Raw genomic sequence first — 72,089 nt, 5'->3', positions numbered from 1 at the left:
GGCTGATTTGAAGAAGAGGCTTCAACATTAAGAATCAGAGACCCAGAAGGCCGAAGCCAAATTCAAATTCAGCCTTGATGAATCAGAGAAACTGAAAGCCGGGTTTGCTACAAACAGAAAAGCCTGGGATGAAGAAAAAGTTGCCTTAGTGCAAAGAGCGGAGTTTGTTGAAGCTTCTTTAAAAGAGGTTACTGTAGAACTGTCTGGCTTAAAGCGTCATATTTCACAGATGACCACTGCCATCTTCTGTAAGCAGTTTAAATATCTCAATCAATTTCAGCGTACAATTCTGAACTCGCCTGGTGACTTAACCGCATATGATTTACATTACAGGTCCCAGAAGCGCCAACCTTTGACAAGACATTGTTGTGAAGCTGAAGGTGGCTTATACCTTAGTGGAGCAGTTATATACAAGTACCCAGCGCACGATAGCAGCGATTACTCACAGCAAAGAGCCACCTTCACTTCTCAAAGATGTACTGAATCAATTGTCTGTCTTGCCGCAAAGGATTGATGAAATTAAGCGGTCGTCCGCCAGAGCTGGCGCCATTACTGCTTTGAGCCATGCAAAAGTGTGGCAAGCTGAGCTAGACCTAGCAGAGCTGGTCACTGGCTGCCCGAGCTATAAAGAAGATGGGTCTCCCTTTACCATAGAGGACTTTGTTGTATGCGTGAGGGAGATGCGTCCATTAGCCAGCAAACTGGCTGAAGAGACTAATATTCCTCAGTATCAATCATCTTATATAGAAGATAACTCAAGAGTAAAGGCTCTGGTTTATGAAGTTGTCGACCTTATCCCGCCAGCACATAAGCATACCTTTGCCCCTGAAGTTGACCCGTCTGAACTCATAGATGTTGAAGCCGAACTCCAAGCTTTAACAGACATCAACTGGAAAACATCTGATTTCCAGACAACAAAAGGAGGCAAAGAACCGGCGCAGGCTAACCCGGAATCCTCTACTCAGCATGAGCATGATAGATCTGAAGGGCGGATCTTTAACCATGGCGCCATATTTTGTTGGAAAAACTTTGAACCACTTGGGACCGATGATAGCCTTGTAATAGGCTAGTTAAAAACAATGATCTGCCATGCCATAGTGCATGTTTTGTCATTTGAATATGTTTAAACTGCCGTTCTGATGCTTGAAGATCCATAGGTTGTACTTCATCACATTTATCCATCAGACGGGTTATAACAAGTATTGTTGTGTGACCTGCACACAAGTAAACAACATGTGCCCTAGCGGCTTACACCAGGGCGGCTCACAATATTCAATATAGCATATTCTGGCGACTTAAAGTCTATAACCAGGGCGAGTTATCAAGCCTCGCATTTTTACATAACAGGAAAAATTATACATGTGAATGTAGTTCATACTGCCGGCTTACACCACCATAAGCAGCGATGATGATATCAATTGCACAACCAAAGCATACTGGCGACTTAAAGTCCAAAGCCAGGCTTGGTTATCAAAACCTTTAAATATGTTCAAATATATTAGCGACTTAACGTCCAAAACCAAAGTTGGTTTATATTGCTCAACACAATATGTTCTGATGATTTTAAAAGTTTTAAAATCAGGGCGGGTTATCAAAACCTCGCAAACTCATATATAACAAGTAAAGCATACTTGTAAAATTAGCTCATACTGCCGGCTTACATCACCATATCCAATGAGGATGACAGTTTCATAGCTTAGAGCATATAACTCCAGGTGCGTAATTCAAATATGCTGGCAACTTATGTCCAAAGCCAGAACGAGTCATTAAAACCGCAGATGTGCTCAAATATGAGCCATAATGATTAAGGCTACATGGCCAAAATCGTGTTCATATGTCAATATGGTACAAAGATATCAACTTGAAACAATGTTCAAAAAACAATAAATCAGAAAAAACAAGGCGTTCATAGGCTGCCAAGCCTCAATATCAAGTGTTGTTCATGGGCCGCATAGCCACTAGGTTAATCCTTCATTCAAACCTGTAAGCCGGGCCTCACATGACCAACCGCCGTTGTACTTTAAACAAGTTCAGGGTCTTTATAAGATTGACTGTCATGAGTACGACGGGTCATTCCTGGATTACGTGGGTGGAGTGACAAACAAAAAATGCAGGATAAACCAGAATTTTGGTGATTTACACCTGGCATACCAGCCAATCAAAAGGGTTTAACAAAAGTTATGTTCGTTGAACAGGGAGCACCCCAAGTAACAAATATGAAGCCTTTCAAGACAGGATACCTATGTTGAACTATGCATTGTCACAAGTTCTCTTTGGTAACCTTTAACTTGGAAAATAAGCCCCCAAGAATTTCCAACAAGGCATATAAGCCAGAACCATAGGGTAGTCATAGCTATGCTCAATGAGCAGGAAGCCCCCAAGTGATTTTTAACAAGGCGTACAAGACGGATCAAGAGGGTAGTCACAGCTATGCTCAATGAGCAGGAAGCCCCCAAGTGTTAGGACCCCGACTCAAAGCCACACCGATCTAGCATAACACCTCATATCACTTTGCGGCCTCATGCACGGTATTCCCACGGGTGTTGCCTTACCTTGACCGGGACCGTTTGCGCCTTTTGGCACACGTATATGATAGTGTCGCTAACGCTGGCACATCAAGGAGAACATTAGAAGCGGAGTGCTAAATGTCTCTCGGTCAATCATCTAGATTTTGATCCCTTGGCCTCGCTAAGGTGAAATCTAAGAAGGTGTTATCTTCCTTTGCATCTGCATCGCCCATCGCTATTGATCATGGTAGTATGTTGTGTTGCCAGGATCCTTGGTACGGATATTGGTAAAACATTGATGAATATGGAAATACTCAAGTTCTTGAGAGCACGCGCAAGCACTAGGTGTTATCGTCGGCACCAACTGGGATTGCTCCCAGTTTCTTCGATTATGCTATAACCTCTCAATCAGTGGAATCACTCTCGTCTATTGAGTTTTTCCCCAGATACTAGAATCATTTCCAGTACTTGCATTTTGTTCCCTATTTGCACCCGTCGTTGTGCCATCTTACCATGGGCTACCCTTCTCAGTAATTACTGATCAGGATCATTACCAAAGTGGTCCTACCAGGGGTTCTATCCATCTCCGATGATAAGCAGAAATCATCCATCACGTTGTCTTCAACAAGGTAGTCCACATCATCCATTTTATCCCAAGTATGCCATAAAAAAAGTATGCCATTATATCGAACTCCATCAAATGATCGATTGTGATTTGCCTTAGGCTGGTGTAAAGAGTTTCAATGATCTATATATCAAAAGTAATTCTTTTTTCCACTTAAGGTAATAATTCTACGAATCGCCTCCTCTAAGATGTCTCATTATGGTATCATGGCAACTCAACTCCTCGCTACATTGACAACCGCTCACCACCATCTTAAGTGTGGAATTGTTGCCTACCAAGTGAACCTCCATCATTTGTTTCACTACATCCCTCTAGATGTATGTTTCGTGTCTCAGCTCGAGAGATGTTTCAATGTCTCACTCCATGAGTTGATCCTGAGTTGTTCGATCTTCGAGAAGATCGATCCTTCTAGAGTTTTTCCCTTTCCTCTCGTTGTCGGTTGGAGTTCTCAGAGAAAGACAGCGAGAAAAAGATGGTGATCGAATCAATGATCTTATGACGTGCAACCTGGATCGTGGAGATTGTGTTAGTTTGCATCCCCCCTTCATCTTACCCTACACCTAAATCTCGGGATGAGATTCTTGTTTAGTGGGGGTGAGTTGTCACAACCCTAGTCAGTGCATGCATTAGAGTGTTCGCATCATGTTTAAATTTCTTAGAAACTTGAAATGGGGATGGCAGAAACCCCCAGCACCACTTGATCCAACTAGGGTTACTAAAATACTTTTTCAATGAACCTGAAATGCCCTTCTAAAATGTTCATCATCTTTGCCATGGTCTAGAACCTCTAACAAAAATGGTTCACATTTCTTTAGGACAACATTGGGTCATTGAATTAAATCATACCTTATTTTCATTTGGGCATTTAAATTTTGTATATTATTTTAAATGTCCAAATATTCATGAACTAAAATGTTTGCTGTTGGAAATAATCCAAACAGTGGCCACAAGTAGTCTCATGATTTTTGAAAATGCTCTGGCATTTTTAATAAAGCCAAAACAATTACAGAAAATAGAAAAAAGAAAAAAATGTAAAAACGGAGGCTTACCTGGCTTACTTGTCACAGCCCACCTAGCGGCCCAGCCCACCAGGGCAGCATTATCTTCTACCTCTTGCCAGTAGGCAAAGGAGAAGCTGGGCACGACGCGCGCCATGCCACCAGGGCGTCTGCCTGCGTCCCCAGGCCAACTGGACAATGCGGCCGGCCTCCCCATTGTCGTCTGGATCAGGAGGACCTCCCCCTTTTCTCTCCCTCCCTCTCCTTCGCTCACTCGGCGCCATGGTCGGAGCCTCGAGCTCGCGTCGCCGCCATAGTCATGTCCACAGCCTCTTCCTCGCCTTTCTGACGCATCCAAGGGCTCTGCCGCCTCGTCCATGCCTTCCTCACCGAGCCAAGCGACCGGAAGGTCACTAATGCGCCGCCTCCGACCTCTTCTTCCTCCTCGGGCCATCGATATCGCCATCACCATGTCGACTGCTCCAAGACCTCCTCGAGCTCGCTGACCCCCTCCCCGACACCGCTGTGAGCTCCTGCTCCCAACCCCTCTCTCCCCACTGTCAATTTCCTCCTCTAGCCCCACTGACCATCGCGGCCGAAGCTCGCCGCCGACATATCTCGTCGCCGTCGTGGCTAGCCAAAGTAGATCGAAGCCGAGCACACCGATGTGCTCAACGCAGCCCCAGGAGCCCGTAGCCACCACCAGCTCCTCTCCACGTGCTCTCTCGCACCAACCCGCACCAACCCTGAGCTCTGGCAGCCGCCGCGAGCTCCACTTCGGCGAGCTCCGGCCACCCCGCGACCTACTGCTGCCTCCGTTGGATGCGCGAGTTCACCAGCTCCTTGTAGAGCCCCTCTGCTGCTTGTTTGGTCGTTGGAGGACGAAACACGAGCCCTCCGTCGTGTCTGGCCTCGCCGGCGTCGAGTCGCCGGCGGGTTTGACCCTGCTGACCAGGGGCTTGACCTCCCCTGGGTCGCTGACAAGTGGGCCCTAGCCCTTGCTAATCCTAGTTTAGTTCTCAATTAAGTTTAATTAACTCCACTTACATTTTTAGTTAGTATTAGTATAACACTAATTAACTTAGGTTAGTTAGTTAGTCACTGACGTGTGGACCCCACACGTCAGGTTTGACATGGACCATGCCCTGTTGACTTGCTGACATCATGATGACGCAGTAAAGCCTTTCTGGAATTAAAAATCAATCAGAAAAGGTTTAGAAATTCCAGAAAATGTTTTAAACTTCTAAAAATCATATAAATTCAACTGTAACTCAGAATGAAAAGTTTTATATATGAAAAATGATCAAAAAAATCCAATCTGTCCATCTGTACTGTTTTCATGCATGTTAGAACAACTTATGGCTGCTGTTTAGGCCAAATCATATAAATGGCATTTAAACCTTCACATATGGAGGTTGAATTTGAACCTAGGGATCACACCAACTTCATTTAACATGTTGCTAGTTGCATTAGCTCAAATAACAGCATATCGACATGTCATGATCATGCATCATATTGTGCATTTCATTGATTGTGGTCTTGTTTGCCGGTATTTGTCCCCTCTCAGTAGACGATGTTCCAACGATGTGATCGATGACACTGATGAAGAGCTATTACTATCTTCAGAAGTGCCAGGCAAGCAAAACCACCTTGTTCATTCTGATACAATCTCACTCTCTCGCTCCTGCTCTCTTTTATTGCATCAGGACAATAACGATTCACTTGTTGCATGTTGCGGTAGTTGAACCCTTTCCTCTGCATGACCTGTCATTGCCACAGTAAATAGATGAAACCCACTAGCATGAGTAGGAGTTGTTTGAGCCCTAATGTTCTCATTCATGTTTGTTTGTCATGCCTGCTACTGCTTAGAGTTAAGTCAGGTCTGATCCATTAGGGATGAATTGGAATGGTGATGAACATGTCCTACTGTGTGTGAGCTAAGTGTGCGTGAACACGATTTGGTAAAGGTAGCGGTGAGAGGCCATGTAGGAGTACATGGTGGATTGTCTCATTGAAGCCGTCCTCGGGAACTGAGTTCTGTATTTGTGATCCCTGAACAACTACTACCACTCATTGGGATCCTTAATTGACCCTCTTGACTTATTAACCGCCCTTGTCCTCTGTCCGGGAGTTGCAAGTAGTTTCTGGTGTTTGTAGTATGCTGGAGGTCATGCACAGCGCTGACCCGAGGGGCGGGCTGTGATGCGGTAGGCACGTGGCCCGGTGTACCAAGTCGCCCATTTGGTGCCTCGAGAATCCTGCACACATCATTCGGGGCCGTATGTGGAAACCTCGGCCGGACTCCCTGCGGATGGAACCTGAATAGGCGATAAACCTGGACTAGGGACTTGTGTGGTTAGTCAGGTCGTGGCCGACACCCTCGCCAGGCTTCCGCTTGAAGGTTGCCGAGATACATGACGTGTACATGGCGGTAAGTGGCGAGAGCGTGTGTGAAGAAGTACACCCCTGCAGGGATAACATCATCTATTCGAATAGTCGCATCCGTGGTAAAGGACCTCTAGGTTTCCTATACAGTTCATAGACAAGTGAAAGTGGATACCCTAAAATGTGCAAGATAAGCGTGAGTGCTATGGATGGCGTTCTCGTAGGGAGGGAGCGGACCCATAGTGGTGTATCGATATGGTGAATATGTGGACTCGTGTGCGCCACCTCAAAAGAGTTACTTGCAGTCGTAGTTCAGGATAGCCACTGAGTCAAAGTTGGCTTGATGCAGTTAAACCCCACTATCCCTTTTGTTGATATTGATGCATGTGTAGATAGTTCTGATGTAAGTCTTGTTGTGTACATTTGTACTCACGTTTGCTTAATTTATGTTTTTGTTGAGAGACTTCAGTCTCACTAGTAGTTCCGCGTGGACTTCGACGTTTAGCTTGTTACCTCAGCTACGATCTTGTGCCCTTGGCAAGATCTTGTAGATAGTCAGGCTTCTCAGCCCTTTTCATTTGTAGTTGTCTGTACTCAGACATGTTGTGCTTCTGTTGTTTGTATGCTCTGAATGTTGGGTCATGAGACCTATGTTTGTAATACTTGGCTCCTCAGAGCCTAATGAATAAATACTCTGAGTTGTAGAGTCTTGTTGTGATGCCATGTTGTATTTGCACATATCGAGCATATTGTGTGTATGTTTTGCAATGCTTGGTACGTGTGGGATCCGACAACCTAGTTGTTTATTCTTGGTAGCCTCTCTTACCAGGAAATGTCTCCTAGTGCTTCCACTGAGCCATGGTATCTTGCTACTGCTCTGGAACACTTAGGCTGGCCGGCATATGTCCTTCTTCGTTCCTGTATCTGTCCCTTCGAGGAAATGTCACACGTTGTTCCTTTAAGTCCTTGTAGCTTGCTACGACTTGGGTTCATACGTTGTTGATCGACACGTTCGTTGCTGGGTCATGTATGCATGTCCCTGTAAGTTAGCACCACCTTGGGTTTACGACTAGTCATGTCGGCCCGGGTTCTTTGTCATATGGATGCTAGCGGCACTATCATATACGTGTGCCAAAAGGTGCAAACGGTCCCGGGTCAGGTAAGGTGGCACCTGTGAGAATACTATGCATGAGGCCGCAAAGTGATATGATGTGTTACATGCTAGATCGGTGTGACTTAGGATCGGGGTCCTGACACACACGAAGAAAGATGAAGAGGGTAACTTGATTCTACCCAAACATACCACTCGACAGTGCAGACTCCTGATTCAGCAGTTCTGAGAGGCTCCGTCCAGTGAGAAGGACTCTGATAAGGAGGCAGAGGAAGAGAAAGATGATGGTTACCCAAAGGTCAATGCTACCTTGGTGATTTTTTACATTGAAAGCAAGAGTCGACTGAAAGTCATAAACAGAGAGGTGAACATGGTTGCTCCAGCGACTATGACGTACCTCAAGTGGTCCAAGACTCCTATCACCTTTGATATGTCAGACCACCCAGCTCATGTTGATACCCCCTGGGCGGCAAGTGCTGGTGGTTGACCCAGTTGTTGCAGGCACCCGGCTGACTAAGGTTCTCATGGATGGTGGTAGTGGATTGAACATCTTGTATGTTGAGACCCTCCAAGGAATGGGCATCCCAATGTCCCGGCTTAGTGAAAGCAGCATGCAATTGAAAGCAGCATGCAATTCCATGGAGTCATCCCTGGGAAGAAGGCAAAGTCACTCGGTCAGATTGCTTTAGATGTGCTTTTTGGCAATTCCAAAAATTTCCGCAAAGAAAAGTTAACGTTCGAAGTGGTGGATTTCCACAGTGCATATCATGCCATTCTGGGCAAGCCAGCATATGCTCATTTCATGGCTCGACCATGCTACTTGTACATCAAGCTGAAGATGCCAGGACCCAAAGGTGTGATCACGGTCACTGGGAATAGGCAAAGAGCAGAAGAATGTCTCTAGAAGGGGTCCAAGATCGATGACGAACAAATGGCAGTGGTTGAAATGGAGGAATATCATAAGAAAGTTGATCCGAGTGATTTGTTGCGCTCCAAGAAGCCCTCTTCTGAGTCTGCATTTCATTCGGCCAGAGAGACTAATCCAGTTCATATTCATCCAGATGATCCTACAGTTGCTCCGACTCACATCTCAATTATACTCGATAGTAAATAGGAAGCCGCGCTCATCCAGTTCCTCCGCGAGAACTGGGACATCTTCAGATGGAAACCATCACACATGATGGGTACACCCAGGGGACTGGCTGAGCACCATTTGCGCGTCGACTCAAAGGTCAAACCTGTCAAGGAACATCTCCGTCGGTCCACCGCAGAGAAAAGGAAGGCAATTGGCGAAGAGGTGGCTCGGCTCCTGGCAGCAGAGTTCATTCGTGAGATATACCACTCCGAGTGGCTAGCCAACGTCCTCATGGTTCCGAAGAAGGACAAATCACTATGCATGTGCATTGATTTCAGGCATATCAATCAGGCCTACCCAAAAGATCATTTTCCGCTCCCTCATGTTGATCAAATAGTTGACTCGACTGCGGGATGTGAGTGTTTGTCTTTTCTTGATGCATATTTCGGATACCATCAGATCCGTCTATTTGGTCCTGATGAAATAAAAATAGCTTTCATCACCCCATTCGGGTGTTTTTGCTATGTTACCATGCCTTTCGGTCTAAAGAACGTCGGGGCCACATTCATGCGCATGATCCAGAAGTGCATGCTCACTCAGATCAGTCAGAATGTGGAAGCATATATAGATGACATTGTAGTGAAGTCACGCAAGGGTTCCGACCTGCTGACTGATCTCACCGAAACTTTTGCTAATCTGAGAAGATACGATATCAAGTTGAATCCAACCAAATGCACATTCGAGGTTCCAGGAGGAAAGTTACTCGGTTTCCTCATTTCCGAACAAGGGATAGATGCACATCCCAAGAAAGTTGGTGCAATTCTTCGAATGAAACGCCCCGTGCGTGTGCATGACGTCCAAAAGCTTACAGGCTGTCTTGCTGCATTGAGTCGATTCATTTCAAGTCTCGGGGAGAAGGCACTGCCTCTCTATTGACTCATGAAGAAATCTGATACGTTCAAGTGGACTCCCGAAGTTGAAGCAGCGTTTGTGGAGCTCAAAGTGAAAGGATCGAGAAGAGATGTCTAGAGGGGGGATTAGACCCTCAACAAATAAAGTTGGCAGTTTTTAAGTTTTTCAGGTTGAGGTAATAGATTAGCACAATTACAAGCAAACACATTACAATTCAAGCAAGCACGCAAAGAGTATATGAGCAGCGAAAAGTAAAGCATGCAACTTGCAAGAAAGTAAGGGGATGGGATTGGAGTGTGCAAACGCGATTGGAGACACGGATGTTTTTGGCGTGGTTCTGATAGGTGGTGCTATTGTACATCCACTTTGATGGAGACTTCAACCCACGAAGGGTAATGGCTGCGCGAGTCCACGGAGGGCTCCACCCACGAAGGGTCCACAAAGAAGCAACATTGTCTATCCCATCATGGCCATCGCCCACGAAGGACTTGCCTCACTAGGGTAGATCTTCACGAAGTAGGCGATCTCCTTGCCCTTAAAAACTCCTTGGTTCAACTCCACAATCTTGTCAGAGGCTCCCAAGTGACACCTAACCAATCTAGGAGACACCACTGTCCAAATGGTAATAGATTGTGTGTTAATGATTAACTCCTTGCACTTGTGCTTCAAATGATAGTCTCCCCAACACTCAACTATCTCTCATAGGATTGGATTTGGTGGAAAGATGATTTGAGTGGAAAGCAACTTAGGGAAGGCTAGAGATCAAGATTCATATGGTAGGATTGGAATATCTTATTCTCAACACATGAGTAGGTGGTTCTCTCTCAGAAAATGTATGTTGGAAGTGTAGGTACGTTCTTATGGCTTTCCTCTCGAATGAAGAAAGGGTGGAGGGGTATGTATAGGCTACACACAAAATCTAACGGTTAAACACACGTTACCAATCTCGGTGGGACCAAATCAGAAAACTCGGTCGGACCGATTTAGTTCATTATGTGACCGTTAGACATTTTGGTGGGACCGATACGTCAACTCGGTGGGACCGATTTTGTTAGGGTTAGGGCATAACGTAATCTCGGTTTGACCGATTACACAAACGATCTTGGTAATAAGCTAACTAGAGAGTTGTTCTAGCAAACTCGGTGAGGCCGATTCGCTCATCTCGGTGGGACCGAAACGTTACAAAAGGGAAATAGAGAGTTTACATTGCAAACTCGGTGGGACCGATCGCTTCATCTCAATTAGACCGAAATGTTACGAAGGTAAACAGAGAGTTTGCAATCCCATCTTGGTGAGACTGAGATCCCTATTGGTGAGACCGAAAAGACTAGGGTTTCTGGCAGTGGCTATGTCAAATGGACTCGGTGGCGCCAGATAGATCAAATCGGTGGGGCCGAGTTTGAATTTTGGTTTGGGACATACGTGGATGTGAGAAAGTGGTTGAGGGTTGTGGAGCATATCACTAAGCACTTTGAGCAAGCAAGCCATTAAGCAACACCTCATCCCATTTTAGTATTATTGTCTTTCCTATGGACTCAATGTGATCTTGGATCACTAAAAGTAAAATGTAGAGTCTTGAGCTTTAGAGCTAGAGCCAATCCTTTGTCCTTAGCATCTTGAAGGGGTTCCACATCATCTTGTCCATGCCACTCCACTGTTGGACTTATCTGAAATGTACTAGTTAAAAGTGTTAGTCCAACAAGAGATATGTTGACATAAATTACCAAAACCACCCAGGGAGCACTTCTGCTTTCAATCCCCCCTTTTTGGTAATTGATGACAACATACATCAAAGCTTTAGATAAAGATGTAGAGAAGGGCAGGTAAAGCTTTGGAAGGACATGTAACATGCATAGGCTCCCCTTACATGTATGCAATCATGTAAATATGAAACATAAGAGCATGTGAGTGCATAATGATGACAGAGCAAGCAATGAGTTACATGTATCTTGGCTATATGCATCAAAGCAAAAGATGTGAATATGGAAATGTACCTTCATGCTCATGAGTCCTTCTTGCAAACAATATGTACAACAGCAAGAGATTCTCATGTACATGAGTGTGATACATATACTTACCTTGTTGTCTTGAGCTAGCTTTGGAAGAGATGAACCTGAGTAAAAAAGGTTAGGTAACACAGAAACATCTACTAAACAGAGCAAGCAGCAAAACACAAGAGTACAAAGATTGGGATGACATGTAGAGAGTGAGTACTAGGTACTCTAATTGAGTGTAGACATGTCCCCAAAGGTAAAGATATGAGATGAATTCGAAACTTTTCTTCCCTTAGATGTCTTGCTCCCCTTGAATCTTACATGGGATACTGGGAGAAGATAAGGAATAGAAAATCATAATAAAGCAAGCACACAAACAACATGAACATGTCTTTCCCCTCTAAAGACATGTGACTTCTCTCCTCTTTGAATACCAAGCATCTGGGGTCTTTCTTTGATGTGATTATTCATCTCTCTTTCCCCTTTTTGATATGATGAAGCTTTGATGTGAGCTCTCTCCCCCTTTGACATCAATTTCCAAGAAGGGTCTTCTGAGTGTGAGTCAAAAGGTTTGGTCCTTGAGTCACATAGCAAAGTAGCAGGGAAAAATATGGTGCTGGTAGAGGATAAGAATCATCGAGTGGAGCTGGAACAAAATGTGCAGGAAGCAAATGACAAGCTGTTTTCTCAGCATTGAAATTGGCTACACCGAGTTGTTTTCTTCGGTGGCACCGAATAGATTCGGATTGACCGAAAGAGATAAATCGATGTGTTCGAGTTCATCACAGAGAAAACACTAGTCAACACAGCTCACTAGACAAATAAAATCTCACAAAGATTTGCAGGGTATTAACTAAATGATTTGCAATGAATTGGATGCAGGGAAAAGGCATAAAATAACACAGTAAAGAAAAGAAATCTAGATGAAGTTTTTTTTTGAAAGGAGAAACAAATATGCATGAGACAAATGCAGGAGCACGGAGAAACACTAGAGAACCTCATCTAGAGATGGTCAGTGACAAAGTCACCTATGTTAGAGTATATTGACTTAGGAGTCAAGTGAAGACACTTGATCATATGTCATACTCATCGTTTAAGCTCAAAATGGGGTTGCCATTTTTTGTTTAAGCATTTTGATGTATTCACATCTTGTTGAGTTGCTTTGACCCATGACTTGGGGTAAAGCTTCTCTAAGATAGAATAACATACCTTGGGTGGTGTTGATGATCTTGATCATGTAGTTGAACTTGTGTGGGATGCTCAAGGTTGATGTAGCTCATCAAGAGTTGGGAGATCCACTTGGAATTTGAGTTCATCTACCTCCAGGAGTTAGTCTTGCAAGGAATAGCACTTGTGTATCCAAAATGACAATCATGAAATATGATACCAAAAGAAATTTGATATATAGAAATTGTCAAAGGATATGTTTGAAGAGTTTCATGCTTCCTTGTCCTCAACCACCGGATTGTAGAGACTTGGTGATGTAGAGATTGCTCAAGATGTGAGTGAGGTGCAATCTCATAGATTTAGGTTCATCCAAGTACCTACAAGGGTTAGATAACATGCAAGGGTGCAAATGTATCCAAGACATATAATTACCATCATAAGAGAAATATCAAGGATTTGTCAAAGGCTCATGCCTTTCATGTATCCAAATGGAGTTCCTACTCCAAGTTTGAGGCATCAATGATGCTCAATTCACCTCTCAATCTACAAAACACTTTCTCATCAAGTGGTTTGGTGAATATATCCGCCAATTGCTTATCGGTATGAACATGCTTAAGGTTAATGTCTCCTTTAGTAACATGATCTCGAATGAAATGATGACGAACCTCAATATGCTTAATTTGAGAATGTTGCACGGGATTGTGAGAAACTTAATATCACTTTCATTGTCACAAAGCAATGGAACATGTTTCACATGTATCCCATAATCCTTAAGAGTTTGGGTCATCCAAAGTAATTGAGCACAACATGAACCGGCGGCAATATATTCCGCTTCGGCGGTGGATAAGGATACCAAGTTTTGTTTCTTGGAGGACCAAGACACAAGAGATCTACCAATAAATTGACAAGTACCTGAGGTGGACTTTCGATCAACCTTGCCACCGGCATAGTCCAAATCGGAGTGGCCAACAAGATTAAAAGAAGACCTCTTAGGATACCAAATGCCAAAATTTTATGTATGTATTAAGTATCTCATTATCCTTTTCACAGCCTTAAGATGACATTCTTTAGGGGCCACTTGATATCGTGCGCGCATGCACACACTTAGCATAATATCGGGACGAGAGGCACATAGATATAACAATGAACTAATCATAGAGCGGTAAACTTTTTGATCAACGGGTTCACCATCTTTGGTCAAATCAAGATGTCCACTTAGGCATGGGTGTGTTCATACCTTTGCATTCTTGCATATTGAACTTCTTGAATAAGTCCTTGGTGTACTTAGTTTGAGAGACAAAAGTACCTTCCTTAGATTGCTTGATTTGCAAACGAAGAAATTATTTGAGTTCACTATTCATGGACATCTCAAACTTCTCCGACATTAGCTTTCCAAACTTCTCTCTAAAATGAGGGTTAGTTGGACCAAATATAATATCATCAACATAAATTTGGCACACAAATAATTCTCCATTAACCCTTTTAATGAAAAGAGTAGAATTAATTTTTCCGATCTCAAAGCCTTTTTCAATAAGGAACTTGGTCAAGCATTTATACCACGCTCTAGGTTCTTGCTTGAGACCATAAAGAGCTTTGTGAAGTTTGTAAACATGATTGGGTTTCTTAGGATTAACAAAGCTGGGAGGTTGTTTAACATAAAATTCCTCCTCAATTTCACCATTTAAAAAGGCAATTTTAATGTCCATTTGGTACAAAGTGATATCATGGTGATTAGCATAGGCAAGTAATATGCGAATTGACTCAAGTGTAGCAACGGGGGCATATGTCTCACCATAGTCCATACCTTCGACTTGTGTGTAGCCTTGGGCGATGAGACGTGCTTTGTTGCGAACGACTTGTCCTTCTTCATCTTGCTTGTTGTGAAACACCCATTTGGTACCGATGATATTATGGTTGTCATTGGGCTTCTCGACCAATGTCCACAGTTGGTTTCTCTCAAAGTTGTGTAGCTCTTCATGCATGGCATTTATCCAATTCGGATCTTCCAATGCTTCTTCAACCTTCATGGGTTCAATGCTAGAGATGAAAGAGTAATGTTCACAAAAATTAGCCAAACGAGTTTTAGAAGGGGTGATCCTCCCGGTTTGAATATCATTGTAGATGTGCTCGACGGGATGGTCTCTGGCGACTCTTGCTCGATCTCATGAGAGCTTTTGTTTGTGTCGAGGTGGAACATCTTCTTCATCATCTTGTTCTTCTCCTTGGCCTTCTTCATTGTTGACATTGTCGTTCTCTTGTCGTGGTGGAGAAGGAGGTTGATGAGGTTCATCTTGGTGTACTTCCTAGTTTTCTTCTTCTTGGTGTGTCCCACTTGTGGATGCTTCCATGTCAACTCTTGGTTCACCTTGTCGTGAGGTAGAAGCTTCCACTTGGACGGACGAGGTACTCTCCTTCACCTCCGTTGGACGGATCTTTCCAATAGACAAGTCTTGGATTGCTTCCTAAGGGTCTTTGTCTCCTACATCAATTGGCAATTGCTCTATTTGCGAGCCGTTAGATTCATCAAATTCACATCTACCGTCTCTTCAACCTTTCTGGTGAAATTGTTGTAGACACGGTAAGTGTGAGACTTTGAGCCATAACCAAGTAGGAAACCTTCATGAGATTTAGGAGAAAATTGAGAACAATGATGCTTATGAAGAATGTAGCACTTTGAGCCGAATACTCGAAAGTATCCAACTTGGGGTTGGTTACCGGTGAGAAGCACGTATGCCGTCTTGCCGAGTAGCTTGTGAAGATACAAGCGATTTGTTGCATGACAAGATGTCTCGACCGCTTCCGCCCAAAAGTGTTTTGGCATCTTGTACTCATCAAGCATCATTCTCGCCATTTCGATAAGCGTCCGATTCTTCCTCTCAACAACTCCATTTTGTTGAGGTGTGTACATAGCCGAGAACTCATGTGAGATCCCTTCTTCGTCAAGAAAGGTGTCCACATTGGCATTCTTGAACTCCGTTCCGTTGTCGCTGTGAACCTTCTTGATCTTCACTTCAAATTGATTTTGGGCCTTCCTAGCGAAGTTTTTGAAGATCTTTTGGACCTGCGATTTATCATCAAGAATGAACACCCACGTAAATCTTGAAAAATCATCAACTATAAGTAGACCAAAAGAGTTTCCACCGAGACTTTTGTAGGCGTTGGGACCAAAGAGATCCATATGAAGTAGCTCGAGCGGTCTTCTCGTGGTCATGATAAAATTCAAGGGGTGGCTTCCTCCAACCTGTTTTCCTACCTGACAAGCATTGCACGGTCTATCCTTGTCAAATATAACATCTTTTATTCCAAGGATATGATCACCTTTAATAAGCTTGTCAAGGTTTCGCATGCCCACATGAACTAACCTCCTATGCCACAACCAGCCTTTAGAAGATTCAGCAATTAAGCAAGTTCTAGGTTGAGCCTTTTTAGTGAAATCAACAATGTATAGATCACCTCTACGTATACTGGTAAAGACTATTTTATGATTATCTCTTCGAAACACTTGGCAATCTACTTTGGTAAATAGGACATTGAAACTAAAATCAGCAAGTCTAGATACCGAAAGTAAATTATAGCCAAGAGATTCAACAAGCATGACATTTTGTATGGAGCTATCATGTGAGATGGCCACCTTACCGATGTCACCCACCTTACCCTTTGAGTTATCACCAAAAGTGACATACTTTCAAGGGTCGTCGTTTTCAGCAAGCTCACGAAACATATCTTTGTCTCCGGTCATGTGATCGGTACATCCACTATCAAGGACCCATTCCTTTCCTCCAGCCATGTAGCCGTGAAGATTAGCCATAAGACCAAAGTGTCTCATTGCATCATCAAGATCATAGTCACTACCATCATCCTCATCATAGTATCCATGTTCAACATCATCTTGCAAATGATCATTTCCTAGAGAGAGTGATTCATTAGATATATGATTTTGACAATGTTCATCTTTATGAATTCTAATAGCTTCGGAAATAATATTGCTAATGATTCCAACATCTCATTTGGCATGCATAAGATTTGTAACCTCAAATAGGCAATCACCAAACTTAGGATCATTGGAATTCATCTTACTCAAAGCAATAGACTTATAAAGGATCTCATCTAGATTTTGCAAGGAATAGTTTGGAAATCTTTCCTCAAGAAATCTCCATATAGTATAGGCACAATCAAGAGTAGGCAAGTGACCAATCAAATTTCTAGGCAAACCTCTAGTAATAATTGACAGTTCTAAGGTTGCGGATCATGTCAATAGACTCATCAAGGGTAGGATGCTTAGGATCAACATGAGGTGCACACGGGCTAGTAATGTACTTCTTTAAATGATATTCATTAAAAATCACAAGCATCTCATTTTTTTCACTCATGAAAGTACTCCCCATCAAGTATAGGTACTCTATGTCTAAGACTCCCCAAGGTAGACTCATCCATCTTCCTCCAATGGTGATTATACCAAAGCAATGGAGACCAATGCTCTGATACAAATTTAAAGGATCGAGAAGAGGTGTCTAGAGGGGGGGATTAGACCCTCAACAAATAAAGTTGGCAGTTTTTAAGTTTTTCAAGTTGAGGTAATAGATTAGCACAATTACAAGCAAACACATTACAATTCAAGCAAGCACGCAAAGAGTATATGAGCAGCGGAAAGTAAAGCATGCAACTTGCAATAAAGTAAGGGGATGGGATTGGAGTGTGCAAACGCAATTGGAGACACGGATGTTTTTGGCGTGGTTCTGATAGGTGGTGCTATCGTACATCCACTTTGATGGAGACTTCAACCCACGAAGGGTAATGGCTGCGCGAGTCCACGGAGGGCTCCACCCACGAAGGGTCCACAAAGAAGCAACCTTGTCTATCCCATCATGGCCATCGCCCACGAAGGACTTGCCTCACTAGGGTAGATCTTCACGAAGTAGGCGATCTCCTTGCCCTTAAAAACTCCTTGGTTCAACTCCACAATCTTGTCAGAGGCTCCCAAGTGACACCTAACCAATCTAGGAGACACCACTCTCCAAAAGGTAATAGATGGTGTGTTGTTGATTAACTCCTTCCTATTGTGCTTCAAATGATAGTCTCCCCAACACTCAACTATCTCTCGTAGGATTGGATTTAGTGGAAAGATGATTTGAGTGGAAAGCAACTTAGGGAAGGCTAGAGATCAAGATTCATATGGTAGGATTGGAATATCTTATTCTCAACACATGAGTAGGTGGTTCTCTCTCAGAAAATGTATGTTGGAAGTGTAGGTACGTTCTTATGGCTTTCCTCTCAAATGAAGAAAGGGTGGAGGGGTATATATAGGCTACACACAAAATCTAACCGTTACACACAAGTTACCAATCTCGGTGGGACCGAATCAGAAAACTCGGTCGGACCGATTTAGTTCATTATGTGACCGTTAGACATTTCGGTGGGACCGATACGTCAACTTGATGGGACCAATTTTGTTAGGGTTAGGGCATAACGTAATCTCGGTTTGACCGATTACACAAACTCGATGGAACCGATCTTGGTAATAAGCTAACTAGAGAGTTGTTCTGGCAAACTCGGTGAGACCGATTCGCTCATCTCGGTGGGACCGAAACGTTACAAAAGGGAAATAGAGAGTTTACATTGCGAACTCGGTGGGACCGATCGCTTCATCTCAGTTAGACCAAAATGTTACGAAGGGAAACAGAGAGTTTGCAATCCCATCTCGGTGAGACTGAGATCCCTATTGGTGAGACCGAAAAGACTAGGGTTTCTGGCAGTGGCTATGTCAAATGGACTCGGTGGCGCCGGATAGATCAAATCGGTGGGGCCTAGTTTGAATTTTCTTTTGGGACATACGTGGATGCGAGAAAGTGGTTGAGGGTTGTGGAGCATATCACTAAGCACTTTGAGCAAGCAAGCCATTAAGCAACACCTCATCCCCTTTTAATATTATTGTCTTTCCTATGGACTCAATGTGATCTTGGATCACTAAAAGTAAAATGTAGAGTCTTGAGCTTTAGAGATAGAGCCAATCCTTTGTCCTTAGCATCTTGAAGGGGTTCCACATCCTCTTGTCCATGCCACTCCACTGTTGGACTTATCTGAAATATACTAGTTAAAAGTGTTAGTCCAACAAGAGATATGTTGACATAAATTACCAAAACCACCCAGGGAGCACTTGTGATTTCAATCCCCCCCCCCTTTTTGGTAATTGATGACAACATACATCAAAGCTTTAGATAAAGATATAGAGAGGGGCAGGTAAAGCTTTGGAAGGACATGTAACATGCATAGGCTCCCCCTACATGTATGCAATCATGTAAATATGGAACATAAGAGCATGTGAGTGCATAATCATGACAGAGCAAGCAATGAGTTACATGTATCTTGGCTATATGCATCAGAGCAAAAGATGTGAATATGGAAATGTACCTTCATGCTCATGAGTCCTTCTTGCAAACAATATGTACAACAGCAAGAGATTCTCAGGTACATGAGTGTGATACATATACTTACCTTGTGGTCTTGAGATAGCTTTGGAAGAGATGAACCTGAGTAAACAAGGTTAGGTAACACAGAAACATCTACTAAACAGAGCAAGCAGCAAAACACAAGAGTACCAAGATTGGGATGACATGTAGAGAGTGAGTACTAGGTATTCTAATTGAGTGTAGACATGTCCCCAAAGGTAAAGATATGAAATGAATTCAAAACTTTTCTTCCCTTAGATGTCTTGCTCCCCTTGAATCTTACATGGGATACTGGGAGAAGATAAGGAATAGAAAATCATAATAAAGCAAGCACACAAACAACATGAACATGTCTTTCCCCTCTAAAGACATGTGACTTCTCTCCTCTTTGAATACCAAGCATCTGGGGTCTTTCTTTGATGTGATTATTCATCTCTCTTTCCCCTTTTTGATATGATGAAGCTTTGATGTGAGCTCTCTCCCCCTTTGACATCAATTTCCAAGAAGGGTCTTCTGAGTGTGAGTCAAAAGGTTTGGTCCTTGAGTCACATAGCAAAGTAGCAGGGAAAAATATGGTGCTGGTAGAGGATAAGAATCATCGAGTGGAGCTGGAACAAAATGTGCAGGAAGCAAATGACAAGCTGTTTTCTTAGCATTGAAATTGGCTACACCGAGTTGTTTTCTTCGGTGGCACCGAACAGATTCGGTTTGACCGAAAGAGATAAATCGATGTGTCCGAGTTCATCACAGAGAAAACACTAGTCAACACAGCTCACTAGACAAATAAAATCTCACAAAGATTTACAGGGTATTAACTAAATGATTTGCAATGAATTGGATGCAGGGAAAAGGCAGAAAATAACAGAGTAAAGAAAAGAAATCTAGACGAAGTTTTTTTTTGAAAGGAGAAACAAATATGCATGAGACAAATGCAGGAGCACGGAGAAACACTAGAGAACCTCATCTAGAGATGGTCAGTGACAAAGTCACCTATGTTAGAGTATATTGACTTAGGAGTCAAGTGAAGACACTTGATCATATGTCATACTCATCGTTTAAGCTCAAAATGGGGTTGCCATTTTTTGTTTAAGCATTTTGATGTATTCACATCTTGTTGAGTTGCTTTGACCCATGACTTGGGGTAAAGCTTCTCTAAGATAGAATAACATACCTTGGGTGGTGTTGATGATCTTGATCATGTAGTTGAACTTGTGTGGGATGTTCAAGGTTGATGTAGCTCATCAAGAGTTGGGAGATCCACTTGGAATTTGAGTTCATCTACCTCCAGGAGTTAGTCTTGCAAGGAATAGCACTTGTGTATCCAAAATGACAATCATGAAATATGATACCAAAAGAAATTTGATATATAGAAATTGTCAAAGGATATGTTTGAAGGGTTTCATGCTTCCTTGTCCTCAACCACCGGATTGTTGAGACTTGGTGATGTAGAGATTGCTAAAGATGTGAGTGAGGTGCAATCTCATAGATTTAGGTTCATCCAAGTACCTACAAGGGTTAGATAACATGCAAAGTTGCAAATGTATCCAAGACATATAATTACCATCATAAGAGAAATATCAAGGATTTGTCAAAGGCTCATGCCTTTCATGTATCCAAATGGAGTTCCTACTCCAAGTTTGAGGCATCAATGATGCTCAATTCACCTCTCAATCTACAAAACACTTTCTCATCAAGTGGTTTGGTGAATATATCCGCCAATTGCTTATCGGTACAAACATGCTTGAGGTTAATGTCTCCTTTAGCAACATGATCTCGAATGAAATGATGATGAACCTCAATATGCTTAGTTTGAGAATGTTGCATGGGATTGTGAGCTATCTTAATATCACTTTCATTGTCACAAAGCAATGGAACATGTTTCACATGTATCCCATAATCCTTAAGGGTTTGGGTCATCCAAAGTAATTGAGCACAACATGAACCGGCGGCAATATATTCCGCTTCGGCGGTGGATAAGGATACCGAGTTTTGTTTCTTGGAGGACCAAGACACAAGAGATCTACCAATAAATTGACAAGTACCTGAGGTGGACTTTCGATCAACCTTGCCACCGGCATAGTCCAAATCGGAGTAGCCAACAAGATTAAAAGAAGACCTCTTAGGATACCAAATGCCAAAATTTTGTGTATGTATTAAGTATCTCATTATCCTTTTCAGAGCCTTAAGATGACATTCTTTAGGGGCCACTTGATATCGTGCGGCACATAGATATAACAATGAACCAATCATAGAGCGGTAAACTTTTTGATCAACGGGTTCACCATCTTTGGTCAAATCAAGATGTCCACTTAGGCATGGGTGTGTTCATACCTTTGCATTCTTGCATATTGAACTTCTTGAATAAGTCCTTGGTGTACTTAGTTTGAGAGACAAAAGTACCTTCCTTATATTGCTTGATTTGCAAACCAAGAAAGAATTTGAGTTCACTATTCATGGACATCTCAAACTTCTCCGACATTAGCTTTCCAAACTTCTCTCTAAAATGAGGGTTAGTTGAACCAAATATAATATCATCAACATAAATTTGGCACACAAATAATTATCCATTAACCCTTTTAATGAAAAGAGTAGAATCAATTTTTCCGATCTCAAAGCCTTTTTCAATAAGGAACTTGGTCAAGCATTTATACCACGCTTTAGGTTCTTGCTTGAGACCATAAAGAGCTTTGTGAAGTTTGTAAACATGATTGGGTTTCTTAGGATTAACAAAGCTGGGAGGTTGTTTAACATAAAATTCCTCCTCAATTTCACCATTTAAAAAGGCACTTTTAATGTCCATTTGGTACAGAGTGATATCATGGTGATTAGCATAGGCAAGTAATATGCGAATGGACTCAAGTCTAGCAACGGGGGCATATGTCTCACCATAGTCCATACCTTCGACTTGTGTGTAGCCTTGGGCGACGAGACGTGCCTTTGTCGGATTTCGGGTTCCGGCAGACCCTCTAGATTCGAACACTGGGGTGCGCATGGAGATTTCACCCACTACCTACCTGCACCTCACCGCCTCGCTATGATCTAAGCAATCAAAGGAACAACACAAGAGACACACAGTTTATACTAGTTCGGGACACCATTGTGGTGTAATACCCTACTCTAGTTTGTGGTGTGGTGGATTGCCTCTTGGGCTGATGATGAACAGTACAAGGAAGAACAGTCTCGCGAGGGTCTGTTCTTGGGTGGTGCGATGAACTGCTAGGGGGAGTCCAGTCGCTCTTTCTACTGGTTTCCTGGTGATGATCCAATGCCTCTACCTTGTGGTGGCTAGTCCTATTTATAGGCAAAGGCCCTAGGCTTCTTCCCAAATATTGAGCGGGAAGGGCGCCAATAATTGGCCATTTTGAAGGGGAACATCTAGTACACTTATCCTGACTAAAGTTGGTCCTCGCTTGTCAAAGGCTCTGACGATGACGCCTTCCTGGGCTCCACGATGACTTCCTTCCTGCCGTTGCGATGGTCTTGGTCTTGTTGCACCGAAATGGATGCCTTTGCTTGATGCCCTCGCCTGCGCTTGCTCCCTTTGCACCAAAGAGGAAAGGGAGGACACTACGTGGGCTGGCGCTCGCCTGGCACCCTTGGTCGTCATGGCTTGCCTCATGGGCACCTCGTGAGGTACCCCGCCTTGATCTCTCTGCCTCCTCGCGAGCCAGCCTGACGAGGCCGTGCCTGAGGAAGCTCCTTGTCGTCCACCCCGCGAGGCTTGGCCCCTCGCGAGGGTCTCGAGCTCGTGCTGATGAAGATGGGCCGTGTTGGGCCGCCCCTTGAGCCACGCCGCAGGCCGCAAGCAGGCAAGTCTGGGGACCCCCGTTCCCAGAACACCGACAGTAGCCCCTTGGCCCAAGGCGCGCCCGGACTTGGCTGAACAGAGAAGCGAAGGGGCAAGTGCGAAGCGCCGCGGGCCCTAACAGCCTGCGGCCTCGGGCGCCGCGTGGCGGTCGATTGGACGTGGGCGGCCATGTTCCCCCACGCCTCCTTATTTTGCGCCCAGCTAGGCGGACCCGTGGTTGCACACAGTCGTTCCTCTTTTCGCTGCTCGACCGTCCCCTGCTCTTCCTCCTCTCGAGCTCCAGCCTCTGCTTCTAATCCAATCTCGAATCCTCCCTCTCCCCATCGCCATGGCTCCGACGAAGAAGGGAAAAGGGAAAACCCCGATGCCTCCGCCTCGCTCGCCGCCTTCGGCGGCTCCCGCCGTCGATCGGTCGATCATACTCAACCGAGAAGGCTTGGGCAAGGTCAGCTCTGCCGTGGCCACTATCTTCAACGAATGCGGGAGGACGACGGCCTGGCCCGCATCCCACTTCTCCATTGACAGAATAGTCACCGAGGTCCAGTACTTCGCTGACGCCCTGTGGGCGGGATTGGTTCCCCCCTTTTCCGATTTCTTCAATGTTGTGCTTTCCCACTACCAGATCCATATGATGCATTTGGGTCCTGAATCCATTACTCTTCTTGCCGTCTTCGCCTTTGTCTGTGAGGCAATGATGGGCATCCCTCCTTCGGTTGCCTTGATGTGCCACTTCTTCTCTCTACGCCTCGTCGATCCCACCCAATGCTCGGGGTGCGGGAGCTTCATTGCCGCACCAGAAACAGCAGCCTCAGGGATTGATTTCAGCCTTCCTCCGTCCGCGCCTGGGTTCCGCGAACGGTGGTTGTACGTGGATGTAGGGGTGCCCAGCCCCCTTCTTTCGGAGCCAAAGTCGCCCGCTATCCCCAATTCAGGCTGGGGCCAGAAGACGCTCACGAGCCCCCATCTCATCTTCGCCTGGCATTGCTTCGCGCTCTTGAGGGCGCTCGGCGTGACGGCGCCCAAGGTGGTGAAGGAGTTCCTGCTACGCCGCATTGCTCCTCTCCAGCGCCACTCTCAACGGATGTGGTCCTTCAGCGGGCGTGAAGATCGCATGAGGCTCCAGGAGGAGGACCTGGCGCCCGAAGCACTGAGGAAAGTGCTCTTGGTCTTGACGGGAGACCCTTCCCCCGGCAGCGTCCGACAAGGGGGGGCCTTGCCATACCTTTGCTCGAACAGGGGCGACTTTGTGAAGCAGATGCCCGGCTTCGACAAGTGGGGACTGCGCCCCACCGGCCTCACGGGGCCTCGCGAGAACCCAGTGGTGGTGACTACCCTCCCAGTCGCCCACGGTGGTCCTTCCTCAAGTGGCGGAGCAAGGAGGCATGGGCCGCCGGAGGCTGAGGGGGCCCCTGCCGAGATGACGATGCCGGGCAGAACTCCTGAAGGCGCAGTTCCTGAGGCTCGTACTGCTGTGGCTGAAGGCCTTGAGCCGCTGCCCGCGGCGCCCATGGTTGAGGCCCCTGGGGCCCCAGCTATCCTTCTTGGTGAGTCGACCGGCGGCGTGCATCAGGACGACACCCCTGACGCTGGGCCACTCGACGCTTCTTTCTCGTCGCAGACTGACCCCTGCGCTCAACTCTTGGGTCGCTTCCGTGTGGACTTCGAGGCTCTCCGGAAGAGAAGGGAGGCCTTGGGTGACGATTACCCTTGCCTCCTACTAAAGCCTCGGAAGTATTTCGCCATTGATGGTAATCCTCCCTCTTTCCTAGCTCCTGATCCTCCCGTTGCTTCGGCTGATCCTTGCTCTGCAGGGCCCTTCCTGCCGAGCTCTCGAAGATGGCTGAGGAGCCATCCCCCCAGGCTTCGCCCCCTCCACCATCTTCGAGCACTCCGAGCTCAAGCAGAGCCCTCGCGGTGAGGCCGGTCGGAGAGGTGAGCCATCCTGTGGTGCATCGCGGCTCTGCGCGCCTCGCGGCCCTCCTTCGCGAGCCTTCTCGGGGTATAGCCAGCCCGCCTTAGGCTTCGCGTCTGGTCGTGGATGGCGATTGGCTGCGGTCGGCCCTGTGCTCTTCATTTGGGGATGGGCTGGCTCCTGGCCGGGCTTCTGGCGAGGCGCGCCCGGCCATCGCGAGGGCGCCAGCCCCCAGCCCCCTGCCCAGAGGGGGAGTGCTGATCTGTGGCCCCCCGCGCTTACTTGGGGTGGATGGCGGCGCGGAAGACGTGCTCGAGCGCGCCCAGAGGCGTCGCGTTCTTCGCCAAGGGTTTCTCCGGAGGGCGGCTGACGCGGTGAGCCAGCTTGGCGAAGAGCTTGCTGATGAAGATTCGCACCTTGAGGCCGAGGGCCTGCGCCTGGCTGAAGAGAGCCGCAAGCTGGAGGCGGCTGTTGCCCTTGCGCGCCACCAGTGTGACCTCGACAATGAGGAGGCCGAGGCATTGCTGGCAGCCTCTCGGGAGGCCCGTTCCCGGGCCGTCGAGGAGGCCCGAGAGGCTGACCGGCGGCGTGAGGCGGCGGAGGAGCGGGCGTGGGAACTCCAGGCCCGGTGCCACTCCCTGGAACAGCAGGTGGAGCTGCACGAGGCGGCCCTTGCATCGATGAAGGTGGCTTCGGTTGACCAGGTAGAGCTCCTGAGGCGTGAGGAGGCTCTGACGCTGGAAGCTGCTGAGCGCGCACGACATCTTGAACGCCTGCAGATGAGAGAGCGCTTGGCGACACAGGCGGAGGATGATGTCGCTGCGCCTGAGGCCCGAGTCCTGGAAGAGGTTGAACGTGGGGTGACAACGGCCCGCTTGAACTTGAGTGCGAGTTCGAGGAGAGGTTGGGGTTGATCCGGGTCGAGGCTGAAGGCAGGACTGCCGCCCTGAGGGCCAAGCTGGAGGAAGTGACGCGGCGGGCCGATGCTTCCCAGGCCGCTCTCGGCGTGGCACAGGAGGAGCTGACTACCTCCCGCACCGAGGCGCTTCTTCTACGCCAGCGGGTGGACGAGGCTGAGGCCGTTGTGCGGCTGAACGAGGACGAGATACGCCAGCGGCGGATTCTGGAGCACGAGCACGGCCCCATGCTTGCCACGCTCCGGGAGAGAGCCAACGCAGCTTTGGGTAATATCTGCGAGGCGGCCGTTGAAGAGCCCCACACAGTCAATTATGCTGGTAATCTTCAGTTCTTCACCGACGTGGTGACGCAGCTGGAGGCGCAGTCGGTCGGAGCCAACATGCTAGTGGAGGAGAGGAGCCGCACCCTGCTCGGGCGCGCCTTCTCTTGTGTCTTCAGTCACCTTCGGAATATGGACCCCAACTTCGACTTCGACGCCGCCATCGCCCTAGTACCCCAGGCCGTCCGGGGCGACCTGGCGCGCTGGGTGGAAGACAACGTGGATGCCCTCGTTAGGGCCTTCGCTTATGATAACGACCGCATGGTCGTGGCTGCTGATGAAGGCGATGTGGTGAACGGCCCTGACGCCGCTGATGGCGACGCGGAGAGCGACGGCGAGGCCAGCGACGCCAGCGACGATTCAGGAGGTGCCCCTGAGGATGCATTGGGGGATTTATCCGATTGACCGCGTGCTATCCCTGCTTCCTTACCCTGCACAGATAGAGTTCGGGCCTTGCCCTGAAAGTTGTAAGAGCATTTTGGGAGGGGGAGCCCCTCATGTAGAAACTCGCATTCAGCGTATCAGTAGATGTAATATCACCCATACGTCTGCGCCAAGCGGCTGACTTTGCGACGAGCTGGCTGGCTTGTTTACCTTTGACGCGTGTGGGCCTCGAGTCGGCCTGCGGAGGGCTGTGGTGTCTCGAGTGTCTCCTGAACGAGCCCATCGAACCTGTAATGAAAAACCTCCTGAGAAGGCGCGGTGACGGCAGTCTGGGCTGCACACAAGCTAGGCCTGGCCCGGCTCACGAGGGGCTCACGAGGGGAGGGAGCTGAGGCAAAGTGGTAACCAGAACGCGAGAGATTGCTCGAACGAGACCAAAACACCCCTTCCCCGAACACACGCAAATCTTCGAGCTCAAATCCAACTTAAATCCAACGGGGGAAAACGGCAGCCAAGGGGAAAAGCAATGAAAGCAAAAAAGAAAGGCCGCGTCCGGCACCTCGTCTAGTCTTGGACGTCTTCTCACCAACGCAGAGCTAAGTGCTGCCACTGCATGGGAGGGAGCCCCAGGGCCTGAGGCCGGCACTCCTGAGACTCCGGGGCGTGTACAGCCCCACTCATTATTACGTGAGAGTGTCACGGGGCGGCGAGCTTCACAGGCATTGGGCCTTCTTCACAGGTACCGGCCTTGCTTCATATCGCCAGACGAGGGCCCTGCCTTGCGCCACACTCTAGTGCCACCGACGACGACCAAAAACTAGGACGCCGCCGATGGGGTAGAGCGGTCGCCAGCGGTTCCCCCGACGACCACAGGTCCTCTGCCAGGGGCAGGCCCTGAGGCACCTCCCCAGCAGAGGGCCTACCTCCTGAGGACGCCTTGCTCCGAACGCCGCGGTGGTGATGCCGAATCTTGGCCCCTCTCCTGCAGCCCCCTGCGCCCTCCTCCTGAGGGGTAGGAAGCTGCGGGAGTGAGGCAGCCGCCCGCTGTGGTGACCTGCACCTCCTGCGATCCATGGTCGGCGTATGCCTGCTCCTGAGGAATTAGTGGTTCCTGATAATCGTTGCTTCCAGCGTAGCCAACGGGGCCTTCTCGGGGCTCCTGGAAGAGCTCAGCTTCTGGTGCCTCGTCCCCCCAGCTTGGGCCAAAGAGCGAGCCTTGTTCGTCCTCATGCGCGCGCCGTTGGTCCATCATGTGGGGCACGTACTCCTCTGGGGCCGCCATCCCGAAGGCCGCGCCGTAGCGCCCCGCGTGCCATGCAGTTCTGCTTGAGGCGCCCGCCTGGGGGTGATAGCGCGACGGCCCACCGGGGCCGTGGGTTGCAGCGAGTCCTTCTTCGATGGCCAGGGGCGGAAGTGGCGCTGCTGCTGGTCCGGTGCTGATGGCCTGGCCGGCGTTAGGGTGGCCTTCGAGTCCGCTTGGGGCTGCACGGGCATGCATTGAGCCTCCGTGTGGGCCTCCCTGGACCTGAGGTGGGAGTTGGGTGCAGAAGGGGGGAGCCCCCGAGGCGGCGATGCCCAGGAGCTCTGCCACCCGCTCTAGCAGCACATCGCGACCGCCTTCCAGCAGCCTGCATTGCAGTAGCTCTCGGGCCACCTTGAGCGCGGCCCTCGAGTTCGCCTACTCCCGTCGGGTGTATGGCACCGTGGCCGCAGCGTGGTGGGAGGCCCTCGCCGCCGACCGCGCCTGTCGCGTCGTGAGAGCTGTCATTGCCTGTCCGCGCCGCCCGCGGCCCGCAGCGCCCTGCGGACCGCGAGCTGCCTGGGGCATGGGGTTGCCCGGGGCGAGCGGCTCTGCGTGGGCGGGCCAGGCCGCCCAGGGATCAAGGTTGCCTGCCTGGTCGCCGGACATGATGATGACGATGCGACGGGGCGCGAAGCGGCAGAAGGTGGATTCCGGCGCACCCCTACCTGGCGCGCCAAATGTCGGATTTCGGGTTCCGGCAGACCCTCTAGATTCGAACACTAGGGTGCGCGTGGAGATTTCACCCACTACCTACCTGCACCTCACCGCCTCGCTATGAACTAAGCAATCAAAGGAACAACACAAGAGACACAGAGTTTATACTAGTTCGGGACACCATTGTGGTGTAATATCCTACTCTAGTTTGTGGTGTGGTGGATTGCCTCTTGGGCTGATGATGAATAGTACAAGGAAGAACAGTCTCACGAGGGTCTGTTCTTGGCTAGTGTGATGAACTGCTAGGGGGAGTTCAGTCGCTCTTTCTACTGGTTTCCTGGTGATGATCCGATGCCTCTACCTTGTGGTGGCTAGTCCTATTCATAGGCAAAGGCCCTAGGCCTCTTCCCAAATATTGAGCGGGAAGGGCGCCAACAATTGGCCATTTTGAAGGGGAACAGCTAGTACACTTATCCTGACTAAAGTTGGTCCTCGCCTATCAAAGGCTTTGACGATGACGCCTTCCTGGGCTCCATGATGACTTCCTTCCTGCCGTTGCGACGGTCTTGGTCTTGTTGCACCAAAATGGATGCCTTTGCTTGATGCCCTCGCCTGCGCTTGCTCCCTTTGCACCAAAGAGGAAAGGGAGGACACTGCGCGGGCTGGCGCTCGCCTGGCGCCCTTGGTCGTCATGGCTTGCGTCATGGGCACCTCGTGAGGTACCCCGCCTTGATCTCTCCGCCTCCTCGCGAGCCAGCCTGACGAGGTCGTGCCTGAGGAAGCTCCTTGTCGTCCACCCCGCGAGGCTTGGCCCCTCGCGAGGGTCTCGAGCTCGTGCTGATGAAGATGGGCCGTGCTGGGCCGCCCCTTGAGCCACGCCGCAGGCCATAGGCAGGCAAGTCTGGGGACTCCCGTTCCCAGAACACCGACAACTTTGTTGGGAACGACTTGTCCATCTTCATCTTGCTTGTTGCGAAACACCCATTTGGTACCGATGATATTGTGGTTGTCGTTGGGCTTCTCGACCAATGTCCACACTTGGTTTCTCTCAAAGTTGTGTACCTCTTCATGCATGGCATTTATCCAATCCGGATCTTCCAATGCTTCTTCAACCTTCATGGGTTCAATGCTAGAGATGAAAGAGTAATGTTCACAAAAATTAGCTAAACGAGTTTTAGAGCGGGTGATTCTCCCGGTTTGAATATCATTGTAGATGCTCTCAACGGGATGGTCTCTGGCGACTCTTGCTCGATCTCGTGAGAGCTTTTGTTTTGGTCGAGGTGGAACATCTTCTTCATCATCTTGTTCTTCTCCTTGGCCTTCTTCATTGTTGACATTGTCGTTCTCTTGTCGTGGTGGAGAAGGAGGTTGATGATGTTCATCTTGGTGTACTTCCTAGTTTTCTTCTTCTTGGTGTGTCCCACTTGTGGATGCTTCCTTGTCAACTCTTGGTTCACCTTGTCGTGAGGTAGAAGCTTCCACTTGGACAGACGAGGTACTCTCCTTCACCTCCGTTGGACGGATCTTTCCAATAGACAAGTCTTGGATTGCTTCCTAATGGTCTTTGTCTCCTACATCAATTGGCAATTGCTCTACTTGCGAGCCGTTAGATTCATCAACTTCACATCTACCGTCTCTTCAACCTTTCGGGTGAAATTGTTGTAGACACGGTAAGTGTGAGACTTTGAGCCATAACCAAGTAAGAAACCTTCATGAGATTTAGGAGCAAATTTAGAATGACTATGCATATCAAGAATGTAGCACTTTGAGCCGAATACTCGAAAGTATCCAACTTGGGGTTTCTTACCGGTGAGAAGCATGTATGCCGTCTTGCCGAGTAGCTTGTGAAGATACAAGCGATTTGTTGCATGACAAGATGTCTCGACCGCTTCCGCCCAAAAGTGTTTTGGCGTCTTGTACTCATCAAGCATCGTTCTCGCCATTTCGATAAGCTTCCGGTTCTTCCTCTCAACAACTCCATTTTGTTGAGGTGTGTACGTAGCCGAGAACTCATGTGAGATCCCTTCTTCGTCAAGAAAGGTGTCCACATTGGCGTTCTTGAACTCCGTTCCGTTGTCGTTGTGAACCTTCTTGATCTTCACTTCAAATTTATTTTGGGCCTTCCTAGCGAAGTTTTTGAAGATCTTTTGGACCTATGATTTATCATCAAGAAAGAACACCCACGTAAATCTTGAAAAATCATCAACTATAAGTAGACCAAAAGAGTTTCCACCGAGACTTTTGTAGGCGTTGGGACCAAAGAGATCCATATGAAGTAGCTCGAGCGGTCTTCTCGTGGTCATGATAAAATTCAAGGGGTGGCTTCCTCCAACCTGTTTTCCTACCTGACAAGCATTGCACGGTCTATCCTTGTCAAATATAACATCTTTTATTCCAAGGATATCATCACCTTTAATAAGCTTGTCAAGGTTTCGCATGCCCACATGAACTAACCTCCTATGCCACAACCAGCCTTTAGAAGATTCAGCAATTAAGCAAGTTCTAGGTTGAGCCTTTTTAGTGAAATCAACAATGTATAGATCACCTCTACGTATACCGGTAAAGACTATTTTATGATTATCTCTTCGAAACACTTGGCAATCTACTTTGGTAAATAGGACATTGAAACCGAAATCAGCAAGTCTAGATACCGAAAGTAAATTATAACCAAGAGATTCAACAAGCATGACATTTTGTATGGTGCTATCATGTGAGATGGCCACCTTACCGATGGCAACCACCTTACCCTTTGAGTTATCACCAAAAGTGACATACTTTCGAGGGTCGTCGTTTTCAGCAAGCTCACGAAACATATCTTTGTCTCCGGTCATGTGATCGGTACATCCACTATCAAGGACCCATTCCTTTCCTCCAGCCACGTAGCCGTGAAGATTAGCCATAAGACCAAAGTGTCTCATTGCATCATCAAGATCATAGTCACTATCATCATCCTCATCATAGTATCCATGTTCAACATCATCTTGCAAATGATCATTTCCTAGAGAGAGTGATTCATTAGATATATGATTTTGACAATGTTCATCTTTATGAATTCTAATAGCTTCGAAAATAATATTGCTAATGATTCCAACATCTCCTTTGGCACGCATAAGATTTGTAACCTCAAATAGGCAATCACCAAACTTAGGATCATTGGAATTCATCTTACTCAAAGCAATAGACTTATGAAGGATCTCATCTAGATTTCGCAAGGAATAGTTTGGAAATCTTTCCTCAAGAAATCTCCATATAGTATAGGCACAATCAAGAGTAGGCAAGTGACCAATCAAATTTCTAGGCAAACCTCTAGTAATAAGATTGACAGTTCTAAGGTTGCGGATCATGTCAATAGACTCATCAAGGGTAGGATGCTTAGGATCAACATGAGGTGCACACGGGCTAGTAATGTACTTCTTTAAATGATATTCATTAAAAATCACAAGCATCTCATTTTTCCACTCATGAAAGTACTCCCCATCAAGTATAGGTACTCTATGTCTAAGACTCCCCAAGGTAGACTCATCCATCTTCCTCCAATCGTGATTATACCAAAGCAATGGAGACCAATGCTCTGATACCAATTTAAAGGATCAAGAAGAGGTGTCTAGAGGGGGGATTAGACCCTCAACAAATAGAGTTGGCAGTTTTTAAGTTTTTCAAGTTGAGGTAATAGATTAGCACAATTACAAGCAAACACATTACAATTTAAGCAAGCATGCAAAGAGTCTATGAGCAGCGGAAAGTAAAGCATGCAACTTGCAAGAAAGTAAGGGGATGGGACCGGAGTGTGCAAACGCAATTGGAGACACGGATGTTTTTGGCGTGGTTCCGATAGGTGGTGCTATCGTACATCCACGTTGATGGAGACTTCAACCCACGGAGGGTAACGGCTGCACGAGTCCACGGAGGGCTCCACCCACGAAGGGTCCACGAAGAAGCAACCTTGATTATCCCATCATGGCCATCACCCACGAAGGACTTGCCTCACTAGGGTAGATCTTCACGAAGTAGGCGATCTCCTTGCCCTTACAAACTCCTTGGTTCAACTCCACAATCTTGTCGGAGGCTCCCAAGTGACACCTAACAAATCTAGGAGACACCACTCTCCAAAAGGTAATAGATGGTGTGTTGATGATTAACTCCTTGCACTTGTGCTTCAAATGATAGTCTCCCCAACACTCAACTATCTCTCATAGGATTGGATTTGGTGGAAAGATGATTTGAGTGGAAAGCAACTTAGGGAAGGCTAGAGATCAAGATTCATATGGTAGGATTGGAATATCTTATTCTCAACACATGAGTAGGTGGTCCTCTCTCAGAAAATGTATGCTGGAAGTGTAGGTATGTTCTTATGGCTTTCCTCTCGAATGAAGAAAGGGTGGAGGGGTATATATAGGCTACACACAAAATCTAACCGTTACACACAAGTTACCAATCTCGGTGGGACCGAATCAGAAAACTCGGTCGGACCGATTTAGTTCATTATGTGACCGTTAGACATTTCGGTGGGACCGATACGTCAACTTGGTGGGACCGATTTTGTTAGGGTTAGGGCATAACGTAATCTCGGTTGACGGATTACACAAACTCGATGGAACCGATCTTGGTAATAAGCTAACCAGAGAGTTGTTCTGGCAAACTCGGTGAGACCGATTCGCTCATCTCGGTGGGACCGAAACGTTACGAAAGGGAAATAGAGAGTTTACATTGCGAACTCGGTGGGACCGATCGCTTCATCTCAGTTAGACCGAAATGCTACGAAGGGAAACAGAGAGTTTGCAATCCCATCTCGGTGAGACCAAGATCCCTATCGGTGAGACCGAAAAGACTAGGGTTTCTGGCAGTGGCTATGTCAAATGGACTCGGTGGCGCCGGATAGATCAAATCGGTGGGGCCGAGTTTGAATTTTGGTTTGGCACATATGTGGATGTGAGAAAGTGGTTGAGGGTTGTGGAGCATATCACTAAGCACTTTGAGCAAGCAAGCCATTAAGCAACACCTCATCCCCTTTTAATAGTATTGGCTTTCCTATGGACTCAATGTGATCTTGGATCACTAAAAGTAAAATGTAGAGTCTTGAGCTTTCGAGCTAGAGCCTATCCTTTGTCCTTAGCATCTTGAAGGGGTTCCACATCCTCTTGTCCATGCCACTCCACTGTTGGTCTTATCTGAAATATACTACATAAAAGTGTTAGTCCAACAAGAGATACATTGACATAAATTACCAAAACCACCCAGGGAGCACTTGTGATTTCACAAAGCGCTGCTTTCCACCCAGCTAGTGCTTGCTGCTCTGATCAGTAAAGAGCCTTCACTCCTGTATATTACGGCTACTGGTCAGGTTGTTAGCACAGTGCTTACAGTCGAACGGGAAGAAGAGGGCAAGTCCTATAAAGTTCAACGGCCAGTTTATTATATCTCTAAAGTCTTGACTCCATCCAAGCAAAGGTACCCGCATTATCAGAAGCTTGTTTATGGAATTTTCTTGACTGCGAAGAAAGTTGCACATTATTTCCAAGATCACTCGGTTTCAGTCGTCGGTGATGCTCAATTGTCTGAAATCATGAACAATTGAGATGCAACTGGTCGAGTGACTAAGTGGGCAATAGAACTCCTCCCTCTGGATATCAAGTTTTAAGCAAAGAAGGCGATCAAATCCAAAGCACTTGCAGATTTTGTGGCCGAGTGGTTTGAGCAGCAACAACTGACTCAAGTTCACTCGAAACACTGGACTATGTTCTTTGATGGGTCCAAGATGTTGAATGGTTCTAGTGTTGGAGTGGTTCTGGTGTCCCCAAGAGGCGCCAAGCTCAAGTATGTCCTCCAAATTCATTTTGATTCGTCCAATATGAAGCCGAATATGAAGCACTTCTTTATGGGTTGTGTATGGCCATCTCACTCGACATCCGCCGCCTGATGGTCTAAGGCGACTCGGATTTAGTGGTCAATCAAGTGATGAAGGAGTGGGACGTTAGAAACCCTGCCATGACTGGATATTGCAACGCAGTGAGAAAATTGGAGAAAAAGTTCGAGGGATTGGAGCTTCACCATATTCCCCAACTCAAGAATCAAGCAGCTAGTGACTTGGCAAAAATAGGTTCCAAGCGAGAACCCATCCCCAACAATGTGTTTCTGGAACACCTCCATTCCCCGTCAATACAAGAGGATCCTTTCACTGAAGAACCTCCCCAGGCGATAAGTCCAACCAATCTGACTGAGATTGAAGTTCCGACAGTAATTGATCTTGTTATGGAAATCCTGGTGATCACCCCCAACTGGACAGTGCCTTACATTGCGTACATACTTAGAAAGGAGCTCCCTAAAGATGAAGTCAAAGCGCATCAGATTGTCCGCAAATCCAAAGCCTTCACTGTAATGGATGGGCAGCTCTATAGAGAGAGTGTTAGTGGTGTGGCTTAGCATGTATTTCTCCGGAAGAGGGTCGACTGATTTTGGAAGAAATCCACTCGGGGACCTGTGGTCACCATGCGTCCTCTCAGACCATCGTGACCAAAGCATACCGAGTAGGATTCTACTGGCCACGGGCCAATGAGGCTGCAAAGGAGATAGTGGATAAGTGCATAGGATGCCAGTTATATGCAAACATGTCTCACAAACTAGCATTTGCACTGAAGACTATTCCACTCGTCTGGCCGTTTGCCGTTTGGGGCTTGGACATGATTGGCCCGCTCAGGACCGGCAGCAGTGGTTTCACTCATCTCCTTGTGGTAGTCGACAAATTCACCAAATGGATTGAGGCCAAGCCTATAAAGAGTTTAGATTCAAGCACATCAATCAGTTTTATAAGGAAGTTGACGTTCCGATTCGGGGTCCCGCATAGCATCATCACGGACAATGGCTCCAATTTCGACTCAGAAGAGTTCAGAGCGTATTGCGCCTCCCAAGGGACTCAAGTGGACTACACATATGTTGTGCACCCGCAGTCGAATGGCCAAGTCGAAAGGGCAAACAGTCTGATCCTCCAGGGTTTGAAGCCACGGCTCATGCTCGACCTCAAGCACGCAGCTGGGGCTTGGGTGACCAAGCTTCCATCTGTTCTATGGGGATTGAGGACAACTCCCAACCGATCCACCAACCAAACCCCTTTCTTCATGGTATACGGAGCCGAAGTTGTACTGCCGAGTGATCTACTTCAGAATGCACCCCGAGTGGAACTCTATTCTGAAGTTGAGGCAGAGCAAGCACGTCAGGATGCAGTGGACCTCCTAGAATAGGAATGGGAGATGGCTTTGATCGATCAACAATCTACCAACAAGATCTCCGTCGATTCCACGCAAGGAATGTCAGGGGCCGAGCATTTCAGGAAGGAGACCTGGTGCTCCGAGTGGATCAGCAGCGACCACACAAGCTCGCCCCTGCATGGGAAGGCCCCTTCGTCGTCACCAAGGTGCTTCACAATGGGGCGTGCCACCTTTACAACCTAGCTCAGCAGAAAGATGAACCGCGTGCTTGGAATGCCGATCTTCTCCGTCGTTTTTATACTTGACAGACAGATTGTCAAGATGTAATAAAAGTACTTGGTCGATTGTTTATCAAGGCATAATTTTTTGCAGTCTCTTAATGATTGATTTTCGTATAAGCATACGTTGAAATCCCCCAGTGGGTGACTTAGCTGCGAAATCCGTTTTTGCCTAAGTTCAAAAAACTACTCCGAGTGGAGGGCAATCCTCCCAATCGAGGGCTTAGCCGCGAATCAGCTTCGCCTAAGTTAAAAAATCACTCCGAGTGGAGAGAGCAATCCTCCCACTCAGGGGCTTAGCTGTGAAACCTGTTTTCACCTAAGTTAAAAAACTACTCTGAGGGAGAGCAATCCTCCCACTCGGGGACTTAGCCGCGAATTAGCTTTGCATAAGTTAATAAATCACTCCGAGTGGAGAGCAATCCTCACACTCGGGAGCTTAGCTGTGAAACCCGTTTTCACTTAAGTTAAAAAACTACTCCGAGTGGAGAGCAATCCTCCCACTCGGGGCTTTGCCACGAATCAGCTTCACCTAAATTAAAAGATCACTTCGAGTGGAGAGCAACCCTCCCACTCGGGGGCTTAGCTGTGAGACCCATTTTCACCTAAGTTAAAAACTACTTCGAGTGGAGAGCAATCCTCCCACTCAGGGACTTAGCCGCGAATCAACTTCGCCTAAGTTAAGAAACTACTACGAGTGGAGAGCAATCCTCCCACTTGGGTCTTAGCCATGAAGCAGCTTCGCCTAAGTTCAAAAAACTATTCCGAGTCGAGAGCAATCCTCCCACTTAGATACTTAGCTGCAAAATCCTTTTAGCCTAAGTTCAAAAGCTACTCTGAGTGGAGAGCAATCCTCCCACTCAGGGGCTTAGCCGTGAATCAGCTTCGCCTAAGTTCAAAAGATTATTCCGAGTGGAGAGCAATCCTCCCACTCGGAAGCTTAGCTGCGAAATCTGTTTTTTCCTAAGTTCAAAAACTACTCCGAGTGGAGAGAAATCCTCCCACTCGGGGGCTTAGCCGCGAATCAGCTTCGCCTAAGTTCAAAAAATAAACTCCAAATGGAAAGCAATACTTTCACTCGGAGGCTTAGCTACAGACTAGCGTCGCTTAAGTCAAAAAGCATTCTGCAAACAGAAAGGCGACGATTGGATAAAACCATCAAGTTCAAATAGTACCGTCAAGTATGGAACCGCAAAGCAAGAGTATTCAGACGTCAAGCCCGAAGCAGTTTAACGAGTGCAAAGCCACTCGGCATCCCGAGGCAAATAGATCAAATGTTTCTGATTCACTCGGCTAGAGGAGGACTCGCTGGCTTGACGAAGGTGTCCAAGTCGATGCTGTCAGCAATGCAAGTGGTTGCTTCAATGAACGTCTCCATGAAGGATTGGAATTGAAGCTTCTTTGTGTTCGCCACTTGGAGAGCCTTCAGTTTCTCCTCTTTGGCGTCCTTGCAATGGACTCTTACTAGCGAGAGGGCCACGTCAGCTCCGCACCGAGCAGATGACTTCTTCCATGCTTGCACTCGACTTGGGATATCGTTCAATCGTGTCATCAGAGACTCGAGGTCGTTCGGAAGAGTGTCGTCTGGCCATAGCTCTTGGTCGATCTTGGATAGCGCCACCTTCAGTTGAGAAGTATAGTCCAGAACACTATTGAGTCGAGCCTCAAGTCGCAGCACATTCATGGCGGCCTCGTCCACGACTAGTGACTTCGTAGGATCCAAGCCTATTTCAATTTGCTCGGTCTCCCATTCAAAGTTCTTGCAGAATTTTGTGAAGGAAAGAAAAAGTATGAGTCAACATTAGCAGCATCATTCGAGTCGACAAAGTACCAGAATTCAGTCAAGCGAGGAAGGTTACCTTCAAGCAAGATGTATAGTTCCTTCGCGAGGTTGCCCAAGTAAGCCTCCATGTCATCTCTCTTTCAAGTGAGTTGGTCCACCTTGTCTATCAAGGTGACCTTCTCATCCTTCAGTTGGGCAGCCTCCTTCTTCACCTCCTCAACAACAGTCTTCAAGGTCTCATTCTCCTTCTCCAATTTCTCGACTGAAGCAAGCTTCTTCTCAGCAAGTTCAGTCTTCTCCTTCGCCGTCTTGTGTTCCCCCGCAAGATCAACATCTTTCTTCTCCAGCGCCTGCTTCATGGTGTCTAAAGAAATAAAATTCTTCAGTCATGCTTGGAGTTGACGATTTTCACTATGGACATCTGTTCGGGTGGAGTCACTTGGTTCAAAGGATGAAGGGAGAAGAAATCAAAAGTTTACATACAGCAGAATATTACCTCCCATAGTCTTGACCTCAACTTGTGCATCCTTCAGGCTCTTTTGGGCATGCTCCGGGTCGAGCTGGAGTTGGATCTTATCCTTCTCCAAAGCAGCATACTAGGTTCCAAGTTCGCAAGATTTCTGAAATCAAAGAAAAGAGAATTCAGTTGACAGAGTACAAAGATTTCCTCCACTTTCGAGTCAAATTCAGATCATTCTTATGAAAAAGAAGTGTTCTCAAACCTCTGCCAACTGCCCACAGTTGACAGTGGTCTCGGGGACTACACCCAGTGGGTGCACCCAGCGTGCCCCCATTGGACCAATTTACCATTTGACACGGTCCGTCCGAACCGAGTGGAAAGTCAAAAAAATCCTTCTTCCCTTGTTCTTAGACCCTCGCCAACTGCCCACAGTCGACAACAGTCTCGGGGACTACACCTAGTGGGTGCACTCAGCTTGACCCCACTAGTTCAGTTATTCACTCAACATAGCCTGACCGCGCCGAGTGGAAGACAGAAAAGTAAACACATTCTACAGACCCCTGCCAAATCATCCATTCGACACGGGTCTCAGGGACTACACCCAGTGGGTGCACTCAGCGTGCCCCCACTGGAAAGACCAACCCACTCGACAAGGCCTGACCAATTCGAGTGAAAGAGCTACACAGCTTACGAAGCCAAAACACCCAGTGGGTGTACAGACTCAAGGCACAGACCTATCATAGATGCACATTAAAGGTTCCAAAACGCTCATCTACGGACATCTTACGAATAATAAAGCAGCAGTGCTCAGATAGCATATCCTAACAGAGCAGGGATAAAGCAACAGTTTTCAGATAGCATATCATAACAGAGCAAGGTCCAAGGCAAGGACAAACCAATCGGAAATCAACTTACAATGGCACTTACTCAGACATTGGCTTGCGGTGTAGAACTGGCGTCGTATGCAGCTTTGCTCGTCCCATATACCACCTTCAGTCGGTCCATCATCAGGCCAGCCTGGATCATAGCTTCCCTGGTCGCTCCTGTCTGATCTTCTGGGACGTGGTGCAGAGTGAACTGAATTGGTGTTGGAGTCTGTGGTGCGCCAGTTGGATTGGGAATTGGAGCAATCGATGCTGCAGGCTGAGCAGTCAACAAGGGGACAGCAATGGTGACACCAGTCCGCGATGAACCACCAAGGTCTTGAGCCACAGATTTAGTTGGCGGGTGAGACGACCGGCTGGAAGGTGCTCTCTTGGTAGGATTCCGCGAGCTGGTTGTGCTCCTGCTTCTCCCTTGTGGGTTCTTCGGAACTTCCTCATCATCATCATCTGGAAGCTGGATAACATCCATCGGTGCTGCAGTCACTCGACAATCAGAATCCAGTCGACCATCATCACAGTTAGCAAGGAACAAGCATATTCACAAAATTCGTACCTGCTCGAGAAGTGGCCATATCTGCAGTTTCCGCATCAGCCTGCCCGTCATCGACTTCCATGTGGGACGCTCCAGAAGTGGCACCACTAGGAATTCAAGATTTCACTCGGTCAAGAACAAGCAAAATCTCACAACAGCAATGAAGAAATGAAAAGAAACACTTACGCCGAAGCAACAGGCACAACAACTTTAATCCTGGGCAGAGCCTTCCGGGGCTTGGGAGGAACAACCTTGGCTTGCTTGGAGATCTTCTCACTCGGATCGGGAGTGGTCATCCGGGCGCGCTTCTGAGTTTTCGCAGTCGACGCTGCAGCTTTGCCATGGTCCACCGCAGGGTCTTGAGTCTGCTTGGATCGACGCTCCGTGCGAGGTGGTGACTCAACTTCATCTTCGTTGTCAGAGTCATCACTGAGCCGTCGTTGTTGTCTTCTGCATACTCAAAGTCTCTGCTGCCTTCACTCTCCCCCTGGTGCGCCTCATCGTTTGGCACTGGCGAGTACATGTTCGTGAATGCCTGAAAGACACAGATTACACAGTTCATCGGATCACTTCAAGTGCATACCAAAAAGCAATAAACGAAAAACACTCGACAAGATGAATCAGACCTCTCCAAGAAGATTCTCTGAATGGAACGACAAGATCCGCTTCGCTCCGCGCGGGTTGTCCTTATTACCAGTGATGCTCTGAAGCCATTCCTTTGTGACCTCCTTCGGGTGGACCCGAGTGGTGTCTTCTGGTCATGAATACATCCACATGGGGTGGTCGCGGGCTTGCAGAGGCTGCATCCGTCGACTGAGGAACGTGTCCAGCAGATCCATGCCGATCACGCCGCCGCGGATCAGCTCTACCATTGCGTCAACCAAGATACTCACTTCACCCTTTTCGTGGTCTTCTACGGTCAGCGAGCAAGGAGCCCGGAGTCTCTCCAAAGAAAAAGTGGAAGGCCAGTCGAATGACCAGGAGTCGAGATGTCTTTGCAATAGAACCAGGTCGATTCCCATCCTCTAACAAACTCAGGAAAAAACACGGAAGGAAAAGAACTTCTACTTCTCATCTGGATCCCCAACCCCCCGCACATCTGGATCGCATGCGTCTTATCGTTAGTCGGATTTGCTTTCTTTACTGACTGAGATCGGCAAGTGAAGATATGTTTGAACAGACCCCAGTGTGGTCGACATCCTAAGAAATTCTCACATAGAGAAACAAAGGCGGAAAGATAGGCGATGGTGTTGGGAGGAAAGTGATGAATCCGAGCCCCTAAGAAATTCAAAAAACCTCGAAAAAAAGGATGAGGAGGCAAAGAAAGACCTTGGTCGACATACGTCGTGAGGAGAACGCGCTCACCCTCCCAAGGCGTGGGCTCGAACTCCCCCTTTGGCAATCTCCAGGAGCCCTCCGCGAGCAAGCCGTTAGCGGTGAGATTCTCCAGATCCTCCTGGGTGATGTTGGAGGGGATCCAATCCCCCTGGATCCAACCGGGCAGAAGATTGGACCGCGACGTCGACCCCTTCGGCGCCTTCTTGCCTTTCGCCATCTTCTTTGCGCGTTCCAGGGCCGCGGTCTTGTCCTTCACCATTTTTGTGGAGCTCAAGAGGAAGAGATGAGGGGCTAGGCGTTTGGAGGAGGCGAGGCGGAGAAGAAGATGAGAACATGAGAAAAGGACTGGCACTGTTCGGGGCAGCGGCAGCGTCGCCTTAAATGAGGTTTCGGTCGAGTGACTGACGTGCGGGCCCGGGCGATCTTATCGCATCCCGCAATAGCCGCTCGCCCGATACGTGGCGAAAAAGGCAACGCAAAGATCGAGGAGCCTGCTCCAACTTGCCCCGCCTACCGCGCCGCGCTTCGTCCCGTGTGCTTCGCCAAATTTTGAACCCCATGAAATCCGGACGCGACAAATCAGTCGATCACGCCGAAGATACTCAAGTCCAATCTGCTCAGAGTTACGCATCAAAGTTCACTCGGAAATTTTCAGAACCCAGAATCGATCAAGGCGATCGACGAAGGATTAAATATCAGGCTAGCTGACATGGACTCCTAAGAAGATGTCTCCGAGACATTCAGTCAGACCAAAAACAGCAGCAACCCTTCTTCACTCGACTCTCGATCCATTCGGGGGCTAATGACGGTGACACGTACCTAGGGTAGGGTCCTAGGCCTGACCTACATGCCCTTTCCAAGGACAGGACACAAGAAGCCAAGGCCTACAAAGTTAAGGAAAAGATACCGACTGGAATCTTTAAGAAGTACAATCCACTCGACGACCCATTCCACTCGGATATCCCAATTCCACTCGACCGGTGTTATTTCACTCGGATGACAAGAAACCACTCGGAAGACAGAAGACCTAATGTCACCTCTGAATGGCAACGGTCAGGCATTCACTCTGTAGCCATTAAGATCATTAATACGGGCGTTACCAGTAACGCTCAGGATTTAACTCATGTGTAACTGAGGGTTGCGAGGGGATGGCGCACTCTATATAAGGCACCCTCCCCTCTGGCACAAGGGTTCGCACCCCCTGTAACTTCAACACATTCCAATCGACAAAGCCTCCCGAGGCACCGAGAAGTAGGTTGTTACCTTCTCCGTAAGGGGCCTGAACTCGTAAACCTGTGTGTCCACAACCTCACCGTAGCTAGGGCCTGACCTCTACTCCTATGTACTTCCCACTTCTACTGTCAGACTCACTCCCACGACACTATAGAGGTTTATGATGTGATTTATTTGCATGATATGCTCTAGGAGCCATTCTCCCCTTGTGACATTCTAGTTCGGTACTCCATTTTTTGTGACCTGTTGTTTTAATTTGCAGAGCTTAAATGACAGAAACTGTGCGCATGTTTGTGTGGTGGTGCCTGGCATAACCAGAGTCGCATTACACAACAACTGTTGTATTGTTTTGAGATTGTTTAGGCATTGTATTTTATCTTGAGATCGACTCGTGCTGAAATGATTGAAATCTAATTGGGCTTTCTTCTAGTTCAGTGTAGTGACTAGATGGTGGTACGTGACTCCAAACGGATCCAGACTTTGAATTGAAGCCTTTTAACCCCTATATCTCTAGGGAATAGGGATGCAGTACGGCGGGGCTGATCGGGCAACACTTCACTTTGTATCCTTAATATATGCATGTAAACTGCGTGAGCTCTTCCTTCCCGGGGATACGCCCTCCTCAAACAATTAAAGTGTTTCTGAACGATAGTGGTGTAAGTTGGCTTAATTTAAAATCAGATCCATTCATGTTGGTCTTGTCTGATTGTTCACACTCTAGAGAAGATAGATGATGACTTATTTGCTGGTTCTTTTTTCGATTATGTTGGTTGATATGTTCAAGTTTTTCCCCACATCTAACTTTGGACCAATTCATCTGTTTTTTATAGGGACCTGATCTCGTGGAAGCACGGTGCCCACGCTTTGCCGTCACAAGTCTCCTCCACACTGTGCCACCCGCAAACATGTCTCGGAGCATTCGCCTATCAAACATGTGTTTATGTTGTGATGAACCGTCTACTTTCGCTTACCGACATCTTGTATTTTTCATTTGGACTGTGGCATGTGTCATGTTTCCATTTGGACCGTGGCATACTGGCATGTATGCATGTACCATTTTCATTCGAACCGTTGATAGTACTTGTAACTGATTATATGAGCCTTTTGTTGTTTTGCGTACTCTAGTTGTAACTTTGTTGCCAGTACATTTCTTCCGTGAGCTTTTGAAGTTGTAAAAATTGCATTTTTAACTATAGTATAGTAATTTTGCAAACCCTATATATCAATCCATGTGTACCAAATTGTAGGGGTATGTGAAGGGTTTGGGGATTGGTGGGAATTTGAGAGGATTGGGTTAAAGGGAGGGATTTACCAAATCCCATGAAATCCCCTCCTCCCCAAACCTCCCCAATCCACTTCTATCAAACAAGGCATCGGGTTTCATACAATTTTGTGGCCAGACTTATTAGGTTGATCTCCACCGTGTGTGCCCAACGGCCCACTGGACCCTTAGATCCACGCCCTGATCGGGGGCGCTCAACCCACCTATGGTTGACGGGCCCCTGTCATGCAGGCTATATAAAGAGGTGGGGGCGGGGCACGCACTAAGAGGTTCGTCGCGCTGCCGCAAACCCTACCGATAAACCTACCGATCTAGGTTAGCCCAAAGTGACGGGAAGCACCGCCACTGTCGTTGATCACTCTCCGCCGCCAACTTCTTCACCATGGCCAATGACCCGAACTCTTCGAGCAAAGGAGAAAGTAAATCTACCGCTAATACCTAAGCCTACCCGATCTATAGATCTATCAATGGTTTCAGAGCCTGCTAGGCTTAGTATTTTCGGGTAGAAAAGAAAACAAAGCAAAAAAAATTCCCCTCCCCAAGAACCCTAAATAGGGCAAAGAAAGATCCAAAGATCTCACCGGCAGAGGGCCTAGTTCTCACCGGCAAAGTGCGCCGCCGATGTGTCGCGTTGTTCCTCTCGATCCAGATGCGCATCGCCGAGTGAGGCATCTGGACGAAGAACCAACCCCTGACAGGGGCAAAGTGTATCGCGGCCAATACGTCCGACGGCGGCGCACTCACCACAGAGGGGAACGCGCAGCCGGCAAAGGGAATGGTAACGGCGAAACCACCGGTTGCTCTGACGCCGACGACCATAGAAAACAAGGGGGTGAGAGGGGGCGTGGTCGCGTGTCTCTCGCGCGTTGGAGCTGTAGGTGGAAGGAGCAGAGAGAAAAGGGGAAGGGGAAGGGGGCTCGCGCAGCGCCGGGCCTCGACGCCGTCGCCGGTGGTCGGCATAGCTCTTGCCGCTGCCATGGACAAAGTTGTCGCGAGAGAGGGAGGAGAGCGGCGCGCAGGAGGGGAGGGGGGAAATGAGCGAGGGTTTCCCCTCGGCCGCGTCGCCAGCTGGTTTTGATCCAGTGAGAACATCGGGCGTCCGTCTGATCAGATCGACAGCCCGGATCGAAACCCTAACCCGCTACAGGCCTTGGGCCAAAGAGGAGCAGGTCGGCGCTGGGCTGAGGCCGGCGGCCCAGGCCGAGGCAAGGCTGGCTCGCGTGGCTCAGCGCGCTGAGCAGGCCATGGGTCGACGAGCACTGGGTGACTGCACCGGTTTCAGCCCAAAGAGCCCTGGCCGTTTTTTATTTGGTTTGTCCAGTTTCTGGGCAAATTTCATACAATTTTTCTTTTCTGTTCAAAATTATCCAACGAAAATTATGTCTAGAAAATAGAAAAGAAAAAGAAATGCCTCTAAAAAGTATAAAGTTCATGAATTTTATTCATGTTTTTCCGCTGTAAAATAAATAGAAGTGCTCTTTTTTAAAAGCAAATAGAACTAAAGTGTAATTAGAATTTAAAAGACATGTTAAAATAATGTTTCAAACAATTATGATCCTCTTATTTTATGACCAACGTTGTTAATAACATGATCATGATTTGTTATTGTTATAAAATGTGCATTTATTTCTACTTTTGCCCAACGGTGGTATAGATTTAATTGCGTAAACAGTTGTATGTTTAATTTTGACCAACGTTGGATTAATGCATGCAATTGTTGTTATGATCTCACCTCATTGTGGTTTCAGGAGGTTTCCACTTGATGAGTTGCCTCAAGGATGTTTCAACCCTCGGAGGTGATAACAACACTGAATGGAGAAAGAAAGTTGACTTGGCTTTTGTCTGTGCTGAGGTGGACTAGGTTGTGGACAAACCACCAGAGCCAGTATTTTCGGGTAGAAAAGAAAACAAAGCAAAAAAAATCCCCTCCCCAAGAACCTTAAACAGGGCAAAGAAGGATCCAAAGATCTCACCGATAGAGGGCCTAGTGCTCACCGGCAAAGTGCGCCACCGCTGTGTCGCGCTGTTCCTCTCGATCCAGATGCGCATCACCGAGTGAGGCATCTGGACGAAGAACCAACCCCTGACAGGGGCAAAGTGTATCGCGGCCGATCTGTTCGACGGCGGCGCGCTCACCACAGAGGGGCAAACCACCAGAGCCAGTCAGAGGTGCAAAAGATGATAATGCTGCTGGGGCGAAAGGCAGAGGGAACATGCTCCAGTGGAGATGTCATATACCCTCGAAAACCAAAAGTGGCTCACCACCAATAAAAAAGTGCATGGCTTTCATAAAGAACACAATTGAGAACGCTATTGTGGGCTCAATTGCAGAGTGTACTTCTGTAGGGGAGTTTCTTGAAAAGATAAAGAGCCAGTTCACTGGTTCTTCAAAGATATATGCTATCCAGTTGCGAAAGCAGCTGGTGACAGAAAAGTACACGGGCGGTGGACATGGCATAAGAGAGCACATCCTCAGGATGAGCAACATGGCAGCTAAGCTTAAACCCATGGATGCGAATTTGGAGCTCAAGCCTGCACTCCTTGTTCACCTGGTTATGGCTTCACTGACGAAAAAGTTTGACACCTTTATTGCCAACTACAACATGTCGCTTGAAAAACGGGACAATGAAAAGACTATAGCCATGTGTGTGCAAGAAGAGGAATGACTTAAAACCTCACATGGTGGTTTTATGAACTATGTGAAGGATAATCAGAAAAAGAACTACAATTAGAATGGCAAAGGTTCCCCTTCAAAGCCACATGGAAAAGCTCAATATCAGCATCAGCAAAAGCCTTTCCCAGTGGACAAAGATATATGCCTCCATTGTAAGCAGACTAGGCACTACAAGAAAGATTACCCTGATTGGCAATAATGGCAAAGAGAGGTAATAACATTGTTTCCTTTGTAAATGAATCCTTGTATACATAGTTTTCGAAATCTACTTGGCGGATTGACTCGGGAGCAACTGTTCATGTTGCAAATTCATTATAGGGGTTCCATTCAACACGGACTACGCAAAGAAGTGAAAGATGCATTGAAGTTGCAAATGAAGTTGAAGCAGAGGTTGAAGCTGTCGGCAACATCTCCTAGAGTTAGCTGATGGATTCATGCTTCTGCTTAGAGATGTTTTATATGTTCCTTCATGTCACAGAAACTTAATTAGTGTTTCGTGTTTGGATAAAGATCATTATGAATGTCACTTTGGACATGGCAAGTCTGCCATATGGTTTAATAATACTCATGTGGGTGTTGCTTTCCTACATGGTGACCTTTATTTATTATCACTACGTGAAAAAGTGTATTCTGTGTGTAATGTGAATGAGCATGTTTTCGCGTCGGATAAAGAACAAAAGAAAAGAAAGAGAACTCATGACTCATTGAAATTATGGCACTGTCACTTGGGCCATATTTTGAAGCGGAGAATAGAAAGACTAGTTAAAAATGAAATTCTTCCTCCATTAGAGTGCTTAGACATAGAGCAATGCATAGAGTGCATTAAAGGAAAGTATGTAAAACAAAACAAAAAGGGTGCAAACCTTAGCACAAGAACACTAGAAATCATTCACACTGACATTTGTGGACCATTTCCTGTGAAAAGTGTGGATGGATATGACTCGTTCATAACATTCACAGACGATTACTTCCAATATGGTTATATTTATCCAATCAAAGAAAGATCTAAAGTGTTGGATAAATTTAAAATATTCAAAGCTGAAGTTGAAAATCAACATGATAAAAGAATAAAGATAGTAAGATCGGACCGTGGGGGGAGTACTGCGGTCGGCACACTCCATATGGCCAAGTCCCTGGACCTTTTGCAAAGTTCTTATAGGTGACTGGCATAGTGGCACAATATTCAATGTCGGGCGAGCCTCGGCAAAATGGAGTAGCTGAAAGGCATAATCGTACACTTATGGATATGGTGCGCAGCATGATGAGTTACTCCACCTTGCCATTGGGATTATGGATGGAGGCGCTTAAAACCGCCATTCACATTTTCAATAGAGTGCCAAGCAAGTCAGTGCCCAAAACACCGTATGAGTTGTGGACAGGAACAACGCCCTCCCTACAACACTTAAGGGTGTGGGGGGCCTAGCTGAGGCCAAAGTGTTTAATCCAAATATTGCAAAGTTGGATCCCAAAATAGTAAGGTTTTCGTTTCTACTGTCCAGAGAGATACACAAAGTTTGTAGAAACAAGACATGCAGTCTTCTTAGAGGACGAAATGATGAGGGGGCATGGTAGCTCAGAAAATTGATCTTGAGGAGAAAAGGGTGCATGCACCTAATCCGATGATTCAGGAGCCATTTTTCTCACTACATGTTGTACCTGCATCAACAATCCCTGAGGTTGCGGTTCAAGCACCTGTTGTAACTCCACCCATGATAACTATGGGAGAAGATCTGGAACCTGTCCGTCAGGAGCCGGCTGAACCCGTCGTTGAGCATGAAAGGGAGGTGCAACAGCCACTTTTAGAAGATGTGCCGGAAGATGAGGCATAGAATGAGCCTAGGGGTGCGGCCCTTAGAAGGTCTACAAGACCCAAAAGGTCAACTATTTCTACTGATTATAAAGTTTATAACACAGAAATAGTTCATATGGAAGGTGATCGCACTTCATATGAAGAAGCCATGAGAAGCCCTCGCTCATCAAAGTGGCTGGAGGCAATGGAAGACGACATGAAATCGATGAGTTGCAAAGATGTTTGGGAATTAGAGAATATTACTAAAGGAGCCAAAACAATAGGCTGTAAATGGGTCTACAAAACTAAGTATGACTCTAAAGGGAATGTACAAAAGTATAAAGCACGACTTGTCGCAAAAGGATTTACATAAAGAGAAGGGACAGATTACAATGAGGCATTTCCCCCAGTCTCATGTAAGGATTCCTTCATAATCATAATGGCATTACTTGCACATTTTGATAGAGTTACATCAAATGGATGTAAAGACGGCATTTCTGAACGGGGATTTAAAAGAAAATGTTTACATGAAACAACCCAAGGGTTTTATCATGGAAGGCAAGGAAGATATGGGATGTCGCGTGAAGAAATCTATTTGTGGATTAAGACAAGCCTCTAAACAATGGTATCTAAAGTTTAATGAGATAATTAAAAGTTTTGGATTTAAAGAGAATGTTGAGGACAATTGCATTTATGCAAAGTTTAAAAATGAAAAATATATTTTCCTAATCTTGTATGTGGATGATATCTTGCTTGCTAGCAGTGATGTTAGTCTGCTACAAGAAACAAAGTAGTTCTTGTCCTCAAATTTTAATATAACAGACCTTGGTGAAGCATCATACGTTTTGGGCATAGAAATTCACCGAGATAGGAAAAATGGAGTTTTAGGACTATCGCAGAAGGCATATTTAGAAAAGGTTCTTAAAAAGTATAATATGCATGCGAGTAAAGCCACACCTGCTCCTATAGTCAAGGGCGACAGTTTTGGGAAACTCCAATGTCCCAAGAACCAGTACGAGATCGATCAAATGAAAGCACTACCATATGCTTCGGTTGTTGGACGTTTACAGTATCCACACGCCCTGACTTAGTTTTCGTCACCTGGGTACTCGGTAGATATCAAAAGAATCTAGACACAGAGCACTGAAAGATGGTAAAGAAAGCATTGCGTTATGCGCAAGGCATGAAGTACCACATGCTAACATGCAGGAGATCTGATTCCCTAAAGATAAGAGGGTATTCGGACGCAGATTTTGCGGGAGACAGGGATGATAGAAAATCCACGTCAGGATACATGTTTACTCTCGCTGGAGGGGCTATTTCGTGGAGAAGCTCCAAACAGTCAATAGTTGCATCGTCCATGATGTATGCAAAATTTATAGCGACTTAAAAGTGGTAGATTATATTGACAAACCACTAAAGATGTACTGTGATAATCAGCCCACGGTATTCTATACTCTAACAAGTCAAGTAATGCTACCAAAACAATAGAGATAAAGTTTTATGTTGTGAAAGATAAAATTCAGGATCACACTATAAGTCTCAAGCATATAAGGACAAAGGATATGCTTGCGGATCCGCTTACGAAAGGCTTACCACCCAATGTGTTCAAGGAACACTTAGCCGGCATGGGTTTAATAGAAAGCCTATGATTCCTGGATCATGGGAGGCCCAAAAAACACAGAATTTGTTTCAAAACGAGGTATGTTGTAGTTGTCTGATTCTATCGGCAATTGAGCTATGACGATGAAACATGTTCTATGTATTGATCAGTGATGTAACGAGTAAAGTGAAAAATATATGGTTAAAAGTAAAGTTGAGACAGGGAAGGGGGGTATGTTAGGTTGATCTCTACCACGTGTGCCCAACAGCCCATTAGATCCGCGCCCTGATCTCGGGCGCTCACCCGCCTATGGTTGACGGGCCCCTGTCACGCGGGCTATATAAAGAGGTGGGGGCCGGGGCACACACTAAGAGGTTCGTCGCACTGCCGCAAACCCCACCAATAAACCTACCGATCTAGGTTAGCCCGAAGGGACGGGAAGCACCGCCACTGCCGCTGCTCACTCTCCACCGCCACCTTCTTCACCATGGCCAATGACTCGAGCTCTTCAAGCAAAGGAGAAGGTAAATCTACCGCTAATACCTAAGCCTACCCGATCTACAGATCTATCAAGACTATGTTAGGAGTCACCAGCCACTAGATTACTTGCCTGCCTGCACTGTCAAAGTCACTATTCAATTACGGAGCAGGCTTAAACACTCCAGCTGGCTGGTTACCCCGGCATAAGTAGCACAAAATAAGATAGTGCCCGGCAGATGGTGGGTTATGATCCTCCAAAATCGAACTAATCTGCTCCACAGCCCTCTCTGTATATATGTTATACATTCTGTTTTTGCCAAACTCACTTGCTTCTGTCTATTATATATAAGTAACCAACAATCTGAAGCATAGCCTCACCAAAAGCTAAAATGACGCATCATATAAATCAAGACATGAAAACCCTATAGTAGAACTCTTATGTCCACAGCTAAGAAATGGAAAATAATCTTGTGTACATCATATGCTAAAACACTTGACCAGTTATGAGTCCTAGAAGCCTTTTGGACCGTCAGAGACAAAAGGAAAAAAAAAAGAGCAAACATTAATACGTACAACATGATGAAGAACGGTGAAGGCTTTAAGCCGCTAGGCCTCTTCTCTTGAACCATTTCCTTTTGCCTTTAGACTATCTGGCTCTTCCTTGATCTCTACCGAAGCTACGCTGACCAACATAATATTCAAAACAAGCATCTCCCCAAGAACAATCATGCTGGCGCTGAAATACCATTATAAGAAACTCAGTGGCACAATCAACCAATAGCCTAATAACAGACTTATTAAAAAGTACTCCCTCCGTTCGGAATTACTTGTCATAAAACTGGATGTATCTACAACTAAAATACATCTAGATACATTCATTTCTTGGACGAGTAATTCCGAACGGAGGGAGTAGTAGAGTAATATAATGTGCGTGCTGTATGGAAGATAAAGCTCATATCGTTCCTGGTCATATTCCGTAGAAACTTCCTAATCATGTGTTAAAAGGGTGTTTGGAGCTCAGTAATTCAAACATATAGATAAAAGAAGTTCAGGACTTACACATGATGATGTTGCTTTCCATCCTTTTTTGGCAGCCTCTAGGAATAAAGAACAAACGCACAATAATGCAAAAAGAGACGACGTGCACTTGAGCAAAAAACTCTCACTAGCTTCTATACCGGGGAGACAGAGAGCAGGAACTCTGGCATCAACCTCTGCAGCAATATGCCGCAGAAGGGGCAACGAGGAACAGCAGGTGCTGAGTAAAGTGATGATTCATCGTCTGGATTGGCAGCACCCAACAAAGGAGATGTCTTCATGGCAAAATAGGTCTCAGGCACAAGCTTATCAACCATTCCTCCACAACATACACAGTACCAGGTTGGTTCCAGAACAGAGCATAAGCGCATCGATGCTGCACATCTTGACAGCTTGTGCCTTTCTGTCGGAACAATAGCAGGATCGACACTTCCACACAAGGCTATGTCAGGTGACTCGAAGTGAACCGGCGTGGAGCAATAGGCACAGGTTTCTTCAGCTGAGTATTCACACACAGAGTTGATCCTGCAACAGAAAAACAATTTAAAGCAGATATACTGAATGCCCAATTTTACAGTTCAATGAACTGACAAAACTAATAGATTACTTTAGGTCCTTGAAGTAATGGAATCAGCTTATAGAGTAGATGAATAATAAATCTACCAAAAACTGAATACCTGCTTCCAAGACGCTTAATTGTCGAACTGAGAGATCTGAGCTGATTATGCACTCCTCCACTATTCATAGACACCCAAGAACGCATCTGGGCAACACCAACAGGAAACCACATGTTTTCAGCACATGCGCCCTTGCGAAAATATGACATTCGATTGGAGACAGCAGCAAAAGTGAAAGCCACAAGTCTCTCTCGTAGCTCTCTTTCGCTGCTCAACAGAAGACTGCTCCACAAATCAGTTGACGTGCTATTGCCATTTTCTCCAGCAGGATCACGAAGCATTACTTTCCTACAAATGATATTCAACAGGTGTAGCTTCCGCGAGCTGACATTGGACATCATGTCCTTTCTACACTGACACAGGGTATCGATAGAAACACATTGTTGATCATCTGAAAACAAATCTGAGACCCATTTATGCATTAGTGTCTCCAGAAATGCTGGTGCGAATTTCATGAGCACTTGTAAAGCAGCTATGACATCCCATAAGACAAGTCCGGTTTCACATTTTTCATAATTCTTCAATGACCAAAGAATGTTGGAACCCCACCATAACAAGTTAGTCTCGGATGACTTTGCAGATTGTTTGTTGGAGATATAAATGTCCTTGTTTAGTGGAATGCCAAGGAACTGACCACCAATCCAAATGAACTCAACCACTGCCTTTTGCGTCCTGTTGTTTTTGTTCACAAAATGTTACCATGATGAATTGACGATGGACTCTTATCTCAAAGCAATCAATACATGAAGATTTCTATTACAAGACTCCAGTACTTCCTATACTAAGCTCATAAATAATACCTGGCTTGGTACATCTGGTCTAGCATATTTGGATCCAAGCTGCGGACCTGAAAGAGACAATATCCATCAATTGGTGTAGCTTATGTACACAAGCTCAAGTGCAAAAGTCGCAGTTGAGCAACAAATGTCAGATTTAAGGAACAACCTACAGCATACCACAGCAATCATTACTTCTCCAGGTGAAAGTGTAAGACCAAAGCATTGATGAGATACTACTGAGAGCTGCATGAACATTTGAGATACCAGTTAGTATGATACAAGCTCACAAATTCAGGAAAAAGGCGAAGGTCAACAAGGAGTCTCAGTTTTACATCTATTGATTCTTTTAGCTCTGGGAAATTTGTGTGCACGGGAACTTCTTCAAGTTGATTCTTTTCAAAGATCCAACAGCGCGCAGAATTATCCTGATAAAGATGAGAAATTTGCAGAATCCGCATGAAAAACAAAGTTTAGGATGACATAAAATAATACTGTGCAGTATAATACAATTCAGGTGCAAGAAAATAACATGGACATGGGAGTTATTGTTAGAAGCATATTTGTGAAAAACTAAAGCAACTCCATCAAATACAGAAGCCATCAAAAGGGACTCGTAAATTTTTAGCAGTTACAAGTTTGCAATAGACCCAAAGTGGTCGGACCCTTCCCCAGACCCTGCGCAAGCGGGAGCTACATGCACTGGGGCTGCCCCCCCCCCCCCCCCCCCCCTAAGTTTGCAACAAAGCTTGGATAACAGTAACAAAAAGGTATCGCGATAAGCACAATAGTACTAGTACATAGCCAACAGTACTAATACAACATATGTCAAGGGACCAAGACAGCGGTCATTGACTAATTATCCATAACTAGGTCAAGTGGTTAACTAGCCTTTTAGCTTGGGATAACTGCCAACATAGATCCGGCACTCCGTTTACCTTCTCACTCATGTCCTCAAAGTTTCAGTTACTTGAACTAAACCACCACTCCAATGAGTTTCATTGGACCGTAATACACCCAGAGAAATACCGACATTACGACGTAACATGCCATAGCAACATGTCATATGATGGCATTGGCATGGGATCTTCACATGGTATTGGTTGTTAGTTGACATCAGTATCCATCTCACAATATTAGTGATGATTATGTTGTTAATTCTAGCATATTTGGAGCGTTTTTGTAACTTTAACAACCAAATAAGCACATACTACCCACACTACCATAGTAACAAAATTTGTTAGGACTTCAGATAGTAGTATTGCCACTCCCTGGGGGGGCTAAGGGACTGGCTAAGGTAACCTACTAGGAGCCAAGGGTAGCAGAGGAGACAATTTCATGATTTTTCTTACCCTACCACAATCAGAAGGAATAATCACAGAGTTGCGACAAGTTAATGCACCTGACTGCAGCTGTATAAACAGTGGCCATCTAAACCCCATGATAAACCTGTCACCTATGGTAGTGTTGACATTTAGTCGAATTTTATTGGAGAAAAAAGACATTCGATTACAATGAAATTTTACCACTCGATCATGTGCATGACATTCACTGCTATTCTCAACTTCGTTGCTGCACAGGTGCAATATCCATGTTTCCAGTGATCCAGATACTCTTCCAACTGCCAAATTAACCTCATGTCGAGGCTGAGCTGGTGTGGACAATGAAATTGATGAGACAGGAGCTGATGAATTAGTGGTCACCTGAAAAGAGGAACATTTCAGAATTGAGTATATAATTAGAGCAGCCACAGCAATAAAGCTAAAGACAAGCATGCCTATATTCATTGGATGTTACATCAATTAGTCTCGAATATCCACCTATATGCATCAAATAAACACAGGTACAAAGATGTTGCTTAATATGTACCTCTGCGACTGACAAAAATGACACTTCTTTCGCATCTGTACATTGATTCAATCCTTCGATATCACCTGACCATATCTTCACACTGAAAAAAGTTCATGGAAAATCATTGATCGCGCGGGTTCTATGTTGCTGATCTAGCATCCAGGACTTCTTGCGAAATAGCACAAAACATCTTATTTCTAATTAATTAAACATAGGTACCCTTTTCCACATGTCATGAATCAAGCTCAACGAAACCATTTAAAGACAAACGATAAGGTTGCAACATTTACAAAGAATAAGTATAAATGTGCTTGCCTTCCGTCCGAGCATCCAGTTGCTAAAAGCAATGAAGACTTTGAAGATCTTGAACATGAAACTTCCCAACTAATGGCACAAACCGATGAATTATGAGCTTGAAGAACCCCAACGAATATTGGATCATTGGTAACAGTGCAAACATCTATTGTGTAGTGCTCGGGCTTATTGATTTTCCAAAATGAAACATCCCCAGACTTTGAGCCAACAGCAAGAATACACCAATGAGAAATAGCATTGTGTAATGGCAAAACTGGTGACCATGCAACTACGAGAGAAGACAAAAGTGCATTGCGACGTGAATATTGTTTTGCTGTGATCAGAGGAAGAAGTTTGTTTTCTCCATTGCAAGAGAATGCTTCTTCGGTATTTTGTGAGCCAGCTTGTGCTTTTACAACAGCCATTTCATGCACAGGCATGTCAATCTGGAATCACAATTGGGCCAAAGTTAAATCGAGAATCAGATAAAAGACAACCATGCATGTGAGTTAAAAATAAGAAGAATTCACAAAATGACACACTTTTCCTATGCCTTTGCTCTAGAAGCACACCTTTCATTGTCCATGCCAGAATGGCACATATTTGGTTGACAGTTAGACAAAATGACACTATATTTTTCTCATTTTTTTCATTCCGAGATCACATGTCAGAGTTTTTAGGACGAAAATGTTCCTGATATTTTTGCTGTAGCCTGCTCCCATTTCAATTTAAAAAAGACCGATCGATTGATTAGGGCCGGTACGTGCAACCTGGAGAGAAGAAAGAGCAGAGAGGCGTCGCGCTGCTGGGCTTTACCCCGCCTCACTCATCTCATGAACAGAAAACGATACAATTACATTGCCAAAATGTTGATGACATCCAAAAGACAACAGGCAGCAAGCAGCTGCTACGCTTGCTGCTACAGATAGAGGAGCAACAGCCAAACACCAACAGCCTACAAGTACCTCCAGTGAGCAGAGCAAGCAGCGCCTGGTTGGGGTCAGTTGCACCATCAATGCACAAGTTGGCAGAACCAACAAGTTGCCGCCGTCCTCAGCACACACAGAAACGGACGGCTGGGAGGGGCACCTCAGCATGCCCCTCGCCTGCCGGCTGCTCCCGGTCCACCACAGCAGCCAAGCCTCACCTGCTCTGGTGCAGCCACCACACGGCCTAGTTCCATGTACCACCGGCCGGGACAGACAGAGGAGGGATGACGGCAAGCTAGAGGGAGGGATGCGCCGAGGCAGCGGGTAGGCAGCGGCGAGGGGCAGAACAAGGTGAGGGGCGGCCGGGGAAAGGCGAGGAGAGGAGTCGATCGATTTTGATCAATCCGATCGCTTCTAAAACCAGTTCTGATCGATTTGATCAGGAGATGCACAGGGAGTTAGACCAGAGGGCATATTCATCCAACAATGTCTGACATGTGGCCCTAAAACACAAAAATGAGAAGAAAAAAAACACAAACTATGTCATTTTGTCTACTTGTCATCCAAATATGTGTCTTTTTGGCAAAGACAATGGAACATGTGCCTTTGAAGCAAAGTCAAAGAAAAAATGTGTCATTTTGTCAAATTTCTCAAATAAATCGAGTTAAACTGAACATAAGCCTACATATCAACATGTAAAAACTACCTTTTTCATAGGTATCTTCGTTAATGTAGGGCATGGATTCAGAGAGAAGTCTGCATCCTTTGAAGTGTCATCTCCATCATCATCATCATAAACATAGCCTTCAACTCTACAATCAGTCAAAATCCACTTCAAATAAATTCAGGCACAAATTTATTTTGAATGGTTCAGGCACAATATAAGAATGCTAGAAGGCCACCAAAAAATGTTGGCATTTCAAATGAAAATAAAATAAATCAGTTAAAGACCAAAACATATGCTAGTAGAAATGTGGCATGATGGGTTTGAAAGTTGAAACGAACACCCCTATGTACCTTGTTTACGTATGGTAGATGAGGCTGATATATCAACAGTTGGCACTAGATAATAGCTAAGATGAATAGATTTTTAGCAATGTCGTGCACCCTTGGCTTGGCTTACCTTATTTCTCAGATTAACTATCAATACTACAACAGAAAAGCGTGCATAGCTTTCCCATTGCAGTGTAGATTTATAACCACGCAAGGTGACATACATTCCTTTATATAATGAGTCAGCTTTAGGTGCTTTGTAAACATGGCCAAAACTTTGTATGCTCCTTTTTAATCTATCATTCTTAAGAAGTTGCTCCCCACTATATCATATTCTCTCAACATGCAGCTACTCCACCTCACATACATGCCACGTCAGCAGCTTCCTTGAAAGATGCGCAAGCAGAAACAAACAGCCGGTCCATGCATCTACCAACAAAACGCAGCCCATCTTCTCCATTGCTTTAATTACCTGGATTGCACATCTTCCCCGTTTCTCTCCGTGACTCTCGATTTCCCCACTAGAAACGTACATCAAATAGATGACGGCAATCATCCGCCTTCATCAGTCGTATTTGATCCTCCCCACCCCCCATCTTCTCCATTCACATCATCATTGCAGCCGTGAACATGTGCTGGGCAGGACAAATTGGAGCCCTCACCGCCGCCGCCGCGAACGCTTGCTAGGCAAACCCAAATCCCACCTTCATCAAGCCGAGTTGAAGCCCCCGCCATGACTCATCTCCTTCAGGTGTGTCGTTGTTGTGCTCTGGCTCCTCTTCCTGCCGCCGGCTTCCCCACGCCGGTCGTCAAAGCCGATCCCTCATGCCGTTCCTTGGCTGTGAGTCCTCAAAACTGGTCGGTCGTCAAAGCCGATCCCCATGCCTGTCGTCAAAACTGGTCCCCACGCCGGTCGTCAAAGCCGATCCCTCCTTGCAGTGCGACATCGGACGCACCGGACGCGGCCATGCCCATCGCGGCCCCAATTAGTGAGGGATCAAGCAGGATGCCCTCAGGAATGAGCAGGACGCCGGCGTCTCCCCCGCCGCCATGGTCTGCAAGCCATCCCTGTCGCGGCTCCGAATTGGAAGGAGCAGGTACTTACGTTTTATTCGCTGCAATTGTTGTCCCTGCAGTTACTCCTTCTCGCCAATTTTAGACGCAGAGTTAGATCACTTTAATTTCTGAAGTGCGCATCTTCATCTAGCTTACAAATCGCCCATCACACGATGTGCATATCTGACGCCGGCCTTCCTCCTCTACTCTGCAGTTTTTTTCTCAGTTTAACATACAACCATGAGATTTCTCTCGACACACAAGGTATCATGTTTTAGATCTAATTTTCATGTTCATGATCCTTTTTGTTCTTTGATTTTACAATTTCAATTCTACCTTGAATTCTTTGCAAATAAAAGAGGCTGCATTGATACCTTCAATTCAATAACTCTTATTTTAATACCACTATTTACATTATTTTTCCAGTCCTGCATCCTAAAGCGACAGAACTGTTACTTATACATGTTGCACTTAGGAAGTAAAGTTGTTTCACATGCTAAGCAAAGCAGGCATTGATAAATGATATTCTTACCTTGTGAATAATTGTTTTCTTCATTCTGAGCAGGCTAATTCATACCCAGTTTATGTTATTTGTCACATTTCCGATCTCAGAAGAAACATTTTATCTTAACTTTACTCTCAACTGATTTCTTAGTACAGATATTCATAGCAACTCACAGGGCGATTTAATTAAAGGAACCGATCAGTGTCTTTCGGTCTGCTGATTTTTTTCTGTTGCATCTCCTACCTTATGGTGTTTGATTCTGCATATATATAGGAGTATTCTGCATTTTTTATAGCATTTCAACCGTTAAAAGCTTAACGAGCCTAAATATAAGTATATTTTCTGACTTAATCACGCCAACAAGGTATTTAATCAAGATCCAAGCAGTTCGCAGCTCCTTTTCTTTATGCAAAATTTTGTTATCTAGACAAGATATCAATTTGACCACCAATAATCTCCTCAGACACTTTTACAGGTTGCACATGTTACTATCTGTCCTAGCAAATGATCAACAGAATTTACTCATAAAAAATCAACCTGGCCCTGATATTTTGATACTGAAAGAAACTTTGAGTCTGCCTCTCTTCTCTTATGAAGCTGTACGTTTTGGCATGGCAAATTGGGATAATCTGTTTGGTGATTATTGTGTTATATGTTTGCCTATGTTGGTGTACCGCTGGTCATCTCGCTGATCTTGATCTGCCATCTCCTTTTCTCAGTCAGGTTTGATGTAGATTCAGATAAATAGGTTTATGTAAATTGCAGTCTTCTCATGTGATTTGCAGGACATTGCTACATATGGAGACAAATAAATTTGCAATGTATGTTCTCCTCATATTTGTGTAATAGTTTTATGTCTTATGGGGCTGGAGCATAGCATTGATTTCCTTATATTTGACCATATGAATATGAATGTTTATGGTGACATTGGGTTGTTCGTAGATAGGCATCACTAACAGACAATAGACTACTACACATTCTTAATGAGGTGGGTAATATATATCTAACAATTAACCAAATATGTAGGATGTTAACGGAATTTGAATATAGTCCATATTTTACATTATTTATTATTATGGTGTTTTCTATATTGTTTATGTCTAGGTAGTGATGCATTTGCTAAATATGATCTCAAATGACTGGATTGACACCAACACAAATTTGTTCCATCATACTAGCCTCCTGATGGCTTTCACTATGGAATATATAGGGTAGTAGCTCTTTCTGAGATCATATTTGAACTTGCAGTAGCAAACCGATGTGTGAGAACTATGCAACAGTGGCATATTCATTTTGCACATTATGATTCCTTCTGGCTGCTACTTTCTACAACAACCATTTTGCTACTATATTAGCAATGTATTATTTTCATTCCAAGCAAATCAAAGCAATAATTTACCGCAACAACATGAAATATGTTGCAACCGATTCCCGCAGCAACGCGCGGGGTATCATCTAGTTTTACCAAAAGAGAGGTCAATGCTTATTGCTGAAGCTCGACATAGCTAAAGCCTTAGATACTGTGGCGTGGTCATTCCTTTTCGAGTTCCTTAGATACAAGGGCTTTGCAAACCGGTGGTGCTCTGTTACTGCAATCTACTAACTTCTTATGATTGGAGGCCATCATTGCTCACTAAGGATTGGACTTCACTCACAGAGAAAATGCCAAATGCAATAAAGGTACAATCTGTCTCCCAGAAAACAAGTGTTGAAAGTGTGAGGCCCAGAGCAAACTTCTAAACCCATATTTCTCTAGAGTCGCTGTTAATATGATCTAGAACTGTACTGGCATGCAAATCTTTTCACACAAACTTTTCCGGCACCGAGCCACTAAGGCATGTGAATCAATCTTATCATTTATCTTGAACTAACCCCTCTGGATTATCTTGTTATTTCAAAACTTGGTTATGTTTTTCAGTGAAAATTGTAAAGCTTTGATGATTTAACAGACAGTACCATTCACCTTACTGGCTTCCTTTTTCTCCGTCCAGGACCCCTGCGAGAAAGAGGTTCTTGCAATTCACCGGCATATCCTGTGTCCAGTGTGTGCTTGTTATTTAACTTCTCCTAATATATGAAGGGAAAAAGTTCATGACGATATTCTATGATAATCAAGAAAACCACTCAGTGCTCAAGTGGAAGGGAGCATACCTGAGGAGCGTGGTCAATATTTGCCTTTTCCTAATGTATGAGAGAAAACTGTCAACAACAAAATTCTACAATAATCAGGGAAACCTCGGTGCTCAGGTGGAAGGCAGCGTACCTGAGGAAATGAATCTGGACCATCATCCTCTCCGAAGTTTATATTTTGGTAATAGTTAAACAACAATTGAGATATATCCGCAACCTAACCAACCAATAGGAGTTGATGAGCATAATTGTAATTGTGGCCTAGACCAAGTGATAACTCCACAATGACAGAAGAAAATAAAACTGAAACGAAAACAAGAAATATTAACTTCGGCAAGAACAAACTTGTGGGAGATTTAATAAAAATGAAAAAAACTATGACCCAAAATTGTAATGTACTCCCTCCGTCCCATAATATAAGAGTAGTGTCAAAAACGCTCTCGTTCTTATATTATGGGACGGAGGGAGTACAAGTTTCTTTTGTTTGTAACAGGTGAAAAAAAAGGTATTAACATATAAAAACTTGACTGCAAACTAGGTGAAGCTGTTAATGGTGAGCTATTGATATATATAAATTATAGGATCCATATGCATATGGATCATGCAAACTTTAGTCCCAAGTATACAGAAAAATGAGAATTATGGTGACTACCGATTCTAACTCCAGATGTCTTAATATGAACTACTTTAGCCAAACAGGTGTTTACCTTAACCCAGTCATCACAAAATTCAGAAACTGGCGGGCGGTAAAGATTCACGTGACCATCAACAGTACAGACAGCCAACAAACAACTGAAATAATGATCCATATACACAAAAATATTAGGCGAAAAGATGAATACATGAATCTAATATATCAGTCAACAGAAATTACCCAGAATTAGGAGCAAATCCTTGTTGAGACCATGAAACTGACCGTGCACATGGTTCAGTATCACGCGCTAAGGATGTTGGCACTAAGCTTGGTTCAAAGAGATCTGCAAATGTTGAGAAGATTTCAAATGAAACAAAAATTGCTGTTTTCCAATTGTCATAAAGTAGCCGACCTCTGAAATGTCATCCAGATATTCCATTATAGTCCCAAACAAGTGGTATTTTCACTTCATTTGAACAGCATACTAGCATATCATACTCTCACTGCAATATCAATGTTAACTAACTTGTTATTACACTACAACTGAACAATTCTTCAATATTTGCCACAGATTGAAACAAATCCATACATCAATCATCATCATCCTTTGGAGTTGGCCTTTGACGATCTCAACAAAAGCACTGACTGAGTACCTAGTTTTAAAACATCAAATTGCTCACGATGTGTCCAAACTAACACTACGAGTCTTGAATTCTCACAAGCATTGTACTGACTATGCAACCATAATCAAAAGACTCTCAGGATGAAATAATTATTTCACCTCATTGTGCCTATCAAACTGCATGAGTACCCTACTAACATGTACAATACACATTCAACTTAGGACCTACCTTCCCTGTTAACCACTCCAATGGGAAAAGGATCCCTAGGGCGAAGCACAACGAGTCCACGAGGCCCATCAAGAGCTGCTGGGTTCTAGAGGAAAAACATGACGAGTGCAATGCCAATCCAATAGATTGATTACCATAATACCTGAGAGTGAAAGTGAAGGCGGGACGATAGGGCGCTGAAATTGCTCATACCAGGATAGTGACGATGTGGCCAGAGGCAACGGCAACCAAGTTGTCACTTGACCAAGTGATGGCATCTGGATAGGATGGGGAGGCAATCAGGGTGGTGGCTTGGTAATGCGGAGCCATGACACCGAAGCCAGAGAAACCTTAGAGCATCAAACCCTGCAAAATGTATGCCATATGATATGATGACTTGTAATTAACCTTGCATTCATGCTATTATAGTCCAGAATCACCTGGAGCTAATTTCATGTTCACAAGTTAAAAAAGTGGAGCTAGGGATACAGTGTCCATTACAGAATCGCATCAGTCAGAGGTCAGAAAAATGTTGCATGAACAGGGAAAAAGACAGGGAGCAAACAATGTGACGACAACAGCTATGGCACTAGGTTGGGTGTGCTGCTGCACGAGCGGTCTCCATTGTCGGCCCCCACTGCCCCCCGTTCTCCGGTGCCACCTCCGCCACCACTCGTGCAGAGAGAGAGAGAGAGAGAGAGAGGCCAGGGCATCCCAGGGAGATAGATGAGAGGAGGCACAACCAGCAACTGGTGCTGTTGCTGTTGCTACTTGCTGGTTGTGTCTATGTCATGTATATGAGTTGTAATAACATGACAGAGTAACCAGCAACCACATGATACATTAGTGTCAAAAACGCTCTTATATTATGGGACAGAGGGAGTAACTCATATACATGACATAGACACAACCATCAAGTAGCAACAGCAAGGCAGCAAGACATGACAAGTCATTCTCATAGTTCATTCAATAGCAAGCAGCAACTCAAAATACCAATTAACAGATACTCCCTCCGTAAAGAAACCTTAACTAGTTCTGTGGCAAGCTCTTGTAGAAAATCCTACTCCTATATATATTTCTTTACGGAGGGAGTAGCAAGCAGGGGCGGATGTAGTAGGGTGTAGGAATCTGGCCCAGTGCATATATATATATATATATATATCAGGGGGGGAAACGATATTATATTTCTTTACGGAGGGAGTAGCAAGCAGGGGCGGATGTAGTAGGGTGTAGGGTGTGGCCCGCCACACCCTAAGAAATCTGGCCCAGTGCATATATATATATATATCAGCGGGAAAATTGCCTTTAGGCCCAGCTCTCCAGCCCAGTTAAGAGTCACCGCCCAATCAATCCCAAACTGATCGATCGCACGACTACTGGGTTACATGACCCGGCGCAGAAATCTCGATCGAATCAGCTGTAGCCCTAGCGGCGCAGTAGCGGCAGGCCGAAGGGTGACGGCGCCGCACGGCAGCAGGAGAGGACCGGCGTCCAGCAGTGGCAGCCCGACGGCCACGGCCGGCAGCGGCTGCAAGCAGGTGAGCACACGGTCGTCTTGGCGTGTAGGTTGTGGCGGAGTAGGGAGTACGCACTAATTAAAGTTAAATCTACTTGTACGACAGGAGTACTAATCAAGGACGCTTCACTCTTTCTGGACAGGTGCTAGCTCGTTGCTGTTTCTCCTTTTCGATCCTAATTACTAATAATCATAATCAAGGGCACTTCCGCTTCATCGTTTAGGGCAGGTGCTAGTTCATTGCTACCTTCTCTTTTTAATCCTTGTAATTTTGAACAGCTTTCTGCCTTGTAAATTGCAACATCAACAGACCAACTTGATATTGATCAACAAATATATAAATTGATTAAATGTAATTGAATAACTAGTGAATTGATTTCGTAATTTTGCATGTAGAATTGTTGAAATATGAAGAGGAATTGCGACATTGCATCTCTTTTTCGGAAACGTGAAGCAAAGAGGATTGCATCTTCAGCTCCAGATGCTACAGAAGGGCAAAATTCAGCTTCACTTGAAGCTGCCTCTCCACCACCGCCGCCGCCGCCGCCACCACCACCGCTAGTTTATGGCATTGATCATCTTCCACATGATCCAAGAGAAAGGTTTCCTATTGCAAGCTATAATGGCAATGATCAAGATGCAGTTTGAAGAGCATATACTCTTAAAGTTGTGTGTCGACTATATGCACATGTTTTTTTTTGCGGGAGCATGTTTTATTTGTGCTAATGAAAAAAAAATCTAGCTACCACACCCTACTGTAAAATCCTAGATCCGCCACTGGTAGCAAGCTACTGCTCTAATTATTTATCAAATTTTCTCATCACGAAGGCAAAAACAACACACTTCAGTAGCTTAGTCACATACCAACTTCACAATTCACATATGGATGCTGGATATAACATAGAAGAATGGGACTGGGTAGACAGAAAAGAGAAGAAATATTACCAGCGTCGACCGAGGTCGGGGTGTCCTGGTTTGTAGCAGAGGGAGGCGACCGGCGTCCTGGTCGGTTGGTCCACTGGGTGGCCTCTGGGACGACTTGATTGGAGCAGACTCGCAGAGAAAGGTTGGACCGCCGGAGACAACGAACAAAGGGAGGCAATCGAGGGGACCAGGCGGGGGCGTCTGCAGGCGCGGGACGGCGGGAGGCGGGAACGGCGGCGAAGGGTGGAGACTGGAGAGGGACAGAGGGAGCGCCAGCGCGGGGTGGCGCGGCCAAGCAGGGCGGCGGCGAAGCGACGCCGCGCCAGGAAGGGGTGGCGGCGGAAGGGGCGGCGGCGCCCGAGTTGCAAAAAAAAAAAGTTCTCCCCTAACCCTCGGGCGCCGCCATTGGTGGAGGTGTCGGGGTCTGGAAGTTATGGATCGGGGCAAGGAGGTGGTGGGCCGAGGGAGGGTGGAGCGGGGCGGGAGGTGGTGGGGAAGTCCGTGGAAAGGGGCGCGCCGGCGGCGAAGAAGTCGACAGGACAGGCCGCACCAGCGGCGAAGAAGGGCGCGGGACGGGGCGCGCCGGCGGCGGGGATGTGCGTGCGAGGAAGAAGGTAGGAGGAGGTGGGGGTCGTGCGCCCGCTCGGGGGTGAGAGAAAGTTGGATAGTTGGAGATTTTTTTCTCGTGGTTGCTGCAGTCCATATCGGCTAAATTTTTTTTAATAATACATTTTTTTATGAATTTTCAGAAAAATTACACTGGATACAAAAATTTCAAAAATAATACACCGTCGGTCCTCTACTGGCCGACTGGGCCTAGTCAGCCCACAGCAGGCCGACTGGGCCTAATCGGCCAACAGCAGGCCGATTAGCAGCCTTTCGGCCTAGGGGTGGCCGACAGGCCTCTCGAGCGTAGGCAGGGGGTCCAGTCGGCTTATGGGAAGCTGATTGGGACTAATCGGCCTTCCGTAAGCCGATAGGTGCATGGCCGATGCAATCGTACGTGGGTTCAAGTCTTGCGCTGGTTAGCGTGGCTTGTGAGGCTAGCTAGCTGGCAATACGGTATGGTGCATGCGGCGACGGGGATCAAGGACGAGTGCCTGAGCGCAGCTATCCGTGCGTGGCCTGATGTCATTGTTGACTAGGCCCCGGTCGCTCCTCGTGACTACTTTCCGTCGGTCGACCGAATGCGTACCTACACTGGCTAAGTACTACGACCTGCGGATTGCTTTTCGGCAAGACGTGCGAATACACAAGCCACGCTTGATCGATTCTTTCAGGAGACAACACGCACGTATGTAACAAGCTAGCTACCGAAGCCTGCTGTATCGATCTTGACACTAGCTAGTTGATTAATCGGTATTGCCAGCTAATGGTGTCATGTCTAAATCGTATGTGTTATGGAATCGGTATTGCCAACTAGCTAGCCTCACAAGCCACGCTGACCAGTGCAGGACTCGAACGCACGTACGATTGCATTGGCCATGCACCGATCAGCTTACGGGAGGCCGATTAGTCCCAATCAGCTTTCCATAAGCCGACTGGACCCATGCCTGCACTCGAGGAGCCTGTCGGCCACCCCTAGGCCGAAAGGCTACTAATCGGCCTGCTGTTGGCCGATTAGGCCCAGTCGGCCAGCTGTGGGCTGACTAGGCCCAGTCGGCCAGCAGAGGGCCGACAGTGTATTGTTTTTGAAAATTTTGTATCCAACGTAATATTTCTGAAAATTCATAAAAAAAGTGTATTATTTAAAAAAATTAGCTCCATATCGCAGGTGCGTACATGGTCGGTTCGGTGGTTTGGCAGTGTGGAAGTCTTATTAGAATAAGCCGGATGTTAGCAGAATAAGACTATTAAGGGGTGTTAGACCCATCCACTCTTAAGGCAGAATAAGCCTGTCTTGGGCTAGCTGAACTCGATCTTGATCTCCTCTACCACCGTGCTAATAGTAGTACCCTACCCGTCTAGCTGAGTGATGTCTACTACACAACCTTCTTCTTGTAGACGTTGTTGGGCCTTCAAGTGCAGAGGTTTGTAGGACAGTAGCAAATCTCCCTCAAGTGGATGACCTAATGTTTATCAATCCATGGGAGGCGTAGGATAAAGATGGTCTCTCTCAAACAACCCTACAACCAAATAACAAAGAGTCTCTTGTGTCCCCGACACACCCAATACAATGGTAAATTGTATAGGTGCACTAGTTCGGCAAAGAGATTGTGATACAAGTGCAATATGGATAGTAGATATAGGTATTTGTAATTTGAAAATATAAAAACAGTAAGATAACTAATGATAAAAGTGAGCACAAACGGTATTGCAATGCTTCGAAACAAGGTCTAGGGTTCATACTTTCACTAGCGCAAGTTCTCTCAACAATGATAATATAATTAGATCATATAACAATTCCTCAACATGCAACAAAGAATCACTCCAAAGTCACTAATAGCGGAGAACAAACGAAGAGATCATTGTAGGGTATGAAACCACGGACGTGAATTTTTGGGACATGCGGCCACGCGCTGCCGCAATCAAGCCCGTCCGCGCGCGCATCGTGATGACTACTTTTAATAGGACATTAGGGAATACAGGGCAGGCTAATTTCCAGCTTCTGGAATACATCTCATTATGCAACACATAGTGTGGACCAGCCCCGCATTCAATACCGTACGAATACACGAGCCATGCAACGCTCAGGCAATGGAATAATTGCTCTTTGTGTTGGGTGGACATAATTGTGTGCTCGCACGAGTTCGTTTCTCGCACTGCTCATCTCGTCTTCCCGTCGTCTGTGGACGAACAGAGCTAGGTCTGGCGATGGATTTTGCACAAATGGAGATCAGGTCAGCCCGTTGAAACCATCTTTCTGATTCGTTCTTCACCTATGCCTTTGGGTGTCTTGCTTTCACATGTTTTGATCTAAATTTTGGTTGGATCCCTTAGCTTAAAGTCATTGTTGGCCGTGAGTTCTCGATCTGGGTCAGCCGGTGAGATGGACCCGCCATCCCCATCTGTTTGCCTCGTTTTTGCAAATCAATCGGGACGCCTATGTACACTGCGAGAGGTTGCTAAAGATGACCCAGGCGACAGATTTGTGGATATGCTAAATTCTGTTGAGGGTGTTGTTGAAGATGGATCATCCATAGATTGCTGGGTGCATTTACATTTTGCAGGGGCAGCTGGGCGTATTCACTCTTCTGCTGTGTCTTTACTAGATGCATCGCATGTGGGCTGTAGGAGCGATGGATTATTGCCGTTGGCCTGGGTGTGGTGCACACGCACTGCGTGGGGTTAATGCCATGCATGTGTCTGGCCGTGGTTTAAATAAATTTGCATTGTTCCGCGAGATTAGTCTGACTTACTAATTCACAAATGCTCATAAACAATGGATATGTATTAAAGATAATCCAGCCGCCTGCATACGTATGTTTGTCTGCAGCTGGAGCTGGGAGGACAGGTGCACATTACATGGACATGGAGCAGGCAGATAAGAAAAATGCATAACGGAAGAACAAATCCATCGCACGAGGGGGAGCTTCAGAACTTGTGGATGCAGGGAATGGTCATTAGCAGCATGTTGGCGATGCCCGGGAGACGATGGACTGAGAGGATCACGAACAACTTACCCCATGCCGTTCGCACTTGTAGAAGTGCCTCCCTGGGTTTAGTTCTGTCCCGGAAACAAACCACAGGACATAGCCGGTGTTGCATTCGGGACAGTGGATGAGAGGGAGTAGAGGCATCTGGTTGCTCGTGTGGTGAGATGGAGGTTGTGTTGAACTACTACAGGTCACAGACGAACACATGCTTTGCAAAGCCCGGCTAGTCTGAAAGAAATGGAGAAGGGGAGCAGTTTGAAATGGCCATGCGATGCAAGGAGACATGGCGTTTAAATAAGCAGAGAGGAGCGTCGCCCGGCTAGCCGTTGCATCTCCCTCACGCTTGGTGCATGTAGCCGTTGTGGCTACAGCTCAGGAGCTTGGCACTGGTCGCGGCCGCCTGTCACCACCCGATGGCATGTGGGCATTTAATGACGCATAGAGAGAAATACATGCGATATACAATATGGTGTATGCTGCTCAGGTGAGTTTATACGCAACCGTTGTATTGAAGTTAGCACGAATCGCATGGTGATAAGCGGTACGGATAACGACCTCGCGTGGTCGCATGTACACAGATGATTTAGCGATGAAACCACCTCAAAGTTAATCTTTCTGATCAATCCATTGGGCTATTCTTATAAGTGTCACAAATAGCCCTTGAGTTCGTAGTAAAATAACACATTAAGACACAAATCAACCAAAACCCCAATGTCACCTAGATACTCCAATGTCACCACAGGTATCCACGGGTATGATTATACGATATGCATCACACAATCTCATATCCATCTATTCAACCAACACAAAGAATTTTAAAGAGTGCCCCAAAGTTTCTACCGGAGAGTCAAGACAAAAACGTCTGCCAACCCCTATGCATAGATTCCCAAGGTCACGGAACCCGCAAGTTGATTACGAAAACATACATCAAGTGAATCAATAGAATACCCCATTGTCACCACGGGTATCCCACGCAAGACATACATCAAGTGTTCTCAAATCCTTAAAGACTCAATCTGATAAGATAACTTCAAAGGGAAAACTCAATTCATTACAAGAAGGTAAAGAGAGAGAAACATCATAAGATCCAACTATAATAGCAAAGCTCGCGATACATCAAGATCGTGCCAAATCAAGAACACGAGAGAAAGAGAGAGATCAAACACATAGCTACTGGTACATACCCTCAGCCCCGAGGGTGAACTACTCCCTCCTTGTCATGGAGAGCACCGGGATGATGAATATGGCCACTGGTGATGGATCCCCCCTCCGGCAGGGTGCCGGAACAGGGTCCCAATTGGTTTTTGGTGGCTACAGAGGCTTGCGGCGGCGGAACTCTCGATCTAGGTTATTTTTTGGAGGTTTGGGGATTTATAGGAGAGTTTGGCGTCAAGAACAAGTCAGGGGGGCCCACAGAGAGTCCACGAGGCACAGGGGCGTGCCCCAGGGGGGTGGGGGCGCCCTCCACCCTCGTGGGGCCCACAGGACTCCCCTCGATAACTTTTCATTCCAGTATTTTTTATATTTTCCAAAAAGAATCTCCGTTGATTTTCAGCGCTTTCCAAGAACTTTTATTTCTGCAGAAAAAACAACACCACAGTAGTTCTGCTGAAAACAGCGTCAGTCCGGGTTAGTTCTAACCAAATCATACCAGAATCATGTACAAATATCATAAACATGGTATGAATACATAAAAAATTATAGATATGTTTGAGACGTATCACTGAGCTACAAAAATTAGTGTAGTTGTAGGAGTCAAATCATATTGAGTGAGCGCGATGATGAGATCTGTCGGGACTCGAGTGTGAATCGAATGAGGGCCAGGATAGGTCCGCAAGGGCCGCAAATCTTGCACTACAAGGAACGCTTTGCTTTGCTTTCGGCACAATGCACACACCATTTGCACCTGTTTCCATCGCGGTAAAGATGTCTTGTGGGCTGTGATACGCGTAACCCAAGAAGACGCCGCCAAGACGGTGTCCTCAGCTATCGGTAGCATGAAGAAAATATGCTTTCAATCGGGTTTCTCTCTCCCTCCCCCATCCCTGGGTGGTTAGGGTAAACTCTTTCCTGTAGACTTTGTCGACGAGCCCATGGGTTTGTCCCCTCTCTGCCTGTCGCCTTGGCGGCCGGTGGCAGGAAGGGGAATTATTGCCTCCTCTTCGGTTAGTAGTTTAGGTTATGCTTTTTTAGTCCTTGCAAGTGCGACGCTCGGACAGATGACGACACTTCTTCTTTGAGTTTGTCCTTCGGGTTTCGGTCCTCCTCAAGTTCGTCCATCTGAATATAGTCGACGGAGCTCCGCCGTAGATTCCTGTCGTCTCCTTAGGGCGGCGACGGTAGGGTTTCTTGTCATATGGCGAGATTTGGTGTCAGTTGTTTCAAATCTCTTTAAGAGTTCAACAACGACGACTGCGGCTCTAGGGTGTTGTCATTAGGGGCACGCACACGAAGACTTCTCGGCTCTCATCGACAAGGTCAAGCCAGCTCTGGTAGCGGAGTGATACTTCTCCAACGTATCTATAATTTTTGATTGTTTCATGCTATTATATTACCTGTTTTGGTTGTTTATGGGCTTTACTTTACACTATTATATCATTTTTGGGACTAACCTACTAACCGGAGGCCCAACCCATATTGTTGTTTTCTTGCCTATTTCAGTGTTTCGAAGAAAAGGAATATCAAACGGAGTCCAAACGGAATGAAACCTTCGGAAAAGTTATTTTTGGAACAGAAGATCTCCCGGGAACTTGGAGTGCAAGCCAGGGAAGCGTCAAGGAGGCCACGAGATAGGAGGGTGCCCCCCCTATAGGGCGCGCCCCTGTCTACTGGGCCACTCGAGCACCCCCCGACCGACTTCTTTCACCTATATAATCCCATATACACTAAAAACATCGAAGGAGAAGATAGATCGGGAGTTCCGCCACCACAAGCCTTTGTAGCCACCAAAAACCTCTCGGGAGCCCGTTCCGGCACCCTGCCAGAGGGGGAACCCATCACCGGTGGCCATCTTCATCATCCCGGCGCTCTCCATGACGAGGAGGGAGTAGTTCACCCTCGGGGCTGAGGGTATGTACCAGTAGCTATGTGTTTGATCTCTCTCTCTCGTGTTCTCTCTATGGCACGATCTTGATGTATCGCAAGCTTTGCTATTATAGTTGGATCTTATGATGTTTCTCCCCCTCTACTCTCTTGTAATGGATTGAGTTTTCCCTTTGAAGTTATCTTATCGGATTGAGTCTTTAAGGATTTGAGAACACTTGATGTATGTCTTGTCGTGCTTATATGTGGTGACAATGGGATATTCACGTGATCTACTTGATGTATGTTTTGGTGATCAACTTGCGGGTTCCGTGACCTTGGGAATCTATGCATAGGGGTTGGCACACGTTTTCGTCTTGACTCTCCGGTAGAAACTTTGGGGCACTCTTTGAAGTACCTTGTGTTGGTTGAATAGATGAATCTGAGATTGTGTGATGCATATCGTATAATCATGCCCACGGATACTTGAGGTGACAATGGAGTATCTAGGTGACATTAGGGTTTTGGTTGATTTGTGTCTTAGGGTGTTGTTCTAGTATGAACTCTATGATAGATTAAATGGAAAGAATAGCTTCATGTTATTTTACTACGGACTTTTGAATAGATAGATCAAAAAGGATAACTTTGAGGTGGTTTCGTACCCTACCATAATCTCTTCATTTGTTCTCCGCTATTAGTGGCTTTGGTGTGACTCTTTGTTGCATGTTGAGGGATATTTATGTGGTCCAATTATGTTATTATTGTTGAGAGAACTTGCACTACTGAAAGTATGAACCTTAGGCCTTGTTTCCTACCATTGCAATACCGTTTACGCTCACTTTTATCATTAGTTACCTTGCTGTTTTTATAATTTCAGATTACAAATACTTGTATCTACCATCCATATTGAACTTGTATCACCATCTCTTCGCTGAACTAGTGCACCTATACAATTTACCATTGTATTGGGTGTGTTGGGGACACAAGAGACTCTTTGTTATTTGGTTGCAGGGTTGTTTGAGAGAGACCATCTTCATCCCACGCCTCCCACGGATTGATAAACCTTAGGTCATCCACTTGAGGGAAATTTGCTATTGTCCTACAAACCTGTGCACTTGCAGGCCCAACAACGTCTACAAGAAGAAGGTTGTGTAGTAGACATCAAGCTCTTTTCCGGCGCCGTTGCCGGGGAGGTGAGTGCTTGAAGGTATATCTTTAGATCTTGCAATCAAATCTTTTTGTTTCTTGTTTTATCACTAGTTT

The 72,089-nt window shown here is 46.1% G+C and overlaps 1 protein-coding gene across 3 annotated transcripts; it reads right to left on the bottom strand.

The window, feature by feature from the left end:
- Nucleotides 1-50,316: 50,316 nt before the first annotated feature.
- Nucleotides 50,317-64,869, bottom strand: LOC123091203 (uncharacterized). Of its 3 annotated transcripts, none has more exons than XM_044512634.1 (19): nucleotides 64,231-64,869; nucleotides 61,983-62,135; nucleotides 61,791-61,875; nucleotides 61,180-61,282; nucleotides 61,013-61,097; nucleotides 60,439-60,522; nucleotides 60,327-60,356; nucleotides 60,139-60,242; nucleotides 56,328-56,433; nucleotides 54,714-55,138; nucleotides 54,417-54,498; nucleotides 54,074-54,250; nucleotides 53,950-54,003; nucleotides 52,883-52,975; nucleotides 52,728-52,793; nucleotides 52,572-52,618; nucleotides 51,772-52,443; nucleotides 51,116-51,619; nucleotides 50,317-50,792 (listed from the first exon to the last, which is right to left on the bottom strand). In XM_044512634.1, exons 2-18 carry the CDS (start codon nucleotides 62,097-62,099, stop codon nucleotides 51,229-51,231), a joined length of 2,721 nt encoding a protein of 906 aa, XP_044368569.1. In that variant the 5' UTR covers nucleotides 62,100-62,135; nucleotides 64,231-64,869; the 3' UTR covers nucleotides 50,317-50,792; nucleotides 51,116-51,228. The 3 variants fall into 3 exon arrangements, with proteins under 3 accessions (XP_044368569.1, XP_044368570.1, XP_044368571.1); XM_044512635.1 differs by having other exon boundaries at nucleotides 61,222-61,282; XM_044512636.1 differs by lacking the exon at nucleotides 53,950-54,003.
- Nucleotides 64,870-72,089: the final 7,220 nt, after the last annotated feature.

Source organism: Triticum aestivum, chromosome 4B (assembly GCF_018294505.1).
Source record: "Triticum aestivum cultivar Chinese Spring chromosome 4B, IWGSC CS RefSeq v2.1, whole genome shotgun sequence".
Taxonomy (NCBI): Eukaryota; Viridiplantae; Streptophyta; class Magnoliopsida; order Poales; family Poaceae; genus Triticum; species Triticum aestivum.
Note: the sequence above shows the minus strand (reverse complement) of the source record. Positions and strands in the feature narration are given on the sequence as shown.

Coding starts and splice junctions, on each gene's coding strand:
- LOC123091203 (XM_044512634.1), bottom strand. CDS start 62,099: ATGGCTCCGCATTACCAAGCCACCACCCTGATTGCCTCCCCATCCTAT. Junction 54,499..54,713: donor ACTGGATGCTCGGACGGAAG/GCAAGCACATTT, acceptor AACTTTTTTCAG/TGTGAAGATATGGTCAGGTG. Junction 52,619..52,727: donor GAGAAGTAATGATTGCTGTG/GTATGCTGTAGG, acceptor TGTCTCTTTCAG/GTCCGCAGCTTGGATCCAAA.